The following is a 72089-nucleotide window of genomic DNA, read 5'->3' as shown; positions in this document are numbered from 1 at the left end:
CTTAGAAGAGCTTAGAATTGAGAACGGAGTTGAACTGGCTAAATAATGAGATCAGTGGAAGCAAGTGGTTGATGCGGCAATGGGACTAAATGGCCTGTAAAAACGCCATAGAAGATACTACACGAAAATGTTGCTTAATTTTTTTTATTTTACTTTAAATCTTGAAATTTTCAAAAACTATAAGAACTAATATGTGAAAAATAAATATTAATTAGTTATTACTAAGGCTGGAATTTTAATGCAAAAGTATTTTTTTTTCTGATGTACTCAACACATAGATCCGTGAGTGAAAATACGTTTCAATTAATACTGTTTAATTTAATTAGATTTTATTTTGCATTTTTTTGTTTTTTTTTTTAACAAATTTAACTTAAAAGGCATTCTTAGGGTATGCTTTGTTGTTTTTAAGGCATTTTTCAAATTTTCAAAGCATTTTATCTATAAATTAGGATATTCGATCACTCGTTTTGACGTTCACTCAAAACTTGCATGTTATGTTTGTAATCTACTAAATTGGTAAACTAACAAATACGAGCATATCAGCCCCCATATACCTGTTTTATCGAATGTATAACAAAATTTAAATAATCGAAAGATTTTTTTTAATTACAAGAGTCCAACGACGATCATAACAGCGAATTATGAAATAAATTAAAACCTATTTATTATTATTATGTTAAATAAATAAAATTAAATATGTTTGGTAACATGATTTTTATAATATCGCTTTTTAACTATAATAAATACCTTTTTTAACACATTTTGATAGTTCCTTTTTTTTACGATTTTTAAAGCATTTTTGCAATTTTTTTAGAGCTTTTTTTGCTACTTTTTAGAGCATTTAAATCTCAGCCCTATTTATTGCTATCAGTGTTTAATTCACGAGGGTGATTTGAGGAGGTGGGGTAAAACTACCCATAAAAATGTATTTAATTATTAATTGTTTATTCTTATGGCCTACCGTATATCATATACTCCTATTGCCAATAATTTAATATATTTCCCCGGTATAGAAGGCCTGGAATAAACACTAATTACAGTACTTTTAAAAATTGGCTTTAAATACACTTAAATTATTAATTAAAAAATAAGTGTTGTTTATGTTTGTATTTAAGTTCATAAAATATAAAAATGATAAAATATCATTCATATTTCCTTAATAATTATGTAATGGTAAACTCCCAATGACTGCCCAACATGAATAGATTTTGAAATTGGAAAAAATATCTAAGACTATTTAGAATTCTAAGTTCAGAGAATTATATAGAAATTGAAGTTCTTCAAGTAAAATATTCAATAAATGTTAAAGTTTATAAAGAGACAGTGAATGATTGACAATAAATCGGTATGCGAGTAACTAACAAATTGATAGAATTTTGCTTACGATATGTTATCCATTTATAAAGTTTTAAGTGAAAATGCTTAACATGGAACGTTCATATACTTTATTAAAAATATATACTGAAGGTACTCTGGTTAATACATAGTATTTATGGAAAAATAATTCTAAATAAATATTAGTAGTGTCACTTATATAAAATTTGAATAAATATCAGCTATATAACAATACAAATTAAAAATAAAATATTCGTAAGTATTCGAGAAAAAAAAATGTTGCCACATATCAAACTTTAAAATTTTTATGAAACAAATTGATTAAGCTATACTTTCCAGATAACATATTATATTAATATCAACATTTGATAATGACTAAAAGTAAATTATACTAAAACAAATGAAAATAATTAGAAAAATAATAAATATAAGCTACTACGTGACAAATTTTAACATTCATTTTCCTTACTTTTGTAGAAAACCAATTCAGAGAATCGAAAAACGGTCATGAGAACAATTTTGTCTTAATTCTTACCAAAAAATTGCAGTATGAAACTTTTGTACAAATATCCACTAGAATTCATATTTAAAATAAAAATAACTTGAAATACATAAACAATTCAAAGTTAAAGTTTTAAGTTTATATAGCACAACACATGACTCCAATTTATTAAAAATAAATCGATGGTAACTATAAAATATAAAAACTACTCGTATATATGAAAAAAATAGTATTTCGGAAATATTCTGAGCTTCAGTTCTAAAATAAAATTGGTTTGAAAATAAATATATTACTATGTATAAGATATATTTAATCAGAACAAAAAAAATAAAGGGAAAAAATGAAAGTCCAGAAATGTATTTAAACTCTCCTCATCTTTAGATAAAAATGCAGAATGTACAACTAACATACATAGAGAAAAACTAACACGGAGAAAATTAAAACTGAGTTTTTGATTTAAAATATATTAATTACAACTATTTAATAACTAAGTACTTTAAAAGTAAAATATAATTAAGCATTACAAAACCTAAAATACATTTTTAAATGGTTCAAATTGCAAGCAGAAGTAATTTAAAAGGAGACATAGTATTGAAACAGAAATTTTCCTTAAATAACTTCTTAAAATGTTAATATTATAAGTATATATCGTTTGAATTCCAAAGAATATGTATTGAAAACATCAATACTTTTTAACATTTCAGGTTTTAATGTCAATCCATCAAAAAAACATATGGCGTTGCAATATTTCTAATGAATTCTGTTTCCGGAATCTAAAAATACAACACTATCGTAATCCTTTCGGGAAAAGCCACGTTTCATAATACGGTACTGGTCATTGATGGGCCGGTAGTGGTGGCGTTCGCGTGTGCCCAGTGAGACGGGAGAGCGTAGGAGTATCGATCCTGCGCCGCCACCGCTGCCGAGGAGTCATCAAACCTTGTTTTGTGGTACACATTAACATCGTTGCTTTTAAGTTTAATACAGGGGCGTGGTCGGTCTCATCAAACCTAGTAGTAGTGATGTTATTTTTACTAGTATCGAACTATTTGTAATATTTCACTTAAAATTGTTGTATTTAATATGTATAGGATGACTTATACTGTATACTATAATGTATATAATGATATAATCTATAATGTATTTATAATGTACACTTAAATAAGTTGAGAAATCTATAATTGATACAATGCATTCTAAGCGGAATTCTAAGACTCAATTTAATTGACAACATTTTCTATTTGTCAGTAACCGAATAAATGTAAGGTCATTTTTATAAGTTTAAAAAGTTTAAAATATATATTAAATATTTGTATAAATATTTGGCCTGAACTAAAAAAAAAAAAAAAACAATGATCTCCAAATTAAATATCCAAAGCAAAACTAACCTAATCCGAAACCTATTCAATCCAAACCTATGCATACCTTAAGGTACTATAAATATATATTTAGAATATTTTATGATATATATATAATAAATATTTCCAAAACTACCTCTCCCAGATATTCTCCAAGCTTTTTATTTTAGAACTATCGACCATATCCCTTTCAACTGATTTTGATTTTAATGGTTCTCATTGTCTACGAGTTAACATATTCAAAACCATGAAACGATAAAAAATAAAAGAAAAAATTAGTAATTGGTTAGTATTTGTAAATTAATACATGTATAAATAAATAGTTTATAAATATAAATAAATAAACTATTTATTTATATATTATAAACGAAACATAGTAGGCCTGACATGATAATTCAAAATACATTAAACAACTAAAGTGTATTGATTAAGAACTTAATTTAAATAAAAATATAATTAACTACTGTTCCATAAGAAAAAAATCAATTAAAATAAATTATGATAGTTGTTTTTATTATTAGTTTTTAAAAATTTTAAAATATCATTAAAAGGTCGATTAATAGACGCATTTGTATTATTAAAAAAGCTAGTCACTACGTAACATAATTTAATTATATTTATTTAATATATAATAGATAAATAGAAAAACAGTTGGATGCCTTAACAACTTTATCAAACATTCTTTTTTTCAACATTTGTTGTAGGTTCATTTTAGAATAAATTAAAAATTCTAAATAATAAACTATCATAGTAATACTTCTTCCAAATTAAAAACTATTGTTATATAGTAAATTAATTGCAAAATATTGAGTTTTATACAAAAATTATTCAATTCATAATGGAATTCACAATTAACTTATACCTATTTAATTTGACTGCAACTTCATTAAAATAAGTAGTTCATAATTTTATGCAACAATAAAAAAAAAAATCCGTTCAATGTCATTAATAGCTCTGGTTGCAGATAATCACGTTTGAAAACAAAGAAAAATTTAAACTTTTAACCCCTCGAAAATCGCATGAAATCACCACTGAATATTATTTATGCCATACCTATCAAAATAAAACAAATTATAATTTTCACATGTGGGAGATAAATAATTTATAATGATCTAACTTTTATATTATTATTTCTGTAATATCTATTTTAGAATAAATCACACCTTTTACTTTAGTATAAAGTTATAGTCGTCTGATCTGCGGCTTACGCAAAACTCCCTTGTTAGAATAGAGGTTACAATGGTTACAATATACTTAATGATACACATTTCAGCAACGAAAAATAAGCTACTGTGGTGTGTTATTGAACGATATTTATTAGTTATAACTAAACATCGATATTTGTTGAAATAAGTTTAAGCTCCATTAATCCACCACCCACCTTGGGTCAATCATATTTTTTTCTAGTGAAAGAATATATAATCGCATTACATAGGTAGGTATATTATGTATCTATATAATTACATTTTTATTAGAATTTATACAAAGTTTCCTTTGTTTAGAATATTTTCTAAATTAGTATTTTTTAAGGAAATTATATAGGTACGTTTAAATGTATGCTTCTAGAACTATTAGTTAATCGAACTAAAATTTATATTTTATTGGATTGGTTTCGAACTGTATTGAAAACCATGAAAATATATTTAATAAATGCTTTAATAATATAGTGATTAATAGAAAACTATTTATACATTGAATTTTTTTTTTTTTTAAGTAGATCATCAATGATTCTATACATATCAAAATTATATAATATTTATAAAAAAAAAACAATTTAAAATAATTTTATGGTAATATAAGGTTAGATATTAATTACCGGAATACATTTTAATTCAAATGAATTTCAAACACTTATTATCTAATAATAGTTAACCCACAATATATTAAATACAAAAATGCATTAAAACTAGTTTATTCACTGAAAGAATCCTAAAAATTTATATTGATTTTTATCCTAAGAATATGAAGAAAATATAGATGTAACTCACTTCATCTGTTTGACTATTGTACTTTTCCCTGATTCTCCAGCACCTGAAATAATAATAAAAATCAATTATTTTATTGAATTCGAATTTCATATTTGCATATTAACGTATTATAAAACTTGTTACGAAAGAGGATACATTTTATCATTGATAATATGAGTGTGTAGTACTATAATGTTGTTGACCTGTGTGGAATGTTTAACCTTCAATGATAACATTTTAATCCAAAAATTCTAGAACATCACGTTATTGTTTTGAATGATGTTTAATTAAAAAATTATAATAATGCAATAACAATAATTATATTTAAAGAAAATCCGATTCAGAGAAATAATAATTTGTAACGAAATTCTACGCCATCATAATCATCGAGATTATCTTTGAACAGATTAATTGATAATTCTATTCAAATTTTTAAACTGAGTCGACCGATTACTAGATTCAGTATATCTTAAACCATTATACAGTAGCCATCAGTGAAGAAACATATTATTTTAAAAGATCGTATAATTTATATTGTTACTCGATAATCAATGTTTAACATTGTCTGGCAGTTTATTTTATGTATATGTGTGAAAGTGTGTATCGTAGAATATGTGTATATTTTCACACAAACACACGCAAACATCGTAAATTAAATAAAAAATATTTGATCAAGTTTTATAACCATTATGGTTTTATAGACTGCACCATAAAAACGAAACCAACAAATATAATATTGACCTAATTTTATTTTCATATAAATACCTAAATATCGAAAATCGTATAGCCCATCGAAAACTTTTATTATACTTCGTCTGATTACGTATAGGTAATGTGACCATATTTTCTTTGTTAAATATGATGAAATCGGTCGAATCAAGTGTAAGTTTATGATTATCTCCAAAAATAAAAATAAAAAAAACATGTCTCTGCGAGAACAATTATTGTATTATAAATACGTATACCGATGATTAAACTATTGTTATTATAGCGATATGAAATTTATTGTCCGTTAAAAAAAAAAAAAAAAAAAAAAAAATCGGGTGGTTTAAAAGGAACTCAAACTTTAATACCTAACATATATACATCCACAGTACGTGTGAGTATTTATTATTACTGTACATAAACACTCGTTACTCGTGTATATGTGTGTGTATATACATAAACTACATTACGTTACCATTACTGGCAGCACGCGCTAAAGGGTCGGCCACGGCGGCAGCGGCGGTAAATCGATTTCTGGCTTGTGTCGGGGGGAGGGAGAGAGGGAGAAAGACACGGGAGTGCCACTTCTGATAGAAACCGTTCACCTATATATATATTTATATCAAAACTTATGTATATAATATAAAATATATTATGTATTTATATATATGTTACATATATGTACACACACCTATGGATTTATCTTTATTATATATATATATATGTATAAAATATGTACACATCGGTATATTAATATAATACGTTCTAAATGGAAGAAGGCGATAGGTTATTAGTGGTCGTTGTGTACCGCACTCATAGACCACTACTCCGTGCGCTCCGATCCCTGACGAGAGGGGTAGCATACTCGCAACGAGTGTGACTAGACGGACGGATGGACGGGAGAAAGAAAAACGACATCAAGTGGGGGCACTTGTAGCCACGGCGTGCTTCATCTTTTTTTTCAGGTACATAACGACGACAACGACAACGTAGAAATTGTCTCATCGACCCCCGGAGAGGATGTTATTATCGCGAAAGAACCATGTATATAAAAAGTATGTATACGCTAGAAAATGTGAAACAGACGTTGGACCTTCAGACACTTGCCAGGGAAAAAAGGGGAAACAGAAAAAGTTATCGCACCAGACACGACGACCCATAGGAGAGACCTCGAAAGCAACATACATACACAGACACACATTTACGTCCGGCTTCTAACACCGAAATAATCTTACACACTTACACACCGGGTTAGATCCCTTGCCAAAAAATGCCTCTCGGCCAGCCGTCTAGTCTAGTGCACGCGAATTATTGCAAAGCACAATGTACAATGTGTGAGCGTGTACGTATTTATGTGTGTTCCTGCGAGATGAACATGCGATTGAAGTACATTATTATTAAAACATTATCGTCATTAAATCGTCTTTATTGATATTTTATGCTTGCGGCCAAAGAAAAGTGCATTCACAATGAACGTAACTTGAAGCACGAAAAAAAAAAAAGAACCAAAACACGAGAAAAATTCAGATATAATAAGACGTACGCGCGCCGCCGGCGACAAGACGTCCGCGTCAACTCCGTCGGTGAGGGGAATCATGCTGCGAAAGGAACGTGGCCGCTAGGGCAGAGTATGATGTTTGCTCACCTAACAACAGCAGTTTTATGTCTTTGGCCGCCTGCAGGCCGTCCTCCCTGAGGTTCCTCTCGATTTGCCTGCTCCGCGCCAGGGCGGCCCGTTCCTCCGCCGACATAGCGCAGCCCATCTTCCGGCCGACTTTCGCTAGGGCTGAAATCTTTATGCGCGCGGCTATTATATGCGCCGGGAAGTATTCGCACCACGACGATCACGCACCACCCGACCACCGTTAACCGCAACGGTGCCGCACCGGTGTTGTGCCTCCGGTCATCGAGACCATCTTCTGTTGTGCTCGTAATGACGCATGTCCCAGGCGATTACGGCGAGACGACCCTCTGACCGACCGGGTTTCCGACGGTGGTCCGCGGGTTCTCCGGACAAGACCACCACCGCCTCCTCCTCCGCCACCTCCTCCTCCTCCTCCTCCGTCACCAACTCCTTGGACTTATTTCGCAGCACTGCGGCGAAGCACACGCACCGGATAGACTCGTTCGCGTTCTCACACGCAGAGATGAACGGCGGAGACGACTGCGAGCACAGCGCGCGACGAAAGGATTACGTAAAACGGATATTGACGCGTATAAAAATAACGAAATGATTGTTAAAAAAAAAAAAACCGGCGGAACTAGTCGTATAACAATGGCACACGCGGCTAAGAATATAATACGGGACGCACACACGCACACACACACTCCGAACTAGCGCGAGTTTATAACGAATAAATAATATAATATCGAACCGGAGGCTAGTGGTTATTTGGGTAGGAGACCGCTGTGCGCTTGTGAGCGGCGGCGACTGCGGACGACACGGAGCAAGCGCAAAACGCGAACTGACGCCCGTCCGTGTGCGCGCGCGCGCGATATCGACTATCCAATCGGCGCGTGCGTGCGTGTGCGAGCACGACCGTACGTACGACGGACGAGTGTGTGTGTGTGCGAGTGTGCGGCGCGCGCTCGGGCACCGGCTGACCGTGGCCGCGGCCGCGCGTCCGGTGTGACCAACCCGACGGTCGAGCCACGGCCTCCGTGCACCTTCTGCCGACCAGTTGGCGCCACTGCCGGCATCAGGGATCCGCTCGATTCCGTTCAGTGCAACACCCACACGGGCGGGGACCGGCGAACGGGCGGTGGTTCTAGCGCCGCGGCGCCGCTGCCTCAGATGTTCCGGGCGGTCGTCGTCGATTTCGCTTTTTATTCGTTTCATCGTCCGTTGTCATCGGAAGTCGCACGCTCCTTGCACGCCGTCTGGGTTGAGCTCGTCCAAAACGAGCCCACGTTTTGATTTCCACTCTGTTTTGCTCCTAAGAGTACAAAAGACGAAATAGATAAATTATGCGATACATACGTAGAACCCCTCCTATTGCACTGCTAAGAATAAGTTTATTATTTTCATTCCAGTAACAGTTTTAAACGTATGATTATTAAAGTTCCCAAATACCCACTATTTTTTTTTCACCTCTAAAATATTATATATATATTTAGAATTCTATTTACTGCTATGAAATATTGTAATATTATTTTGAAGGATAACATATTAATATTCTATCTTAAAGAAACCTTTTGTATTGAAATTATTTTCTTTTTAGCAGATTGTTTTTTTTTTTCAAATAAAAATATTTAAATTTAGTCTATACTTCAAATCAATACCTATAATAATACGTCTTGACCTATAAATATAAAATTCCAATTAGATCTAATCTCGAGATAGATCTAAACTCGAGTTTCAAATATTTTAGTTGTAAGTTTTTTATTATTATTTCTCCCACGACACTCCTATAAGATATTAAGTTTTTTATCTAACTTATAACTTTATAATTATACTTTTTATTTCCCTGAATTATACCTCGAATTTTTATAGTATTAAAATGTCAACAATGTTAATATTGCAGATGGTTTGATGTTAATTTGTAATTAAATGTATTATATTTAATTTTTTCCATTTATAATTTCCATACTGATTGTTCAACTCCAAACAATATTATCTCATTAATCTCATTAAGTCGTCTATACTTCATAATCTAATATTTATTTTAAAAAAATAAGATATTTCCTTTTTAAAATTTAAAGAGTACTAGTAAGCTATTAACATGATTTTGTGCTACGTAATAATATTTTTTTATAATTTTATATCTTCCTATAAATGTATCATGAACATATTAAAAAATTTGACTATCCAAAATTGTGAAGTATGTAGGGCATGGACTCGTGTTAAAGTTGGTATTTCATAATTATATTGTACATCACACGTGGTTTGATTAGAATGATATATTTATTACATTGAAACGAACCATTAAAAAACCATTAATATTATTTTCAATATTCAAATCAAAAATCCTCATCAATAATATTAATATGTTAGGATTCATTGTTGTTAAATATTTTGTTATTGAACTTAATATATATAAATGAATAAATTGCATAAAATCTATGATAAAAATGTAGCTCACCATCCCTCCATTATCACGAAATAACTTAAATAATTAAAAAGACTAAATTAATATATTTAGAAATATATCATTATTCATTATTATAATTATATATATATATATCAGGGACCAGAACCGTAACCGAAAAGAACCGGTACTGGAACCGGTTATCCTTTAAATTTATGAACCGTAACTGAAACCGGAACCTTTATTTCCAAAAATGAAAAATCGTAATCGTAACCTTAATTATAAAAGGGTTAATTTAGGTCAGTTATTTAGATTAGTAAAACTATGGCAATGACTATTTTTTTGGTCCATTAGTCGGTTCAGAAAAATAAAAGTCAAATTTTTTTATGTTTTTATTGTTTTGTGTAGTAAACTGTAATAGTGTAATGCATATAATAAGTAAATTTGTAATATTATTATTATTATTATTTTTGTATGTTAATTAATATATTACAATTTACAATGAGTATATCATCTATCTTGTCTATTAAGTTATTTAAGTATTCAATATAATTGATGTTTATACAAATTTGTAGCTACTATAGCCAGTATTAACTTTCCTAGTTAAAATTAAATTTTAAATCAAAGATATTTATTTCATCAAATCATAATATTTCTCAATATTACAAAATATTTTACAAATTTTTACTATGAGTTGGAATAAAATAACTTAACCTAACTCAAAGAAATATAATAGGCTGATATAATATATTTATTTAATATATTTAAAATTATTTTTTTTTAACTATTCATAATACCTTATATTTTAATAAAATAAAACAATTACAATTTAAACAAAAATAAATAAATAATTTCATATTATTTTTTAATAAATCTCTAATAATCAGAATTAATCGAAATTAATCGGTTCTAGAACCCTTACTCTTTTAAAAAACAGAAACCGAAACCGGAAGCCTTAAAAACTTAATTGAACAACCAAAATCGAAACCGAAAAAACTTATAGGTTCCAGTCCCTGATACATACACGTTTAAAAAAATCTAATATAGTATATCTACGATTTAAAATAATACACTTATTGCATATTTATCATATGTTTGAAGAGTTAGTGATTTGCGCGTAAGTTGGACGGTAGTATTTGGGAAGTCATTTTAATACTACTATTGGTAATATGATAAATAGCTACTCGCATAACTGATGATATACATTTGTTACCAATTTTATCTATAAAAAATTGTATGAGAATATAACCATCGTTATATAACATGATACTGTCCGTGTACACTCAGAACAGCTATACCTGTAAGTCGTTCTTGACCTGAGGAATTTTTTAAAAAGTTTTTTTAACCTTTTCAAGGTAGAAAATGAGCGCTCTGGCATAGCAGTCAATACTGGTAATGTAGCTAATATTTTCAATAGAAAAGATATAATTGCATCATAATTACATTTAATGTATGCTTTAATAGCCGAATTTGAAAGGTCTTTATCTACATTTTCAATTTATTTTATTTTCTATAGTTTAATTTCCTGTAACAGTACTTCTAAATTAAGAAATGCTTAAAATATTTCAAAATAATTTAAATTGATCTCAAATTTGTTGCACATTTTTCATAATAACTTATGCACTGAAGAAATGATATTTTTATGATTATTGAACCTTGTTTAAAGTTGTTTAATGAAGTCGTCAAAAAAAGGAATAGCTATTGTAATTCGGTAATATTCTTGAGGTGAATCCATAACAATGTTACTTCTATTTTTTGATGTCCAACGATTCTAGGTATTTTTATAACTTCTTCGTCATCAATTGATTTTACGGGAGTATCTGCTTTTTTAAATATTTTGGAAAATGTATTGCTTATTCATATTACTCCACATATCTTTTATTTCTTATAACACAGTATCAACATGCTCCATTGCTTCAGTCAAATCATAATTTATAGACTGTAAGTTCTTATACAAGGGTAATGTTAAGGAAAAAAGTATAGATGGCTGAGATCATACTATAACAAAGCCGCTTGTTATAGCAGTTTTTCCTAATTGTAACGATTTTGATGACGTTTCAATATCAAAAGTTAACTGTAATTCTTCAAATGTATTTACAATAGCGTTATACATTTCTGTAAATCGTATTAGTCCGTAATGATTTTCCACCCAACGTGTTTCACACATTGAAGTGATTTTGGTTCATTTCAGAAAATTGTTTCTTAATGTATTTTCTTAAAACTTCTCTTCACATTGCTGAGTTTTTTATGAAATTGCCCTTCGACTTCATGGTACCAATACTATTACGAATATTTGAATACTACATGAATGAGAGAGAGTCAAATTTAAAAAATGATCACTGCGGTGCTTATAAAGTGTGACCGGATTTTTTTTTCGAAAAATTGCTTGCAATCCTTTAAAATTTCCGCTCATTTCAGCCGTCACGTCATATCCTTGTCCTACCATATACTTGGGATTTATACCAAGAAAAGTAACACTATCTAAAATTACATTGTATATATTTTTACCAGTTGTATTTTTTACTTTTAGCCAAGCCAATTTTTTCAAAAAGTCTTCACGTAAAATTAATTTCTGATCAGGACTTTGATTGATGTATCAAATACAAAATTACATTTGTTCAATTCCTGAAATATCAGTCGTCTCATCCAGCAGCATAGTCAGAATTTTTAAATTAAAGGGGCTAAATCCTTTTTTTTGGCAGGTTAGGTAAGAAGAGTTCATCTATATCCCGCCCCACCGCCAAATTTAAAAATGTATTCAGGCATTTTATAATAGTTTTAATAATATTTATTGAAATATAATTAATAATAATAATCAATTAACGGTGGTCAGCTAAGGCAGCATCGTCACGACATAACATGGTATAAAAACTATTGTGGTTATAAAATATTAGTGTTAAACCGGATTCACACTTCACCGTGCCGTGTCGTGTCTTCTAAAATAATTATCTATGATTGGCTGAACGTTGTTGTTATATAAAGGTACACCGTATAATAAATAGTTTCCTCACTAACCATATGCTACCGTGAAGTTGATTTCAGTCAACTTTTGAACGTGTAGTTACCGATTTTAATAATAATAATTTAATATTCTATGATAAAATTATACTTAATAATTAGGGTGAGAAGATGTTGCATATGGATGATTTTTTTGAGCTATTCAATTTAATGCTATGTAACCTTGAAATTATTTTCATGACACTACGAAAAACCTAATGGATACATTTTGAATGAAAATTTCAAATTTCAAGCTATTTATTTTATTTTATTTTATCTTATATATTTATACCTAGAAATTATGTTTAACTTAGTATAATATACTAACAACATTTGTAATGTTGTTATGTACGAGTATATTTAATAAAATATCTTTATTTATGAACACTTTTGTGTTAAAAAAAATTAAGTGCATATTTTTAAAGCATATTTATACATTTTTAAGCGCATAAGTGCATGTATATTCAGTACTTTTTAAGTGCATTTAGTTCCAAGCCCTAATAATAATATAATACATACTGTCTATAACATAATTTAATATTCATAAGTTATTATTTATTGAAACATATGATAATATTTCATATCTAATACATAACCGCGAAAATTATTAACCAAAATTTTATAGTATCACCGTAAGATATATATTGTTATCACACATTTTCAAATCACACGGTCTGACGAAATACACATCGCGGTGTAGTGTGAACCCTACGGTTGCCATATGTCTCGGAAAACCGGGATTGTTACCGGTTTTGGACTTCGCGTTCCGGTGTACCGAAAAATGTTATCAGGACTTCCATATGTCCCGGTTTAGACGTTTAAAGAAAATGTAATATTATTTAATTTTTAATTTCGACCATTTTATCTCAAAATACATTTTTAATCATAATCGATTAACAATATATAATACATATATACCTAATTTATTTTATTTTACAACATTTTTTTTAAATATTATATTGTCGGCCATTAATGGTCCTCTTCAGTGGCGTATACATACATTTTGTATGAGGAGGATCATTTACAAACAAATCGTTATTTTTATTTTATCATTTTTTTTTTTTTTTTTACGTTTCTGATGCCCTCATTGTAAGAACATTATTTTATAATATTTAAAAAAAGGCTTAAGGAGGGATCTGACCTCCACATCCCCCCTTGTATACGTCACTGGTCCTCTCAATATATTAAAAGTTATATAAAAAGTATATTACTCAATAATATGTTTGTGTTGTCTCGGTTTCGCCTTATACATTTTGTGGCAACCCTAGTGAACTCGGCTTTAAACGAGAGTCACCAGAACGTTCACGATAACCACCAAAAATATAGTAATCACGGTAGAAGTAATATACTTATGTATTAACTAATGACAAACACCTATTATTTGTCAACATTTTGATTTAATTTTTACCAAAGTTTTAAAATATTTAAATACCAAACAGTAGTATACTAGTTTACTACATAAACATAAACACGACTCATAAGGGAGGGGTTATAGCCTTCTTAGCTCCACATCCCCTTGACTATGCCACTGGTTGCGTTTACTAAAATTGAAAATTATTTTGCCCTATTAATTCTATTAACTAAATAATCTTGAATTTTTTTTCCAATGGCATCGATTTAAATTATTTTGTATAGTATAACTTAACTATATAGCTTTAAATGAGTCAATTTCTATACGATCAGTCATCATTTTATTACTACAGTTTATTCACATTCGTAGAAGAGCTCTAAAATTATCATCATTGTGTGCTGGCTCATTTATTGTGAGGGATCCAGCATCTGATGTACTGCAAAGAGCCAATTCTTGACGACCATACAAAATTATTGTTGGAATAACTGATATTCATTTTTTTAATAAACGTATATACATTTATAAAATATATATATATTTTTGTATCTATATATTTAATATATTTTATATAACCAAATTTTCAATAAGTTTGAATTTATGTTATTTACGAATCATTTGAGATAAACGTGACCATGAAGATGAATGAATAACGAATAATTGAATAGTGAATAACTAAATGATGAATAAAAAAATCTATAATAGCTCAATGCATGGTAAATAACGAATAATTGTAAACATTGATATGATGAACAAAAATTATTTTTTATTCAAATAATCAATGGAATAGTTTTTTATTCGACTAATATCTAACTCTGATACCGAAAACCTATATCCTATTTAATAATAAATAGCAGGGATGGGCAACTTAAAGTTACTAAAGGGCTAATGTTTAAAAAATTAAAATCCAGTGGGCCAAAAGCATAGGAAAAAAAAAAATCATTCAAAATATGAATTTTAATTAGCATTTATTTACACCGAAATAATAATTCTACGCAAACGACAGCACTACACGAAGAATACGAAAAAAACTGATATAGTTAAATAGTTCGGTACAAACAACTATGTTTGAAAGCTTTACGTATACATATATAGTATGTATGACATTTAGACATTTAACAATATTTAATACCAGATAATAATTATTATATTGATAAGACAGAGTATAGACGATAAACTTTAAAATTGTATGATGTAATTTGAAAATATAGCACGGGCTAGATAAAAAAGGCTCGCGGGCCGCCAGTTGCCCAACCCTGATTATAATTGTTAGTTTAATTATTATTGTTATTATTTTTTTTTTTTTTTTACTATACAAAATGTAATTATAAATCTATGTGGTTTGTAGCAAGAAAAAAAAACTTAATGTGACTATAAAATAAATTATCTCATTATGTTAGAAGTTGCTTTTAAAAATAAGTAACTTGTTATGTAACTTAACTTTTTAACTAAATTTTAACTTAAAAAGTTAAGTTTATGTTTTATTGTATATATTTTTGCAAGGCTTGACATTAACGAATTAAAAAGTTAAAATTTAGTTTTTAATTCGTTAATGTCCAACCTTGCAAAAATATATACATTAAAACATAGTCGATATCTTATACAACTTGTTACTATAAAAATAAACACATATTATCACGTTATCACGTGGTTTATGAGTTACATTCGACAGTTTTCGCTATCCGAATCACGTACCTAAATATTTCTCAAGCATGTCTGCAGTAAAAGCATTGTATATTTTAGAAAACTATTTATTATCATTCAGCAACATGAAATATTAAAATGTATTGATTAATAAAATGTTTATTCTTAAAGTAACTACCAATAATACATCATATTTTTTAAAAGTAAATAGATTATTTTTATATTTGACTTCTGCATAGTTTTAGTAAAATGTTTAACTAAACAGTCTATAATATATTAAACATTGGAAATGAAAAACTTGTGATCAGTTGTAAATACCTTCCGTTTAATTTATGCCTATTAATAATATGAATGTTCGTTGATTTTGGCAATTCTGAATAATATTTAGAGGCCTTTATTTTAACACTGACTGCCACTGTTTGAGTTCATGTCTACGAGTATATACAGGTGTTTAATTATGTATGTATTTAGGTTCAAACAAAGCAAGGCCATAACTAAATACAAAGTTACATAAATCAGTAAATTTGTAGCAACCTATAGATGGTCGGTTTTTTTTTTTGGTAATTTATAACTTTGGCTTGGTTCCCAATTTAAATTATTTATTGGACTCAATTATCGGCCATAATCATCGGCCAATCTCAATCATAATTTGCATGTGTGTAAATCATATAAAGTGAAATGAAAAATAATAAAATTAATCAATATATTGTTTTATATGCCTATTATAACTTGGTGTAATTTATTATGCATTATGAATATAATAAAATATAAGAATAAAATATAAGAGGTAACTAAATATTACATATGTATGATAACTAGATAAATACACTAATTTTTTAAAGTAACTTCTATGTATATGTTTTATATATAACTATGAAATAACGATGAGTAATGATAACACCTCTTCATTATCTATTCTTTAATTTACTGCCAATCTAAGCATTTTGTTCGTAAACGTATACTCATTTTTCATGTGAATTTCTCCTTTGAAAATCCATTAAAACCACAGAAGTTTGAAGCGAATGAGTGTACTTAAAATGAATATAACAATCATATGTATAATGATACATTTTAATCATAATATGTACATATAATTTCAAGTCAATTTTTCCGTTGTCGAGGCCATAGGTGCAACTAACCCGAGGTTGTTAAGGGTACTTAGCATACCTTAAGTTAAAATTAAAACACAGACTTGCCAGAATTATTCGTGTAGTTATTTATATTATTCTATAATTCAGGGATGGTTTACTGGGGTCCGCGTACTTTTTTTTATCTGATCCATGTTACATTATCAAATCATTTCATAACATTTTAGCGTTTGTCAGTATTTAATTTTATCATGTTAATAGTATATATTATGTTTTTCTCTAATATTAAATTCCAGCATAATAATGAAATGTCTAAATATAATATATATTCATATCTGTATATGCATAGCTATAGGTGTTAGGCATTTATTTCATTGTATTGGTTCAGTCGTAAAATTCAATTATTTAAAATAAATTCCAATTATAAATTTTAATCCTCTTTTTTTTATTTTTGCTTTCTTAACTATGGTTCATTAGATTTTAAAGTTTTAAAATTGGCCATCTAGTTATTTTGAGTTGCCCATATCTGCTATAATAATTATATCAAATGGTTGATTATAGAATCAATTATTGATTCTATAATCTACCATTTAAAAAAAAAAAAATGGTTTTCTGAAGAAAATCAAGTACTTGCGTTAGCAACAGAGGGATTTTCAAATCTAAATTATAAAAATCATTACCTTTTATTAAAATTAATGAGGTAACAGTAAGGGACTCTAGCATCTCCAGAGTACTAAGTGGATTTTGGCCTATGGTCGGGACGGATAGATTATACTCGTAGATACAATTGTAATAAAACTATTGTCTGAGATTGGCCGTGAATAATATGGTAACATACGTGTTAGTCTCTTAGATGAAAATTAAATTTAGTTTCATTAAGATTTACGAGAAGTACATAGTATACTATTTACATAGTAAGCCGAAAACTTGTCTCCAACCAAATATTATCAACACATCTCGGGTCCCACGTGATTCCCTCTGGACGGGTTACGCTGTATCTCTGAGTTCATAAAACTAAGTCTGGTTTTTGTTATACTTCTCTTTTTAAGCAATATTTAGATTGTCTCGTTCAGAAATAATGATTTATATTTTGTTATACTTCCTTGGCATATGATGTGGATCCGGCATAATGTTATATAGGATAATAACGTTTCATATATTTTTCACTGGAGGACCGCAGTATACCTATAATATAATACATATACATATATATATATACATAAATATATTAATGTTAAAGTCATCGTATCTCAATTACAAGAACTCTATTTTAATTCAGAGTATATAGTATATAATAAATTTTCGATTATTTCACTATTACACAGCCCTAGTTCACCGCACTTCATGACAGTGACAATTTAAATATAACATTGCTTTTGGCGAACACGAACTTTTTATGCGAAAGAAACGCGGTTCTCGGTTCGTCGAATAAATTGCATATCGTGTTATTTAGCAGCTATAGCTAGAAGATTGTTTACTTACTCATTGGCCGTCATCAGGTCGTCACGTATTGCGTTATTTTAATGTATTGCATTCGGTCGATCTATTATATTATTTAATAAAAAACTTATGTCCAAAACAAATGGAGACGTATACACCATATTGTATAAAAAAAAACGTATAAAATACCTACTTAGGTATAACATACCTATACTGCACATAGATGTACCAACAATATTTATAGGTCCTATATTATGAAAAACGTGTAGGTATATTTAATCCAAAATATTATTTTTATATATTTTTCACATCTTAATAATTTATAAAAATACCCTCTTATCCTCGTGTTTTATACACCAACAATTTTGAAAGTCCCTGGATTATTTTTCTCTAACCTTAGCCTATTTCTTTCTATTTCTTTTTTTTCTTGGTTTTCTTAAGACAATAAATATTAAATTTCCTCCTCTTCAATACTTTCGCTAATTCTCTACTTCTGCCCATTAAAGTTCAAATATTTCACGTGCCTATTCTCACTTAATACCTATATCTTATACCTAGATACAGATTTAACCCGGGGTGCAATGATGTCCCTACACCGTTGAAAATACCCATATAAGGTAGACCTTAAAACATGACTGGTGAACCTGCTACTACACTGCCTATCCAGCTGGTATCACACATTTCATAATCTAGGCTTCCTCCTCCTCCTCTAACTATGATACTTCCTCTCACTTGTCGTCCCCATGCAAATCCGAAATGGGACAAACCGCCTAGTTTCGTTTCAGACTCCTCATACTTTTTGACAAATGTTTGCACCGGCTGTCAACCTGATGCAACCACATTTAGTAACCTTCTATGACTAGCTGAAAAACTACGTAAGTATTCTGATTCCCTTCCATAATGATTCGAATTTCTCAACACCATACATGCCAATATGATAATCCTAAAAGTTAGAATATTTTAAAATTTTTCTCTATAAAATAACTTAAAGTGAAGGTATTGATGCCAAAGTACTCGTATGTTCAATGAGATCACTGCCATTAAAAATGACCATCCGTGTTGGTGTGCTTATATTTTATCTCTAATTAAATGAAAATAAATTATTAAAAATTTATTTCTATGTATCTATACATAATCAGGAGGTATTTCCCATGGCTGATTAAAATTAATTACAAACTAACATTAAAAATTTGATAACAAAAGCACCTAATAAACTATAATTTGATCACATTGAATTTATGATCATATAATTACATTATTGTATATTATTCATTTTTGATTAGATGCATAAAATAAATTTATTATTATTAAAATTAGCTGAAATTGACAAATTATTTTTATCATTTATACTCTTTAAGAATATCATATATATATTATATATATATATATGTTACCGTCAATGATGTAAATTAAGGAATTAATGTCAATGACTAGTCAATAACCATATTTCCGATCAAATTAGGCAGTAAACGATATTGACTAGGAAATATGTCTCTTATTATCAGTCAATGATGCATTAGAAATATTTCCTAGGTAATGACGATAACTCCGGGCTTTTTCAGGCATAAATGATAAAAATATATAATCATTTATTTGTTGGTTGGATTAAAAATGTTCTTGCGTCAGTATGTACTTATCAGCTATAATATGTCGATGGTCGTACGTTACGACTGCTGGAGTAAAAGAAATTACTGTTCGTGAGGCTGCTGGATATGGAATTGCGGGATCACAAGGCTATACTAGATGTATTTGTAAAGCAGGATGCAAAACTAATAGATGTGCTTGTAAAAAAAGTAATGTTTTATGTAATTCAAAGTGTTACAGTACAACAAATTGCGAAAATAAATAATTATGTATAATTTATCTTATATTTATAAATTACTGACTTAATTTAAATATTTCGTTAAACATTATTATCAACATTGCCTATCAGTATTAGACATTAATGTTCCTAGTCATAGTTCTAAATGTGTTTACAAAATATTTAAATTTTACAACCTTGCCTATATTGTCTGTTAATGCCTAAACATTGACAATATCAACTACTAAGGAATTTATAATATTGGCTAGGCATTTACGTTATTAACTAATTTACATCATTGACGGTAACATATATATATATACTGTGCAATATTATTAGGAAAGTATAGATTTATGTTTAATATTGATACTATAATTGAGTTCTTTAAAATATTTATTTATAAATAATTTTATTAACATGTCTGCTTTACATTTAAAACACATTACTTTTAAAGTATTAAGTATGCTTAAAATATAATACAATGGTTTAAATATGTATGTGTTGAAACTGTATTTTTTATACCACTTCAAAAGAGGTGTGAATCCTTGAATGTAAATTTTAGAGTGTATACCTACTTTTTCATTGTTATCATACATATGGATAATCCGAAAAAATAATTATTATTATATAAATCCATGAAAGTTTTCACAATACCATAATTTAAAAAATTACAATATATTAATAAGTATTTAATATAAAATAAAGAACTATATATGATATGCTAATTTACTTTAATATTTCATAGACTACAGTCTACTATATTATTTTTTTCTACAAATTATTATGTATGATAATCTTATTTAATTACCTAATAATATTATTTGTATAGTGATGATAAACCAAATCAAATATTAAGTTAACGGTATAAATGAAAAAAAAAACATATTCGTATTTAATACACATAGTATTTTCCATTATATAGTGACTTTATCATTTAACTAACGAAATAATTTTGAAAATTTTTTAATTTATTTGAAGAATAGGCAAAATATTTTTTCATGAGATAGAATATGTTATTGTCCTGGCTAATAGTATTCAACTATTTTGAGAAAATAAGAAAACTAAGAAAATATTGTGTCAATTTCAGAATATCAATTTCATGAATAGTGTTATTGTTAAGTATTCCGAACTTCATTTTTAACAAGTAAATGCCATATAATATAGATGCCTCTACACTTGGAGGTAATTAATGAAGTCTAGCAGATATTTTCAACAGACATTTATAAATTTGAAAATAATGAAAAGTTGAAGAAATCATTTGAAATCATAAATCATAAAAATGTTTTAAGTTTTTTGAAATAGGTATTTTCAATGATAAAATATAAGTTAATGAATTTTGTGAATTCATATTTTATCATGATCTTGATCATGATTTTATCATTTTACCTGATAATTATCTACTTCATCTTATATATTTATAATAAATTATGGAAAGAAAAAAATAAGATAAAATTTAAAATTTTTAAAATTCTACTTTTAAATTAAAGTTCTGAAGTTCATTAATTATTGCTTACAAAATAATAAAATAAATTGATATATATATATATATATATATATATATGTATATGTAATGTCATGCTTATAAAAATGTTTTTACTTTTTCAAGTTTCTGTAGAATGAATACTTTTTAATAAAATAAAAATTAAAGTTGTTTTTTTCCAAATGTATGGACGTCACAGAAAAATTGAAAAAAATGACCACTTTTAAAATATTAGTACCAATTATCTATTAGATTCAGGTTAATATGTTTAGAGTACATTGAAATAAAACTATTTTTTCACATTGAAACTATTCGTTCCGTTAAACTACAGTGATTATATCAATAAACAATTTAATGAAATATACTTATACGAGTAGGTCGTTGTAAAATCTATTCACTGTATCATAGTATAAAATTGGAAACGACTGATTCTGATAATATATATATAAAAAAAAAAAGCCTTTAACATATATTTATTTGGTCTGACTTCTTTGGACTAACCACCCACTTCCTCTCTACCAATTATAAGAATTATATAATATTGTTTCTTTTAAATCTAAGAGAAACGTGTACGTTGAGATAATTGTAGGTAGGAAAATATGGTGAGTATTAATTACGGGAAAAGAAATTTCACACCGAGATTGGCAACGAGAATGTAGATGGCAGCACTTAACAGGGTGTTGCGAAGTGTTTTATTGAATAAAATAGAAATCAATAGTTTTTTCCGGGATCCGGACGCTGCCACCACTACAGGAGTATGCAGGGTCTCCCTGCCGTAAACTCCCGACAGCGGTGGTGGTGGCAACAGACCTGTTATAAAAAAAAAATCTTTTTTTTTATTTTTTTCACTATCCACCTAACCTGCTTGCATCAACTGTTGCATTGCTTTTGCCGCCGCCAGCACCATTAGCAAATGGATGACTTGCTATTATCCTATTTTTGAAAAAGTAATCTACAAATCTTGAGTTTAATTATTTTCCTCATGCCCTTATTCATCCCTTCGGAGTTGAAATAGTTAAACGTTCAATCTCGGTGATTTTAACTTATAAAAGTACCGCATTTATTTATAATTTATTGTTACATGATTTTGAATGCATTTTCTGTTTTATGCAATCGTATGGGGAAGAATACGAATTCTGTTTTTTGCCTATAATACTTAAAATCTTCATTTCTTCTAGAGTGAAAATTCTGGATACATCTGTTTAACCTGAAAGTACAATATCTATCCAATTACTTCACTTCATAAGATTGTATTTGAACGATGATTGCAGAAACATCAAAATTTACATATTTTATGAAATTGAAATATTAGTAAAAACGTATACCAGTTATGTGTTTCTACGAGTTGAGTGTAAAAACACTGATTATTATTATTTATTTATCTGATAAAAAAAGTACAACTAAAGATTTTTTTACATTCAACGCATAGAAACACATAACTATTATACATTTTTACTAATATCTCAATTTCATAAAATATATGATTTGTGATGTTTCTGCAATCATTGATTCATTTAATGAATATGAGTTGTATGCAGTGGTGTATTTATGCAGGCGCCATAGGCACTATAGTCCCTATAGCAGAATATAATTTTAAGAATGTATTTTGTTATTAATTATTAATATAAATGGTTTAAATCTTAATAAATTATGTTTTAGTATTTAATTGTTTAGTATTTTTAGCATACCTACCTAATCAATACATATTTTATAATAGGTAGTTTAATTAATTGATTCAGTTAGCGCGGTATATTATTGTAGTTATCTACGGTGGCAGTTTTCCACAGGCCCACACGCGGAAAATATTTAAATACGCTTCTGGCTGTATAAATATACATAACATATTTTTTGTATAGCATTACCCTGGATAGTATCGTTAAAATCTATATAACCGACTATAGAGATAAACCAAAGAAAACCAACATATCTTAATATTTTATGTTAACTTAGAATGCAACATTTTTATAGTCGGCGTTTGGAAAGAATGTCGTTTGTTAACACGCGTTCACGCGTTCACGTTCATATTTTGTGAACAACGCTCGCTTTTTTCAAATAGAACGTAAAAGACGTTTATATTTTTAATGAATTTGAACGATTTTTGGATAAATTACATTTGTATTTACCATTTTAAAAATATATGTATAAGTAATTAATATATTTAAATATAGGTTTTAAACATAAATGAAAAATGTAGCTAATACATTTTGTAAGGGTCCCATTTATACAGGTGGCAGTTTTGTGATTCACAAAATATGATTTTGTGATAAAATAAAATGTTTAAATGAACGTCCGTTTTTTCATAGAACATAACCATGAATGTGTTCACTTAAAAAAAAATGAACATGAGCGTGAATGAGTTCCTTTTTATTCAATGAACGTGAAGGAGTTCAATTATTGAGTGAATGTTTCGAATACTGGTTGTAGTATTATCAGGTAATAACTCAAACCATTTCATAAAAATAATATTTTAGGTTTCTTATGTATATATATAACCTACGGCAGCATCGGCCATTGGGATCTACAAACTTTTTTTTAATATATCGTAAGGTTACAGATAACAAGATATAATTCTTAATACATTGTTTTGTTTAAGTGTTATTTAATGATTTTGAGGATATAATAAATTCAATTATTTATTTTGTGGATTCTTGACAGTTGTTGAGTGATGTGGAAATATATTGAGGAAGATTGGCTTTTTTTCTATAGAATTCGTGATTGAAGGTTGCTTTTTGTTCATTAGGTAGCTTTGGGTGGTTTTTTTTATTACCAATTCGTAGTTTATTAATTGCTACCTCTATTTTTCTACGCATTTTCTCTGGGTGTGGCCAAGACGTGACATTTTGCTTGATCTTATGCAGTTTAGTATGTTGAAGAAATCAACTTGATTGTCAATTGTTGTACGATTTGACTTTAATTAATAATTGAGTATCGTTTTTTGATAATATTGTTTGAGTGAGGACGTTACTTTTTTGGCTTCTAGATCTGTCTTTCAATTTTCTTCAATATTGCCATGTTCCAGAAATTTAACGTTTATTAATAAATATTAGCAATATTTTCTATTCACTTGAATGAAAATTGTATTACTGTTATTCCCTAAAATAAGAAACTGAACAAATGAATACTAACAATTCATGATTAATAGAACTCGGTTTAATGTAAACCGAATATCAATATACAAAACATAAAATGATTGGTATACTAATGTTATGTCATAAATAATTAGGAACCAAAATACTGAAAGGTAAATGTTTATTATTTACTATCATTAATAATGTTTATTGTGTTTAATATTTATAATTATTACGAACAATTGAATAATGTGCTATAAACTATTAACATTATTAAATTGTTTCTTCTCTAGTATATTCAACTGTTACCTTATGAAAAATATTTAGATCAATTAGTAATCATCTATATTTACATACACTGCATATATAATTTTCTAATTAAAAAAAGGAAAATGGTATTTAGTATAATTTTATAAAACTTAGCTCACGCTATTATTATTTAATTGATAATAATAGTAATACGGAATTTTCAATTGTTTTCGTTAAATTAAATCACCTTCATAAATATAAAATTAGAAAGTCATACGTTCAAATATATATTATTAAAAATTCTATAATTAATTATTTACTGCGAAAAACTTTAATTTCGTTGAGTGAGCAATTTTCATATATTTTTGTTTTACTATTTTTACATCAATGTTTAGAGTAAACCTTTAATTTATAAAAAATAATTATACTTTATTTTAATATATTGACACAATAATATAATAAATAAAATTACAGGTACTTAATTCTAAAATAATAACAATTATTACGATTCCATTGTGTTTTGTTATCGATTAACAAATAGATGATTAAAAAAAATCTCAGTTATAAACACTCTGGAAAAAAATATCTACTCTATTTTACTTACTATACTACAATGTAATATTATTATAATTTAAGACGTGCACCATGAACTGATTCTTATAAAGATTATGAACATAATTCTCGAGAAGTTATTATTTCAACTGCCTAGTGATTTTAAAAAGCGATTATAGAAATTCATTACATGAGAGTTAAAAATAAGTGTGTGTGTGTGCGGTCGTGTTTGAACTGAATATTATCTTTACGATTTGTTTGCGTCAATCACAATAATATTCATGAACTATATACCTATCTACCAACGCAGAACACCATTTTGTGTGGGCGTGTAGTGTGTATTCAGTTGTTATTAATATCAAAACATATTTTTTCAAACACGACTACTTTATACATGTATTTGGTATTTCGTAGCTATCAGGACTTTTATCAAATAGTTTTATTATTCAGATTGAATACTGTTAAAATACGTATGATATACCTAATTTAAGATTTAATACTTTGATTAGAAAAAAATGTGTCAACACAGTCTCAACACGAAAAAATGTATGAGTATAGTGTAGGTAATATGTATTAGGTATGTATACAGTTATCTGGCTAATTTTTACCATATATAAATTAAGAATTACTATTTTAAATTGATTTTCGGAAGTCGGAAAAAAGAAATAAATATATTATTATTATCAACACGTTTTATTTTATAAAACTGCCATCCGATCAATTAAAATATTATACGAGTAGTATTATAGTAATGTTTGCTTCAAACCTAAAATATACATTTTTTACTTTTTCCGAATTGATGTATTCTTAATATTTAAAAATATATTTAAATTCAAAAATAACATTGTAGACACATCTCATATATTATAGTCGTCGTATGGTTAATTCTTTTTTACATAATATATGAAACAAATTAGGTGTCGGATAGTATGTGTATCTTATTTACTACACATTGTTGATAATACAAATAGTACCTAATTTTTACTTTTGTTTAATAATGATTGTTAGGAAAAACGTCAAGTGCGTATCTGCTATCTTTATTACAGGCTTTGTCTTTGCTGCGATAAAATATAAGTAGATGTACAAAATATATTTGTTAGAAAATGAAAAACGACCATACATTATAATATTAAGCATCTAAAATCATAAAATGTAAAGGATTTTCACATTCAAGAAGTACCTATGTATAAATGAAACTATACATGCAACTGCACTTTTGACGGTTACAAATTATCATACGCACCTACCCATGTAACGGAATACAATTAATCTAGTTACTCTGCTATATTAGATCTGTTAAAATAATACTCATGAATGTATTTAAACCCGTTCTCTAAATCATAATAATAATAATATAATAGTAATATGGTAATTATATTAATTACGCGGTTTTTAAATGATCACTGATCATAGACAATATATTATCATGTTAGGTAACCCTTCAGATCAAGGCCGTATCTGGGGGTGGGTCCAGGATGTCTGGACCCCCCGAATTTTCTTCAATATTTTACAAATGTTTAAAATAATAATTTATTTTTAATACCAACACAAATGTTTTCAGTCAAAAATAACTTAAACTCCAATTAATCATTGACTATTTTTAGATATTTTTATAGCGTCTAATAAAAATAATCAGAGACTTCTAACCAGCGCGCGTAGTATATAGAAATCTGACGTGATAAGATGTCAAAGTAATTTTGTTTATTTGATTATATTATATTTTAATAAAAGAAAACTAAAAAGTCTTATTTTTAACCAAATATTAAAAGTCAAAATCTAAATTCAATAAAATTACATTATACATGTTTTGGACCCCCCCCTCCCGAAAAAATTTCTAGTTACGGCCTTGCTTCAGATCCAATTGTAGTAGAATAACAATCGTACGACCTTATAACTCACGTATTTACAAGGGAGATGCAATCTTAAACTGTCCTTTTGAAATTTTTTCGGTTTCTTGGGTTTCTATTTGTTTGGAAAATGACATGATGTCTTGTTAATATTTGCTTGAAATTTAAACTGTTTAACAATCGATTAATTTATCTTATAAAAAAATAAATGCTCCCCGGGAAAAATTCTCGAACACCTTACCGTACACTAGGTACTAGGTGGCGGATTAAGACTAATATAACGGTGGGAGGAGAAGGTGGGGATACGGGATGAGATCGGCACCCCTGACGGTAGGTCTTTATGACCGCGTTCATAGTGTATACCACGCGCCGACACTATACCTTACATAGGTATAATAGGTCGGAGCGCGTTGAACGTAGACAATTACCAATTAACGATATTAATAATGCAGCGACGCAACGCACGACGTGTATCATTATAAATTATAATAATACCGGTGTGTACACTTGTTACGTTGCTAATTGATGAACGGGCGACGTTGCAGGGTGTATGCGGATAAGTTACGGCTAGCCCGGACGCGCGAGAACAGGTACGCGTCGGCAGGTATTGCGCGTACGAGCTTCCTCGCGTCGGCAGAGCAGCTCACGCGGGCGGCCCGCGCCGGGAAGCTTACAGCCCCGACCGCGGGTTGCGCTCCGGTCGCGCGGCTAAGCGGCCTGCGGGTGATGTAAGTTGCTCGGCAACGTCGCGGACGGCGGCAGAGCGAGGCGCTTGTAATCGCTTGATAATAGAGCAGCGCGAGGTACGTCTCTTTGAACGCACCTTGGCTTACGGGAGAAACATCGTTTTCAAGAAAAAAAAAAAAATAATAAAACGGAAAACGAGAAATAGAAAGAAAAAAACTAAATGAAAAGCGAATTCTGTTCGCTTTTCATCTTCTGTGCTTGCAGGGTCGCCGTCCGAGTGCCATCGTCACACACACACACACACACACATACACCGTGACAACGGAACACTGAGTTCTGCCACTACCATGATCCACGGTCGGCACTGTTTGTTGTTTTCGTACGGCCGCACGGATCTCGGTCACTGATAGCTCGCGCCGCCCGATCTCCTCCGCGCCCCACCGCCGACGACGCCGCCGAGAGTGTGTGCGTATACTCGCCGCCGTAGAGTGAGCGCCGCGTGTGTGTGCGTGCGTGCGTGTTATCTTCCGTTTCTGGATCTCTCTAACCCAGTGATCGCTATCCGCCGCCGACAACGGATTCTGCCAAACCGTGAACCGTTCCGGAACGCGCTCGCCGAGCCGGTGGACCAAACGAATCGGGACGCATCCAGGTGAGTTATCGCCATCAGCGTTACGTATGGTGCGGTAGCTGATATCGTTGTCGTTGTCGCCGCCGCCGCCGCTGCCGCCACCGCCGCTGTCGTACAAGTGCCTCGAAGGCCGAGGCGGCGACGTTCGTTTTCTGACACAGTTTTGCTATTATTATTGCTCTACAGTCAAGGACACGGCCGACCGACGTATGTACCGTGTGTGGGCTCACCTATAGTTCACATACGTCGTGCTTGTCTTTATGCCGTTTTATTATTATTATTATTATTATTTTCCTACGGGTTCCTGTTCAGTTATTGCCGGTTCTTCTCACACTCTAAAAAGTGTCCTTTAAATTTTGCGCTCTCATTATTGTCCACTGGTTGTGTCGTTACAGGACAGCAGCACGATGAGTGCCACCAGCGAAACAGCCGCAAAACTCAACGTGCCCGACGAGCTCAGGGAGATGCTGCTCGACTTCACGATTGGCTACTTGCTAGATCAGCCCAGCGACATTGTCGACTATGCGATTGAGTTCTTTGACAAGTTGAAGAAATCCAAGTTGTCCGCAGTACAGCAACAGAGCCAAGGTGATTTCAGCGATGAAGACGATGCTTCAGATATCGGTACGTTTAATGAGTTACAGTTTTTTCACTTATCTTTATATGGTTACACTCAGTGTTCAATCATTGCCCTACAACAATAATACTGTTAATGCACTGTCGTCTTTAATTTAGGCTTTTTCTGTTCATTAATTCCGTACAAAATTGTAATTAAATATTATCAACTATTTATATTACCTGTTTCAATCTGTTATCAACAAATTGAAATTTTATTCAGTTTAGAGCAGTGTTTTTTGGCAAACTTTTCATTGAAAATAAGAATTATTCAAAAAATTAAATGGTAATACTATCTACTCATAAAATGCATTATAACATTATAATATAAATATTTAAAAATATGATTACATCATTAGGTATAGTCATTGCTTATACATACAAATCTATGTTTTTATAGGCAATACTCTTGTTTATTTTCTTTATTACTTGGTAAGTATACATTTGTTTCAAATATTTTTTTTTTTTTGAAATGGTCTTAACAACTTGTAATAAATTTGTAGCACAAGTTATACAGGATTATCAGTTCCTTGATCAATTATTTTTTTTACTAAATTTAATATATTAGTATAATGTCCTGTTTGGATTAGTACACATTTTTTATTTATGAGCTCTGTGATTAATGTATTTTATTTATTATTACTTATTTTCATTTAATGAGTCAATAAATTATACGCAAATCAAACTAATTCTTACAATTGTGTTCATTTATGTATTATTAAAATAATATTTATGTTTATATTTTTTTATATAACTTCTGTAATGTTCTATATGCAATAATGGTATTAAATATTTCACAATCAAAGATATTAAATCTTAAAAATTATTTAAATACCTAATTAAAAAAAACATGGTTTTATTTGTTTATACATGCTATTAACATGCCATAATAAAGTGCACTGAAATTATTTTTTCTTTGCTGTCATTCAGTTTCACATTTTCATCATGAGTTGTTTGAAGATATTTAGATTGAACCAGAAAGGTTGTTATAATTTAATTAATGCTCAAAATGATTCGTATTTATTCAAAGAGAGTCTTAATGTTTTTGAAAATACCAATTGTTTGAAATTATCATTTCTTAAATTTCAATCAAATTCACTGGATTCTTTTTTAGTACCATGGTGGTTAAAAATAGGTAATAATTGCAATAGGATATGTATGAATCTAATATTTATAATTAAATTAATTACATATAAATTTAACGGAGCTAACAGAATTGTAAATAATTTTTAAACTTTTTAGAAGCGCCGCCAACACGTTATAGTTCTAGACGCAAATCAGTTTTTGCAGAAACTTACAATCCAGAAGAAGATGAAGAAGAAGAAGGACCAAGTGTAATTAATAAAACTTATGTTATTATATTCATATAATTTCATGTACTTAAACTATTTTTTTTTTAGGTTGTATTTCCTAAATCTGATGATCAACGTCAAGCCTTAGCAGCTAGTGTTAAAAATATTTTCATATTCAGGGCGTTGGATCCTGTAAGTTAATTTATTTAATTTGAAAGAAAAAATTTTTACTTGTATTTAATATTAAGTAAACAATTGTTATTAAAATCTATTGGTCAGCTATTGAGTATTTTATTTCTACATACTAAATGTTTAATATAATTTTTAAATATTTAAGTATACAATAAAACTCAAAAGAACTTAAATAATATTTTTATTGAAGTATTGGTTTAAAAAAAAAAAAAAAAAATATTGAAGACTCCTTCCCACAATCTCTACAATATTTTTTTAATTTTTAAATTAATAGTTATAAAGATAGCTTATGACAAATTAAAAAATACACTTTTTTTGAGTAATAAGATTAAGATATAGTAAAATATATATATAGAAATATTAGCTTTCATCATGTGTGTATGCCCAATTTTATTATAAAAATAGATATGTTAACATTATTTTTTTATTTATTATATGAATACTTGAATTTTATTGATATTGCTTTATGATTTTTTTTTTTTTTATTAAATATAATATTAAAGTGTTTTGTTTTTTATTCTTATAAATAATTTAAATTATATTATTAATTTAAAGATTGCTAGTATTTGGAAAAAAAAACATGATCTTGTCTATAATTTGTGAAAAAACTTATTGTTACATATTTTATTCAAATACCTAAAACTTATTGATTTTAGTTAGTTATAAATTTGAATTTACTGATAATTTTCAGATTATACAAATTAAATATAAGTTTTAAATCTATCTTACAAATTAAAATTTATTTATTTATTTATTATTTTATTTTTTAAATAAATAAAAATATATCTTATATCTAGTGTATCAATAAAATCCAAAAAAATAAATACCTTCGCAATGATAACTAAGAAATAATAATTAATGTATTGATTTATTTAATTATTTCAGAATAATTTTTTCAAACTATTTGTTTATGTTTGCATTTCATATGCATTATATGTAGTTTATTAATATATAAGTGCTATAAGCTATTATAAGCAAAAAAAAAAAAAAAAAATTGAAACTAAATTTTCAAGTTTAAAAATAATAATTAAAATTTGACATGAATATTTTTGTGGTTTGATTTAAATTGAATATCATAATTATGCATGTTAATTTGATTTATATTTTTTATTCTTATGGATAATAATAATGTATATAACTATATATAACTATGTAACAGGAAATTCTGACACCAACCATTACATTTTATAAAATTAGTCTTATATTTATAATTTCAAGTTATTTATTAATATTCAGTTTATTAAACATAAATATTATACATTATTTTATTTGATGTTATTTAAATTCTGAAAATGATTTAAAAAAAAAAAGTTATATTATATGTTATTCTAACATTAATTGAGATTAAGTCAGAGAATCGGTGTATTTATTTATCTTACTAAATTATTATACCTAACTGAACATCTGTTAGCAATTGTATTTGAATCAGATAAAGTGAAATATTATATTGATATGAATCTTAACTAATATGATGATTTGATTGTCGATAATTGTAATTGTTATGCATAACAAAATTTATCGCAGTTAATTGTTCAAAATGCACATTAAATTACTTAATTTTCATATCATCTTGAAATTAATCATAAAATTAATAATATAAATAAGGGTTATGATTATATTTTTCTAAAATTTCTCGAGTTTGTTTAGTTGGACCCATTATATTTTATATTATATCATATTTACATGTAATAGTTTATTAAATAAATGATTAATAATAATAATATTAAAAAAAAAAAAAAAACATTTTAGGAACAAATGAATAATGTGATTGATGCTATGTTCGATCGAGAAGTGCATGCTGGAGATGATATAATAAAACAGGGTGATGATGGTGATAACTTTTATGTCATTGATAGGTAAAGAAAATATAATAACTATAACATCTAGTTTTTTGAATAATAAATAAAAATATTAATATTGTTGTAAATTCAGAGGCACATTTGAAGCTTATGTCACTGATCCAGAAGGTAACAATCATTTGGTGCATACATATGAACACAAGGGTAGTTTTGGAGAGCTCGCATTATTGTATAATATGCCTCGAGCAGCAACTATTAAAGCCAAATCAAATGGTCTTTTGTGGGCCATGGATCGTCAAATATTTAGACGTATTGTATTGAAGAGTGCATTTAAAAAACGCAAGATGTACGAAGAGCTCATTGAAGTTGTTCCTATGTTAAAAACATTACAGGTAAGCCAGTCAGTAGTTCAAATTTATTAAAATTACTATTGTTATAACATTATTTCAGTCATATGAACGTATGAATTTGGCTGACGCTCTAGTCCCTAAATACTATCAAGACAAAGATTGCATTATAAATCAAGGTGATCCAGGAGATGGCATGTATTTTGTTGAAGAAGGAATTGTTAATGTATTAGTAACCAGTGAAACTGGTGAACAAATCAAGGTTTGTCTAAAGTTTTATTATATATCAAATATTTTAACTTCTGTATTTTTTTTTTTTTTTTATAGGTTAATCAAATAGAAAAAGGTGGTTATTTTGGTGAACTAGCACTTGTCACCCATAAAGGTCGTGCTGCATCAGTGTTTGCTGAAGGCAAAGTCAAATTAGCATGTAAGTACTTGTATATTATAATATATCAATATCATTAAAAACTATAAAATTAATATTAGATTTATTATCTAAATTTTATAGATCCTATTCTTAAAAATTTAATTTTAAATAACGTTATGGTGCTTAGCAAAACTGAACTATTAACACACTATACAATCTTTGTCTTAATTTCAATAGGGTTATTTAAAATATTTTGTTAAATTATTATATAATTCTTTACTATTTAATTGGCATATCACAATTTATAATTATCAATTATATATTATTTTATATATTAATAATATTGTATTATCTTGTTATTGTAATATTCTTAAATTCTGATCATATTTTGTCTTCTGTCATATTGAATTCACAGATAATTCTATTAATTTTTGTAAATTTGTATTAGTATTTTAAATATATAATAAACAATTTATATTCATACTATTTAAACTTATGTAATTACCCGGTTCGGCAGTGAAATTGGATGATTTGAGGAGGGGGATATAAGCTCCTAAAGTGGTAGGGGAAGACTGTATTCTGACCACCATTATCATTCCAGTCTACCATATTGTAACAATGCAAAACATCCCTTTATTCTTAAAAAGTTACAGTACGGTGCTCAATTTCAGCCAATGGAGTAATTGGCCCATTTTTTTTTTGAGAATGAAGCTGAAAATGTAATAACTGTTAATTCTGGGTGATATGTTACAATGATTCTTAACTTTCTTATACCACAACTTGCATATTTCCCAGTAAATGAAAACATACTTTTTCAGCAAGATGGTGCAATAAGTCACACTGCAAAAATTTCAAAGAATGCTGTGAATGCTTTGTTTTATAGCTGTGTCATTTCACTCAACCAGTATATTTCATGGTCTCCTACTGAATTAATGGCTTGTGGTTTATTTTTTTTATGGGGATATCTTAAATCTAAAGTGTTTGAGGTCAATCCACTAAAAACTAGCCTAGCACTCAAACAACACATTTGAGATGAGATTAAAGCAATTTCCAATTATATGCTGCGAGAAGTCATGCAATAGTTCTGACTAAGAATGCCTAGATAAAAATTGAGGTTAGGTAATAGTATTTTTTGTATTGAGCATCAAATGGTAATTCTTATACTTATATTTATATTTATTAAAATAAAAATAAATTCATTCTTAAATAATGATTAAATATTAAAATCATACCGTTTCACTGCCTGACCCTGTATTATCAACTTCAGTGTAATTAAGTAATCAAGGTTATTCTCCAAATTCATTCAAATAAAATTTTTACCCATATGTTTTTGAGTGATAAATTAAAATTTATTTTAACCAAAATAAATTAAAGTTAAACTAGATTTTAAAACATTCTAGGCATTAAAAAAAGAGAAATAATGATAAAAAATGTTGATTCTATTATTAAGAAAAACTATTGATATTTATTCTATTAAGGTAATATAATTTATAATTTATTGGTTACAATAAAACTAGATTATTCCATAACTTAGTTATTTCATTGGCAAAACTAAACATTTATTTTTATATTGTAGACATAATGAGTTTCAACGTTAATGTATTTATTTTAACTATAATTTTTTTTGAGAATTTTTTATAAACTTGCGGATATTTGGTAAGTTTCAACAGGCATGTATAATAGTACTTCCTTTGATTTGATAACAATTTTTCTTTTATTAAATATTTTCAAATTTTTTAATACATTTATACTCTTGTATTTCTAAATCATGACTAAATTCTCAATTATTGAAATACTTAATTTTATAATTTACCTATTAAATATAGCATTATATTAGTATATTAGATAATAAATATTTGCTTATTTACAATATTTAAATTTCAATCAATTATTTTTTTATGTTAATTAATACTAATATTTTCTTTTATATGGACTATTTTTCTGAAATAAACAATAATAATCTTTTAAATCGTAAGAATATTAAAAAATATTTTTCTTAATATTAAAAATAAAAATGATAAATTATTATTGTAATATAATTTCTTTTGTAATTTTGCCAATCAATTTCAATCACAATAATAGGTATAAATAGTTAAAATTATTTGGTCACATACGATATTAAAACATTATTGAAGTGAATATTTTTGTTATATACACTTATTTCATACAATTCAGAGCAAAAACTGTTCTGTTAATGGTCAATAGATCGACGACGACAGGGATTACAGTAGGAGCACACACATATGAGTGAATCATGTGTGATTGTGATCATATCCTTATTTCTATAAATAAAATAATTACATATTCACGGTTTTTTTTATTGAAAAGTCATATTGTTTGGGACAAGATATGATGTGAAAATTTAAAATTGAGGTTCTTATTTCTTTTCTGTTTCGATAAAAGATAACATTTTCTATGTTTATGTAGCTAAACAAATAAACCTACATTTTTACAAATGTTAACATAGAAGTAAATTTGAATTCATTTTTATAAGCAAAAAAAAAAAAAAGCATACAACTTAGATAATGAATTTATCTTTAAAATAAATTGAACCTTTATTATAAATTTATGGAATGGTTTGTTCTGCAAAAAATTTAATGTTTTTCCATTTAAATTATTGATGTCTTAATTTTAGATTTAAACTTGGTGTTATTTTAGGTTAGCCTTTAACCAACATAATAAAATAATTGTTAATATTATTATTGTATTAATCAATTCAGTAATTAAAACATAAATTGTTGAACATTTAAAATTTTACAATCAAACAATGTTAATAACATTGAACATGCTTCGTCTAAGATTTTAGTTATTATAAAAAGTGTTGTATATGAAACTCAATTTAAATTATAAAATTTTAAACAGGAGAAAGATATAAATTATATATTACAATATCCATAATGATAATATTTTGTGAAAACTCATTACTATTAAATTGAAGTATATTTTCTTGTACTAATATTTACTAAAGAATGGCTGGCAGCTGTATATAACTAACATACAATTTTTAGGTAGTTAACTACTAAATGGTTTACTGAAACGTTTATAAATACTACACCAATATTTAAATTTTATTTATCATAGTTATATTTTAATGGCTAATATTTTAATTGTGAGAGTTATCTATGATATTTCTAGTTTATTAATTATGTTTGCTTAAAACCATGTTCCTAATTATGTTATGCCTCTTCTTTATGCCCTCTCAAATGCTGTTTTTGTGAATTTGCTCTGTAAAATTTTTATTTTATCCGTCTGGAGCCTTATTTATCCGCTGTACAAAATGTTGTAAGAACGTTCTAATTTCGTCAACGGGGCTCTTGATCCGAGAACCTCTTCAATGAAGAGTCTCCATACATTAAACAGTGGCTCAAGCTGTTTTTCCAGTGGGGACTATAAAATTATATTTCTACTGTTTTCGTTGCAGAGGAGAATGCCAGAAAACGGCGTCATTATTAAACGAAAAGGTCGTTTTCTGCAATAAACCGATTGTGTAAATAAACTCTTTTGCGCGAATACAAAATTGAAATACATTTTATTTTATCTAGGCAAACGAGCAGTACTCGTTAATATGTAATAAACAAGAGGCGAACCTCTGAAGTTATTCTCCAACGTTGTCTCGTTTACATTAACTGTTGTGGCGGTGGTTTGACTTGACTTAACAGTGGTCGCCGAATTTTAATAACGCGTTTTAATAGATTTCCATTCATTACATATTTACGTTTTCCGAACTCTAAAAATCTTGTAAATGATGTATGTGAGCTATTCTTGTCATTTACAATTTGCTAATGGAAATTCTCGACGTCACTTTTTTATTATGAAACGAATAGGGTTATGTATTGCATCAAATTTCATTTTATTATGTATACTTTCAATCATCATTGAATAGTTATTTATTTCCAGTTTTAATTTAAATAAACTATTTATTTTGATTTATTGTTTTTTTTTTTTTTTATTACATTTTGCTTAAAAATAAATTAAAATGTAACAAAAAATTTTGAGTTTGAAATTAAATGCTTTTTCTCCTTGGTAACTTATACAGTTTTTCAGTTTCAAACTTAACATTATTTAGTATTGCTATAATATTAATTAATTATTAAAATTTAAATAATATTAGGTGATATAATTTGAATTTTTTGTGCCTATGTATTTCGAGACTTATATACATTTATAAAAGGAATTGGCACCTCAATTCCTCTTATAGTCGTTATCAAATTAAAAATATATTTTATCAACATTCATTTGCGTTTACTGTAACACTGTAAGTTACTATTTATAAAATATTTTTTTGTTAAACAGAGTTCTATTGTTTCATTAAAATTTAATGCATATTATAGTAGCACTCATTACCCATTGATCAATCAATACACTAATAATTAGTAATTATTGATTAGTAGTAATTCGTTATATTGTAGCATTTCAAATAGTTAAGAAGAGTATATTATTTTATACAGTACAATCTAACTATTTAGCAATATAATGAAACACTTTCTGATTTTGAATATTATTTGTATTCAATTATTATTAGTGCTTATTAACTACTGTAAATTTTCAGAGTACAGTTTAGAAAAATAGAATTCTTATTATTTCAATCTTTTATTTCGTGTGAAAATATGATAAAATAACAAATTTGTGGTATAGTACCTATTTTCTACATAATGTTGTTTCTTAGTAAAATAATTCTGTGTTTATGTATAATAAGGTCTGCAAAATAATCGGTGTACATTATCATCATCAGTTATCATATTTTGGGTGAAACAATTGTGCCAACAATGCCCACAAAAGAATCGATAAAAGAATGTGAATATTTTGGATCATTGCCATATGTTATTACATTTTAAAGATTTTACTCTTATCTTTTTATTTTATTATTTAGTTAGTATTTATATAAAAATCATAAAAACAAATAATGCTAAAAAAAACTTTGAAAAATCATAATATGCTATGTAAAATCAACTATGCCCTACTATATATCTAGTTTAATGCTACATACAAATCTTAAAATTAATTTTGTGCATGAAGAATTAATACATTTTTATAAAATATTCCATGTAAAGCTAGATATATTTCCCATTAAAAATCCTGAAAATTATGTCATTTAGCTATAATGAAAATTGCTATGGATCTCTAAAGATCCTTCAAAAGAAACTGGCGTCGACATTTACACAATGATTTAAACTTGAATAAATGAAAAAAAAAATCTATATAAAAACAAAATGTAATGCTGGGAAGAATGACTTCTTTTGTCATGTTATCCATGTATTTTTTATTTACTACATATTAAATTGTGCTAGTGATCAGAGGCACAAATTTTATGTTATATAAAAAATTAAAAAACATTTTATATTTATTTAAATTTTTTTTCGCAGTTTTGGATGTTGATGCATTTGAACGTTTGCTTGGCCCATGTATGAACATAATGAAACGGAACATTGAGGACTATGAGAACCAACTGGTTAAAATATTTGGTTCCAAACAAAACATGACAGATGTTCGATGAATGATTACCAGCTGACTGGTCTCTATGATTGTGTTATATATCCGTTTTTAGTTTTATTGTTTTTCTTATCCTACTGATATTTGGTAAATCATTATTTTTCTTAATTTACCATTAGTTATTTATGATATATGACATATTAATATATATATATATATATATATATATATATAAATATATATTTATATATAATTTAATTTCTGTAAGTAGTCTTACAAACAAAAACAATCACAATCAAAAACAATTTACATCATCCCTTTTTTGTATACATAATGTGTATATATACAATATATTATAATAATATTGGTATGATAATCTATTTGAACAACCACATAATAACCTAAGATACAAATGACTGTATTACTTCAATTTTATTGTGCGCTTTGATATGAATGTTAGTTGCGTGATGATGTATAATAATAATTTTAATATGCAAAAGCTGTATTTTTAGTTTAACTTTTTAGGATTCAAAGTAATATAATATAAAATATGATAAAAACTAGTATTATGTTATGGCGCGTTATTAATCACAAGGTATGATCAATACAATTTGGATTTTTAATTATTTTTATTTAAAAATGTAATGTCTATCTGGGGTAAAGTTTTCTATTCTTTATATTATAATATATAAAAATAACAATATACGAGAGTACTTGATTACTAGGGTTTAAGCAAATTCTATGTTATCTTGACCAATAAACTTACAGGTAAATTTAATTTAATTACGAGTATTAGGTCGTTCAATTATAATAAAAACAACAGACGACATTGCCGAATGGTTTTCTTATTTATAATAATTTATGTCGTATCCAATTGATGATGCTCTTAGTAGTATGTGACTGAAGAGTAGGTGCCTACCATTTCTTTTTTTATTCTTATTAATCGGCAATTCACACGCCATCTGAAAACGCCAATAAGCAATATTTCAGGTGGCGGAGGGTAGTTACCCACCATAATCCCACCGAAAAACCACATGTTCTAATGAGGATACGATTCTATGTGAAACTTTTTTTCATTTCGAATTACTTATTGTTATTTTTTCGGAGAGGCGCAGATCAATTTTCAAGCCTTGGTGGGCCAACTCTTGTGATTTTGATTGTTTTTAAAAAATGTTCCCTATTGATATGAATCAATTTATAGTATTCAGTGTAATAATATGTGCGTGTAGGACATGCCGTATAACTATAGTCCTTTGTGATTTAAAGAGACGGCAGATAAACTATAATAATGTAAGCCTCGCTTTCTTTTTTTTCTAAAGCATTCAGTATCAAAAAAATAAATGACAACTATCCTTTATAAAACTTAGCTTGAAAATATGATTTGAAAAAATATCATATTTCCCACAAACAATAGCCATACTGTTGCCCCACTAACCCTCTTAACGTAGCATGGTTTTTTTTTAGGCAATAGGCAATTAAAAATAAAAATAGTTGTTAACGAAAATAGCCATATTTATATATGAAGACTTAATTTAGACGTTTAATTCATATTGTTAGAGTCACAATTAATATAATTAATTTTAAATATAATAATAAAAATAATAATTATAATGTTTTATATAAATAAATTATTTCCGGGTGCAATAAATTTATAGGTATAAAATGATATATTATATAGATGATCCAAACTTATGTTTTTGTTTTGTTTGTTTTTTTTTTTGTTTGTTTTTATTTTGTATTACCTTAGATATTAATTAATACACCGTTGTGTAGTATAGGCACGTGAAACATTGTATTCGTTATAACCGTTTTTTGTCGGTTTTAGTCAAATAATAAAGTAATCAATAATTTCTTTGCCTTGATATTTTGTTTATATTTTTGTTTATATATATTTATTTATTTTTCTGTTTTGGTGGTTGCTATTAATATTACTGTGTTATTTGCGAGTGTTTTTATCTTCCTAGAGTATTATGTGTTTATTTTGATTATTTTGCTATTATTTTTATTTTATTTTTTTTTTTGTTTAAGTGAATATTATATTAATTGCAAAGTTTATTATAGGCTATTCCAGTACGATACATATTTAATTATAAAAATTGTATTTACCATTTTTTAAGTCATACTTAAATATAATATTGAAAATTGCAAAAATCGTCTTGTGTGTTTTATATATAAATTGATAACAACAATCCTAGTGGTATGGTATATATATAGTGATATGATATGATACTCAATGGTATATAAATAAGCATATTGTACATAATTTAGGTATGCCTCCGAGGAAAATTTTTTCCGTTCTAAAACACATTCCATTATCCATTGCTAATCCATATCGACCATGTGTCCTTCGCGTCCCATTCGTAACCCCGTTTCCACTCGCGGATCGTCGTCATTTACTCGTTTAATTCTTCTCCGCTCGCATACACTCGACTGGCTTGTCGTTTCTCGGCTCTCTTGTTCAGCCGCAACCGTTGCTCGTCTAATCTCGGTTTTATATTTTTTTCGTAAGGCGATCGGAATCATTAGTGTATCATTCGTGTGCCCTCACCCGTTCCTTCATAGCGCCGAGTGGTGCATAACGTGTATTGCCTATCGGTATAATATGCGCGTACTTTGCCTTTTGGCTTTTGTTATATTATTAAATTTTAATCCATTACAGCTATTCGCTAATGACGCCGCGCTTATTCGATCCTCGTACTTAATGCATTACGTTACGTCGAAGAACATTCCGTCCCACGTCCTTGTTTTTCTCCCAACTTCAGATAATCCGGTAAAAGTCCACTCGCCCAGCATCGACACATCGTGTCGTTTGAACGTGTAAAAACATGCTCTTGCCGTAGTTGCGCTGCTGTACATCACTACCCCCCCCCCCCTATCCTCGAGAGAAACATCGGAAATGCAGTGATGCGTCGTTTATATGTAGGTACCGTGTTATACCGCGCAATAGGATTCTTTGTAAATACGCTGATGATGCATCCAGGCGACAAATGTAAATATAGAGGAAAAAAAGGAAATTAGAGGGAACATTGCATAAAACTTAATTGTCTTAACGTAACGTCTTCCGTTTTTTGCGATGCCTGTATACGTGTATAAAATGACCGCCTCTGTAGTACACAACACCAGCTATTATTATGTATAACCTGTCCCCTTTCATTGTTCACTATTGATTGTTGTTTAATTTGCGTAATTTTACTTTTTTTCCTAGTGTGCGAACTTTTAGGTAATCCGATTTTAACGTTTTGGTATTTATTTATTATTTATTTTATGAAAATACGAAGGAATAAGGCAGGTTTTCTATATAACATATTTATTAGTTTTGATTTTTTTTTTCCAATTGTTTTTCTATATAACATATTTGTTAGTTTTGGTTTTTTTTCCAATTGTTTAATGTATAAAGACATTTTTTTATACAACGACTGATGATTGTGAATCAGTAAAACATGAAATTTCGATAAATAAGTATGGATAAAAGTAGTTAATTATTTATATATTGCATGAAGCTGCAGACCAGTGCCGTATATAGGAAATTTGATGCCAATGGCTAATAAAATTGCAGCGCCCTTACATAGGTGGAAGTACTGAGTATGCTCAGGACTTATTTTTCATAAAATTAAAAGCTCCTTTATACAGTGGCGTATTTAGGAATTTTGCTAGGGGGATGAAATATATAATAATTAATAATACACCCATAAGGTCATAAATTGGTAGTTGACGACCGTATCATGATATAATAAACTAGTAACAAATTTTCTAAAAACAAACCCGCCTTAGGTAATTCCATGGTCATCATAGCCATTTTGTTTTATTTAGCGACTGCTTATCGGGCTTATTATAAACACTTGCATGAAAAATAATTCGCAGAAACAAAATACAGTACACCATATATTATATAGGTATATATTTTTGTTGCCCGATAGTTGCGTATGCCGCCAACGATTAGTAGCGATTAGTATATCAGAGCGGTACAATAACCACGACTAGAACATTTAGAAAGCAGACATAATTAAAAGTAATATCATACTTGAGAAATACAGAAAATGAGACAACTTAACTTCTATATAAAAAAAAAGGTCAAGGGGGGATCTATCCCCCATATCACCCCCCCATAAATACGCCACTATCTTTATACCAACAGCCTCTGGATCAAGCGGTATTCTTGTATATTTGCGGGTATCGCTTGCCTCCCTCTTAGATCTAGTACTGCAATGAACTTGGCAGAAAAAACCAGCCTATGATGGAATTTCATATGTGGTGAACAAGGTTATTGAATACATGTTGTAACAAAATAAAACTATTAAAACATAGATCAATATTGGGAAGATTGACTAAAAAAAATTAAAAGCACGAATCAACAAAATTAATAATATAGGACTAGGAGGAATATAAGAATATATAAGTAAAATTTCAACTTTTAGATTAAAAACCAGGCTGTTCAGAATAATATTACAGGTCGCATGAATAATATCTGTTATATTATTACACCGAGCTAATACCCTATTTACGGAAGAAAAATCACCGTTGTATCTAATGGTTTGAGCCGTGAAATTTCGTTCATTAAAAGTCACAAGAATCTCATTTGAAATAAAACCATTAATTTTAACTCTTCACGTGACTTATAAGAAATATTTATAGGGTTCTAAAATTACTGCTGACGATCATTAGCTTTTATTTTATATTAAAACTGCAATTCGCCGAACAGAAGGCTTTGCTGATGTCGGCATGTAAGTGGAATCCAACTAATCACTTTTTTCAACAGCGTTAACGAAAAAATAATTAGAAACTAAATTAGACTTAGTTTATTATTGTGTGTATAGAAACCGAACTGTTACAAGAAAAATTATAACTAAGCTTGGCTAGAATAATTGATTCGAATAATAATTCAGAAAATTGCTAACATTAAGAAAGTAATGTAAAGCTTATATATTTAATACACATTGGAGTGATCTGGTGATCATATTTCTAGATTGTTCATGATAATGACGAAGAGGTTAACAAACTGAAAAAATAGCCGACAGAAAGTGAAAAAATGTTAATAATGGGTTAAAGTTGGATTTAAATCTCGTATTAGAATTAATGTAGATAGAGGATCAGGACCAGTGTTGAGCCCAGATAACTAAAATTTTATCTAGATAAAGATAAAGATGAACTAAAAATATTTTATCTAGATGAAGATAAAAATAATTTAATTATACTTTTATATTGATAAAAATAATAAAGTTCACTTTTTATCTAGAAAAATTCAAGAAAAATGTTATATTTATTACCATAATCAATCAGCAATATATGGTTGATAAATGAGAATAGGTACTCAAATAAACAATATTTTTGATAATATTATATTCTATACCACGAATTATACCGATTAGCGCATAGGTTCCCAAAATGTGCACCGCGGCTCCCTAGTGCGCCGCGATGTATGTATAAGGGCGCCGCGCCGTCATGAAATACTATCAGGTCTAAAATTTTCTTTATGATTAGTCATGCTATGACTTAGAAAAGGGCGCCTTGAAAAACCTTGGATCAAAAAGGGCGTCTTGAGTTGAAAAAGTTTGGGAAGCACTGGATTAGCGAATAGTGATTACTAAATAAAACAAATGTAATAATAACGAACAAATATGTCTACCGTCTAGCACTAGTATGGACAATTTTTGAAAACTGAAAAATATCTTTACGATCACAAATAATTTATCCAACCATCTAAAAGAGTGATTTTTTTATCTCAGATAATTTTTTCAATAATTTCCAACGGTTCATTTTTTATTATCTAGATAAGATAAAGATAACAAACACTTTTATCTAGATAAATTTATTTAGACAATCCCAACACTAATTAGGACCTCATCTAGCGAAGTATTGTAGCTAATTTTATTAGTTCATTAAAGGCTGCTATTAATTAATACTAAAAAAAAAATGATCATAAAAATATAAATTACAATGATTGTTATAATTTATAAATCTTGTAGCCCATGCGGGCTATGACTATTTTGTCTACTGACAATATTGATTGTTTATAAATATAAACATTTGAAATATAAATATATACGAGCATAACATAGATTTTGATTTAAAAATAACTTATTTATGGCGAAAATATTTTAAATGTTCTTGAGATTTGTATATTCGTGATTTGTATCAATATTCATATAATAATATAATTATCGTATAATTTATTAGTTATTAGAATTTATTATTTATTATTATTGTTATTATTAAAATGTGTCCATATGCCGCAGTATGGTATGGTAATCTTAATCTTTATAAGTACAATACACCTATATATTATAATATAATACGATATTACGGTATATACCTATTGGCTATAATATATTTTTTTTATTCGTAAATATCAGGGGTGGACAACTGGCAGCCCGCGAGCCTCTTTTATCTGGCCCGTGCTATATTTTCAAATTACATTATATAATTTTAAAATTTATCGTCTATATTCTATCATATCGATGTTATAATTGTTATTTGGTATTAAACATGGTTAAATGTCTAAATTTCATATGTATATATTACGTATAACTTTCAAACACACCTGTTTTTACCGAACTATTTAACAACTACCTATATCAGTTTCTTCGCATCATTCGTGTCGTGTTATCGTGTGTGTTGAATTTATTGTTTCTGTGTATATAAATGCTAATTAAAATTCATATTTTGAATGACCTTTCTTTTTTTCCTATACTTTGGCCCGCTGGATTTTAATTTTCTAAAAATTGGCCCTCTAGTAACTTTGAGTTGTCTATTCCTGGTATATAATATAAACGGCATGCGTGTTCTGCTTAGTATCTACGTCCCTTGAAAATAGATTCAATCTAATCGGTGGCCCTACCCTAGTTGTTAAATTAGGCGTTGTCATCGTCCAACTACAGTGGTGTAATGTACAATGATATGATGCACTCGTATGAAATATAAAATAAAATACTAAACGGTATAACATAAATGATCCGAGTTGATGGATGACGTCTTGCATGCGATGTCATTGTTTTTAGTAACTGGCAGCTGCTATCTTGTTTTCGATCGTTTCCTGACTGGAGCACTTATCGAGCACTTTCATAACAACCAAAATAACAGAAACAGATACCAATGATAATATCAGTGAATTAATATTCAATTTCGGGATTGTGTTAAAACGTTCAATTGTAATTTATAACACTTCCTCGTTCACAGTGGTTGGTATGTATTATTGACATTCCGTATATTAACTGTAATAACAATGAACTTTATTATTAGAGTCCAGGTGACACATTTATGTAAACGGTCTAAATCAGGCCCGTGCGCAAAGGAGGATTTAGGGGTCCGAACCCCTCTATCCCCAGTTACCGACAAAATACGTATTGTTCATTATCGATCTATTATATTAAATATTTGATAATCATACTTATATATAATGCAAATCATATCGGTACACCATTATTATAATGTTATCGTCAAGTTTTTTGTTTATCGATTTTCGTCGTTTTCGTTATCATGATATAAATGTAGATATCAACCAAGCGTTGAATGAATTATTTTCTATCCTTCGTCGGGTAAATTTATTACAATGATTTGTATTTTATGGTATTGATAAAAAAACATTTAATATACTTAGAAAATCAATAATGAATCTATAGTACTATTTACTAATTATCGATGTATCTGTTTTATAACTTTTTTTTTTCAAAACCTTCCCATTATGAAATCCTTCGCACGGGCATGGTATGACTTGTTAAATTTGTTCACCGTGTGTGTGTGTGTGTGCAGGCGCATACTGGATCCATTTTCCTGAAACTGTATATAATTAAGGCCCACTTAATATAAATACCAATAGAAATGAGTTTCATGTATACCTATCTATAAAAATAGCCAGGTTGTCTACCCATTTCTTACACACAACTTTAAAATAACCATACCCTAAATAATTAACCAAATCTACATTTTCATTTAAGTTCTATAAAAATAAATATATACATAATAATACTAAAATAATTATTTTAATTTAAGTGATCTTGAATAAATTATAAATTAAATGTTAAAAAAAAAAAATTTAAAACATTGTATTTATTATATAATTATATGAGTATAATATTAGCTATTAGATATACGTATATTAAATTTCGGGCGTAAGCATTGGGCAGCGGGTATCGCCTAGTTATCGATTATACAGAAAAAAAAAGTTAATCGGTTTAAAATCGAATGGTATTAATTGAAATACGTTCATTTTTATATGTTTTCTGTGAAAATAATTATACAATACCTTTTCTTCGTTTATAGAATATGTATATTTAAAATTAAAAACGTACATATGGTAATACTTAGTGTTGATTATTCCTCGTTTCACTTCTCACAAAAAAAAAGTTATTTTTTTACAAAATTACCTAGATAATTTATCTTAGATAACCATTTTATTTAAAAAGATGGATAAAAAGATACTTCTAATTATTATTATCTAGATAAGATAAAAAGATTAATATTTTTATTTGGATAAATCATCTGGAAAAAATGATCTAGAAAATGCACAACACTGATTATTTATTTTTTCTTATCAAATAAACCATGTTAGTTCTCTTTTAACCATTTTATATAGTATACTCGTATTATATTATGTTTCAAATAAAAATCAATTAAAATTTTTTGTGTTAAATGTTGACGACCATTGGAATGTAAATTTTTGCATATGAAAAAGCACTAATAATAAATTTAAAAGTCTTACTTTTAATAAAAATTATAATACTCATAATAACTTAGGTAGGTATATCAATAACGATGACCCAAGATCAATTTGTTTTTCGTGAAGGTGTGTTATTATGGTGATTTGGTTTTATTTGGTTTTGCAGAGCATTCAATCTTCCACGAAATTCTTGAACAATTCCAAAACCTGCTCTCTTGCTTATAGGATCGTCCGCTGTTGAATTTCTTTCATCCCAAAAAATAATTTCATCAGCCATTCAAAGTTCTCGGTACAGTCGTAAGTGCTATACAATAAAGAAATCGAAATGATAAACACAAAGAAAAACGGTATTCAAAATTAAAACATGACCCTCAAGGTATAACATTTTTGTAATACCTGTACCGAAAGTTTGGTTCTCAACCATGGTTGAAGCGTTGGAATGTCATATTTATCCGTACAGCGGACGGTAAGATGGGGATCCCAAAAAGTGCAGGAGAGGGAAAGTAGAAATCCCTATAACACCGTGTAGTAAAGGGGAAATTTCCAAGAGCGCTGACCGCGTATTCCTAGCACAACCAGAAACTTAAAATGTATACCACGGTCCGTACAAAGTAGAAACTTTCGGTGAAATTTTATACACATATCACAACCTCCTTGCACGACGCATAAACATATTTCATTTTCACTGTTCCCACACAAGTGCGTTGGACGTTACGGATAAATTTGTTTTGCACGATTTATATAATAATTCGAATTAGAAAATAAGATCGTTCGCGCAAATATCACGTCATCGTTCAAATTATCCCATTTCGTGTTAACCGGAGCATCCGATAATGGTGTCGGCGTGTGTTCGAGAATTTTCGATCGGTACGTTATCGTGGTACGATTATCACCGGTCCGTGGACGCCATTACTGCCGGGACTTTTCCGCCGACACTTTCTTTGTGATCGTCCGATTCGTCGTTTTTCCCGTTCCACCAGCCGTGTGTTGTTGTGGTTGCGGCATAGTCCGGTGGAGTCGCCATCTCCGGAGACAATTTCGTGTGTGTGACGACTGTTCAAACCGTAGCTGACCCGTGTCCGCAACATTTTCTTTCGGTTATCGTTGTGCGCGGAGAAGCCAGTTATTGTAAATCGAGACCGACGCCACTGATCAACTGATTCTTCTACCGGTTGTGGCGTTCGTCGCACGTGTGAACACGGTCGCATGGGCATAACAACTCGAACGCCAGACCGTCCAAGGTTAGTTCTATCTTCGTTATATTTGTTAAAAATATTATATTTATTTATATACGATTTGTCTTGTTATATTATTACAACGCGTTTGGAGCATATATGATTTTATTGTTATTTTTAGATTTATCATATTTATTATTACTTTTTTTGTTAATATTACTGTGGCTCTTTTGGCACGTTTATCCCAATATTTGTTATAATTTCATTAATTATCCTTGTTAAGTGTTATTTTTTATTGCAAACGACGCGAGTACGTCACACAATCGAATCAGAGAAGCGCGCAAACAAGAATAAATACGAAAGATGACAATCAGTACAGTAGTTGTAGTGAATCATTAACTTCACCATACATGGTTAAAACGCCAAATGCTGTGTTTTACTAAATCTATTGCTTGAAAAATCAAAAGAAAGATATATAAGGCTTACGAAAAACATTTAAAATTTAGAAAAAAAAAATAAAACCAAATCGTTGTCGGAAAATGTGTTTCTTACAAATTTTAACAAATTATCTACAGAAATTAAACCGTCAATACTATGGTCTATTTATTTAATGCTTAAAAACATGTAAAATATGAAACATAATATTAGCGTTGGTACTTATTTAAAATTACAAGTTATTTTAAAGAGAAAATCGAGTGGATTCAAAGTAAAAATTCCAAAGTTTTGACTTCAACCAATATAAAAAAATCATTGACGAAGCTCCTGATATTCATTATTTAGTAAAAAGGTACGTGAGATAAAATTGTTTTGTATGTATTGGCTATTTATTCTCCGTTCATTTATTACGATATAATATATTATATATTATGTAATATTCATTAGTGAAATATATATTACACATTGAACTTCTTTATTCAAAAACAAATTGTTCTCGATCATTTACTATTAAAGGGGAGTTATATGATATTTTTAAGAAATACATGGATTTATGACCCACAAATATAACGTCAGATTTTTTTTTAGTTATAGAAACGGTTAATACATCAAACAGGTTATTGGAAAAAACAAAATTGGAAATATGCTTAAAGAAATTGCAATATATTTAAATTTACTGTATTCCCGAGCTGATACAGGTCATTATTTTTGCCGAACTTCAGCAACATTACTTATCGATTTTGCTGGTGATATTACAACTAGTGATGGGAAAAATCAAATGGAATAATCGAATGATTCGGTTATTTGAAATAATCGAATCATTCAATTATTATTTTTTAATTATCAAAATAATCGAATGATTTTAATAATCAAAATAATGGTAACAGACTTATTTACCAAAAGCAAATCAATTAAATTATTCGATAAATTGCGTGTTTTACTCATTTCCCTTGGGTACTAAATTAAGAAGTCGACTGTCCATCAGTATTGTATTGTAATTATTAAAAATAACAAAATTACTGAATTTAACTGAAATTACAGGTAGGTACCTATTTGGTAAGGGGCCCAGGTCTTATAATTTTTGAGAGGACCTACCAGGATTTTCCCGATATCCTGGTAGACCAGTACGTGCCTGTGTGTGTGTGTGTGTATTCATTCGTGTCAGTCTTTGACTAACATGTTTCGTGTGTTTATTATCAATAATAATATGTGCATATGATCAAGTGCTGAATCGAAACCATTTTCGACTTAATCGTACATATAACATTTCATAAAAATCAGTCCAGTCGTTCAGGAAGAGTTCAGTGACTCAAGACTCAGGATAGAAGACACATTTATGTTATTTAGCAATACTATTCAGTTTCACGCTACGCGGTACCTCGGGTCTTGCACTTGAAAAAAAAAGAAACAGTATTGTAACAATTGTTTCGTTCGACGGACCGAACCGGAGAGAATCGCAAATATTCATTTGCCATCCCCGAAAATAATGGTCTTTGTCGAGGGGGTGTCCGTAAAAAAAAAAAAAAACCCTCCCTGAAAGAGACGATTGCTGGCGGCAACGGTACCGAGACGTTAGAAAACGTTCCGGTTCCAACACCGGTATTTTTAAATCTCACGGTCGTAATAGACGTTTCTAGTGCTTCTCCGGTGCTCCACGGCCGGGGAAAAGTTTCCGTTTGCGATATCTCGCACGAGAAAAGTAAGCACGCAAACCTTTTACCGCCGCCGCCCATCGACGTACGCGTTTTAAACATTCACAAGTTAGCGGACGACACGTGCTGCTGGAATGGTAAAATATCGTGACCGCGTAAACATACGGCGGTAAACAATGCGTGCGAAATTGTTACGTTTTCCAAGTATTCGCCACCGAATTTTTATGCTCGTCTTATGATTTCTAATTTCGAAATCTGAAACGCGTTCACGTACCGGAAAAACATCGCCACGCGTATCGTTGCAGCAATATTCTTCGGCGGGTTTGGGACGTACGCGCATTTAAGGGGACGAATGCCCCGGGCGCCAAGATTTTAGAGGCACGTAAATTTGTTTTTACCTTCACGTCTAATTGCTAGTTGCATTGAAAAAACCGTACTTAAAGTTAAATTGTTAAGTCCATTCGGAGTTTTGATACATTTAAGTTAGCACAGAGAAAAATAAAATCGCTCGACCATAAAGTTATTTATTTGATAATATTGATTAATTCTGCGTAGCATATAACGGCCTAATCTGGTTGTTGAAATATGGACACGATTTAAAATTTTAACTTGTAATCTGTCTGATTGCGACTGCGACTTAGTAATTAAATATATGTTATATCTTAATTCAGAAAAATATCAGTAAAATATTTTTTATCTAAATTTAGTTATCTTGGAAAGTGAACTGTTTTTGCCGTCGCTTCAATGTCGCTGCGCTATTGTACGCGCGATACACGTATATTTACACACATATATGTATAAAACGCCTCTTTCTCTCTGATCCAAATAAATTACTGCAGAAACGTAATATATGTATTAGGTTGTTTTCCACACGCGAAGAGGAGAGTAAAAGCGGACGTGGGTTATATGAGAGAAGAGAATGCTCTTACCTCATTCTTAAACTCCTTACTGTATACTGTATTCAAAATAGAAACAGATTTTTCATGAAATCAAGAAATTTTCATTCGCAGGACAATTCAAACCATTTAATGATTATTAGTATCGATAATGACCCCAACACTAAAGATTTCATCGAACTATAGTATTTTAAAAAAAGAAAAAGAAAAATGAGACTCGTAAGTAGAGCGGTCTACAGGGAGATTGGTATTGCTGTATTATTGATCTTTTAAACTTGAAACCAACATTACTCACGAAAAAACGATTCTGCGTGAAAGAGGTCAGGTGGATCAGACTGATATACTATTTGAGATGGTTGATGTAGTAGAAGAATGTATAAAATATCCTAATAAGGTAGATTGAACTTTTAATTTTCTAACTTTTGCAATAAAAAAAAAGGCATATAACATTTTGGAAAATTGAAAATTTTAAGTGCTTATTAACAGCACAGACTTCATTAAAACACTTCGAAACTATTAAATGTCTTAAACTAAATAACTAATATCGTTTGATGGAAATTCGTTGTAATATTCGGTTTAATTAAAATTTAATTTTACAACGCTTATAAATAATTTTTGCGAATTTAATGTAATTTTTGTTTTATTGATTAAAAATAAAATCATATATGAAAGTACAATGTAATCCAATATAAAATGTATCTAATTATGACACTATAACTATAAAAATCGAAAATGGATTTTCAATTAGAACGATGTAACGGATTTCATGATTTTTATCGTTTTGTTAAAATTGTGTATTAAATGCTCTTCAAATTTTTGTTTTTTATTATTAAGGTCAATTTTGGTTTCTTTTATCAGTAATGAATATATTTTAGAAGCATTATATTAAAATATTAAGACAAAATGACATACATGTCCCCACCCCTACACATTTTCATTTTCAACTTTTTCCAACGCCAATATTTAGTGCTCCATTCCTACCGATTCCTGCCAATATTTACGGAATTTTTGCTCAACTTCCGTCACCGCAAATATAAAAAAAAAATGAGTAGGGCTGGAAGACACGTGTTTCCGGCCTCACCTATGCTCGAAAATTGACCTTTTCAACTTTTTCTAATCAAATGTAACGTAAAATTCGAGACTCCAGACTTAATTCAAATCCTGTGAAAACGGTTATAAGATCGGCGATGATCGTCGTGACCTCATGCATCCTACCAGCAAGGTTGGACTAGGCCACCGGGGCATGCCCCGGTGGGCTGCTGTAATTTTGGTTAAATAAAATTACTTAGATTTTTGTTTTTAATTTAATGCGTCTATCTTCTATTCGTAAAATAAAATAAAAAATATCGTCTTGTAACATGACATTACTAATGGATGCGGTGACACAGAATTAGGTAACTCGGAGTTTGAAAATTTAACATTTTTAATGTCGCGATAGGGCAATTGATAACAATGATGTCATTAGAATATTTATAAATAGAAAAATTGTAGGAAATTTGAATACAAAAGATGTGTACAATATGTTAATCATACGAAGTACCGTTCGCGTTTGTTCAAACAATTATTAAAATAAAATGTTGGCATGGGTTATGGTCTTAGAAGATTAATTTTCTAAGACCATGGTATGGGTAGACATTGTCAAGCAAGATATGCGTTAACGAAATTGTTTTTCGATAGTAATAATTTTTATAAGATTTATTAGACTTTTATTCAAAAACATTTTAATAGTTTTGACGTTCAGTCAATAACAAGTCTGTTACTAGTTTCTAATCTTAATGGACCTTTGGGCCACATTCACAAATTAAAAATGGTTCTAGAGCCAGACAATAAAAAAAATGTATATGATATTTAATGACATTTGCTAGTTTTGAAATTTACTGTGGGCCGCATAAAAAAAACATTAGTTGCCGACCCCACTGTTCTTACTCAATTAAAATTAAATGTATGAACATATTTAAATCAAATCATTTTTGATGGTGTAAAATTTATCTTAATAGGTAGGTCATTATATCAATATTATAGATAAGATACATTATCTGTAAACTAGATTTATTTAAGGTATAACATTAAATCTGAAAATATTCAAATGTACCTGTGTGAATATTGTTTTTTGTGTTACGAAGATACATTTTCAGCTAAATAATAATTTGATCAGGTACCTACCTACTTATAAAGTTCCATTGAGGCCGTTCGAAATTATTTTGCCCGGGCCGAGCTATAAAGCTAGTCCAACCCTGCCTACCAGGTACCCCTCAAAATGATTTTTTCGATTTAAAATTATCACAAAATTATGTGACCATTTTGTAACCAAATGTAAACCAAAATTCGAGTTTCCTAAATTAGTTTGAATCTAAGAAGTTTCATTTCATGTGTCATCAACATCGTTGTATTCATTATTAAAATTAGCTGAATAGTTTCGTGCGATTTTCACTGAAATTAAATCCTAATGGTTTTTTATTAGAATGTCAGACAATTTAGCATATATTTAAATGAGATGAAAAAAAGTGAGTACTCATAATTTTCATATAATTTAATATATTGTTATAAAGGGTCAGATTTATGTAATTTTACTATACATTTTGCATACATTATTTTGATGTTAATATAATAATAATATAAAATATATTTATAAATGTTTAACGTATAGGCATTTTAATAATTAATAAATAAAATTATAGATTTTTTTGTAATTATGATTATACCATAGTTTTTTTTATTTTTGCGGGGGTGGAAGTTGAGCAGGGATTTCGGAAGGGCTGGCAGGTATCGGCAGAAATGGAGCACTAAATATTTGCGTTGGAAAAAGTTGAAAAATGAAAATATGTGGGGTTGGGGACAGGTACGTCGAATAATTGTATGCACACCACCAAGGTCGCCTGCAATTTTAGTGAATAGCTACTAGTTTGGCGCTATTAACATATTACGTATGTATCGTATGTATGACGCAATCAAGTATTTTGTTTTATCTGTAGGTTTTATGGCTTGGTAATATTTGAATAGTAAAAAAAAAAAAACTTTATGCCTTTCTTACATATTATGCCCTATGCATTTTTATTCTAGTTCACTCTGAGTAAAAATACGGCTGGTTTTTTAATGAAAAGAACTCAACCTAATTATCGTTGATGTAAACGGGATTTTGCTCTGTATGAAAATAGTTATACGTCTTATTGTGTACGTGATTTTTGCCATGTTGTTGCTTGTTCAGTGGTGCGTATATCAAGGTGGTCGGGGCGCAGCAAATTTTCCGACCTTTTAATTCAAAAAATTACGCCGAACGCGATAAACGTCGAACAAAACAGCAATGTTTAATAATAAAAAGTTGACCTCAATCAGTAACGTCATTTCAGTTTTTTTTTTTTGATTGAGGCACACGACATGCTCTTACTTGATTACCGACTCGGTGGCTGATTTTACCAAAGTACCGATTAATGTGAGGGGGAGGAAGAGGAGAAGATCGTCACACCAATCCGAAAATATAATGTTTAATATAATACAATAGTTTTATAAAATATGTGTTTATATTTTGATGATATGTCGACTTTGGAACAGCTAAACTCTAAAATGTGAAAAATGCACGAGAGACCCTCTCATCTTAAATTTCGCCACTGATCTAAAGGGGATTGGATCGAAATATTTAGTTATCTTGGTCTTTCACATGTGTAACGCATAAACATAGACAACACATTTTTATGCATTAAGATTATGGAAAAACAATAGGCATAAAGTGCACTAGAGATCGTCCAGGCCAATTTTAAATAATGTTTTATTTTCGTTTTTAACAAAAAAGTACAACACTCGAAACTTTTTTAGAGCACTCATCGTTTCAGTATATCAATCGTACCGACGGATAAAAAATTGTTAATTTTTATTACGTGCATGTATGAAAAACCAAGACAAAAACATGTTTCGTCCTCAGCCTTCTTCTAATACGAGTTTATTCGGTTTATTGTTTAATAATGCGTCAATTTTTAGACACAATATACTCAAGAATCACGGTTAAATAATACACATTTCGGTTGCTGATAAAAATTGTGATTGAAAAAAATTGGTAAAAAATGTCCTATATTGCAAAAACTTATATGTACTTTGTTTTTCTCTTAAAATAAGTAAATAAGTACGATATTAGAGGAAATACGATCGAGTGATATCCGTGCAGTAGTACTAGTAGTAGTATTAAGTAATAATAAATAATTACCAAAAGCGGCATGATTGTTTCGATTATTTTGTTGCGCCCATATTGCACCGATGTTTTTAATGTGTATGCGTACTTATAAGTACCAAGTTATAATCTTTGCTGCAGATAACTTATTAGTGGCCCAGTGACGCAGTTAAATGTTAATGGGCTCTATTTTCTACCTAGAATATTGTGATTGACCAATTTCGGTAAGGATAAGAGGGGTTTTAGATGAGGGCTAAGCCATCAAATCCTCCCGCCCACCATTATTCGTTCTCTTACGCAGTAGTACCCATTGTACACCGAAAACCATTTGACTTAATTAGTACATATTGCACTGAACGCAGTGTTGTGTGCGCTATATAATAGTATAAATAACGTTAATCATAATAGTATTTGAGTAGGTATATATTTATATGAACTTAAACGTAAACCGACCCATGGAGTTATAAATAATAATTGTCATAATTATAGCTGCGATTTCAAAATACCTCGAGAACGCAATACGATTATAATGATGAAAATAATATTACCAAGCAGTTATTAATCGATATAAATAATTAGGTTTTACAATAATATTATATTTAAATTTCTGTTGTTCGTGAAAACTACATAGTATCATCTTATTACAAAACGTAGATGAAATTTTAGTTCGTAAATACTTGAATAATAAATTAGGCAACATTAGAAGCACGCGTCAATATGAGTTTCGGTGCGCTGACGATGTAGTATAGTTATCACTGAGTTTTCGATTCGAGTAATATCACATTCTAAAGCTAATACAGGCAATGTTGGGTCGACGGATGACCGTGGACCGAAATAAGGTCGGTTAATAATTTGTCGAATGGTTCTTGCGTGAATATCGAATTTATTCGTGTAAAATTCTTAAGGAATAATTCTGGGTTTTTACTGACCTCTATAATTCAAATCCGAGACACTACCCATATCTTTTTGGTGTGATTTATCGGTCAAGTGCGTATAAATCGATTCTGTAGATTAAAAATCTTAAAACGTAACAGAATAAAAATAATCGTTGAGACGTCAATATTTTAAGAAAAATCTACTTAAAAATGGCTATCTTCAAACTAAAGTAAACCAGGAAAATAAAAAGATTTATTTTTAAAATTTTTCATCTAAAAACTTATGTTTATATTTATGATGATTAATCAGATCAAAAAAAAAAAAAAAAATAAATAAAAAATAAAATATAATTCGATATCTTAATCAACACGAGAGATTGGTACACAATATCCTTGAGAGATGATCTGCAACGTGTTGATAAGATAGAACATAGATTTTCTGTTTACATAAATCAAAAACGTAATAATCATGAGCGCGCACTCGCATTTTCTATTCTTTCTGGGCCATCAACTTCGTAATAATGTGTATTTGTTCGGTTTTTGCGCAGACGCTGCGTAAACATAGGTAAACGTTGGTTTCGGAGTTCAATCGTTGTTTGATTTGAAACAATTATTTTTCATTCCTAATCACGGAATAGGGAAATTAAAAGACATTTCCATTCGCCGGTCTTTGGGGTGATTGCCAACCGTCCCGATAAAACAACTCTCTTCTCAAGTACAAGTATATTGAGACAGATCAATACATCGATACATTTACAGTGTACGTTTCCATTGACGATTTGCTCTACGTTTATAAAAAACATCATATGGATTCGAAGCAGACTGCGGTTGTTCAGTTAGGTTTGGTAGAATATTCAAGTCATAAATGTCGACTCACGTGAGAGCTTTAGAAATATTTAAAATCGGCATAACTCATATTGGCTGCAATGATTTTCCTGGATATCACCAACTGATTCGCTGCCGTTTCAGTTGCACGAGTTAAATATTGTTTTGTATTTTTTTTTTTTTAATTAAAACTACTAGTGGTGAGTTTTTTGCTTTTAGCGTTAAACGCGTGTACTGCACCACTATGATAACTGTATTATTTATGAAAACATTTTTGTGTTAAAGATTATAAAAATAAAATCAACCAATTAGTAATCGATTAGGTATAAATAACGGAATAAAAATTTAATATAAATAGAAATAAATTGTAAACATTTTTTCGGTTTCCATACTCGACCGACCACGATAATCATAGTTAATATTGATTTCATTATATCAACTTGGACGCACTGGCGATTATGGTTGTACATCTAGTTACGGTTTGCTTTCCGTGATATTTTTGAATTTGTCTGCTTGGTTTCGCAACTATCATTAATTTTTAGACGAAGAACAATGTATTATTATATCAATTAGGTTTCTATAATTCTTATAATTTTTCAAGACTGAGATTTTACTATTTTTGCAACTCGATAAGCCGTGTATTGCAAGAATATTATTTGTTTCGAATATAATTTATAGACATAATATGTATGCGTATACGATCTGTTCATGTTTCCACGAAGTTGCTTTACCGGCATTAAATGTTATTACTTTCAAATCGTATGCGAACATTTCATCGGTAATATGCTGGAACTGGTGAGCCTATTTTCAAAATTTTACTCTCCGTCCTCCACTTTTTCACGAGTAAGCCAATTTCAGATTGTCTACCCACCTCACTCAAACCTATTGAAAATGGTATAAAAACATCGATATTGATTTGCTAGAATCTGCGAGTCTATTTCCAGAATTCATGGACACGATCTGTACACCGAGTTAGTACAGTTTTTATCTACTCGTTTATAATGTTAGTATTCAGCACATGTGGTTTTTCTCACTGTTCAAATAGCAATAAATGAAATGTCGAGTGTTTCTTGGTGGTAGGCGAGGTGATGGTGTCGTTGTGTGTTTGTAGAGTTTAATGACATGTCCACCGATTCCGGTATAAAAATATGTTTGTTGACACTTTAGCTATTAGATATAACGCGGAAGTAACTGCAAGAGAACGCAGGAACCATATATATATATTTTTTTTTTTAGGGGGAGGGGGTTAGAGGGGTTGTAACAATAGCATACTGATGCAAATCATCCAATGTAAGTATCGAAGAAATTTTTCACCTCATAAAGGAAAAAAGAAAAAAAGACCTTTTTCACTGTATTTCACTTTGTAAATATTGTAATAAAACTTGATTCGGGTAGTTCATCTTCATCAAATGTCTCTACTTCACAGAGGTTTAGTAAAACTTGGATATCGTCTGTAAACACGAGGAATAATATTAAAGTAACTGTTTGGAAATACTGTTAAATTTTGTTTGATTCGATTCGCATAAATAATATTACTATTCAACGCGTTATTCTGAAACTCGATCGCGTTGATTAATTACCTATATAATCTAAGGGTAATGCCTCAAAAACATTAAGTGGACCAACACTAATGGGACGAGTATACGATATTTATTTTTAATAACATTTTAAATTTTAATAAAATAAATAAACATAAACATTCTGAAAAATATTTTAAACTCATGGCAGCCTTTGGAGAACAATAATTTAGTTTCAAGGAAAACAATTACAAATCTTATTGATCATTGATTATTATAAGTACTTCAGAAGTATTTTTCGTTATATCGACAAGAAAAAATGTGTTAAATGGCAGACTTAAGCTGGTACGCCTTCCAGACGCTATCGTACGAGTTTTAAAAATGGAGCGTTTAAACGCCGAAAAACAAAATAGTAATGTTTGCACACAATCGCACACACTATTGCGCAATCGTACGCGTTCGGATGCGTTTTTGAAACGCGTACACTAGCGTCTGAATGATGAGGTTTGTTACCAGCTTCACAGCAACTATGTTGATTTACGAGAAACGTGCACGGAACAACAGGTATTCAAAACATTTCACGCCGTAACTCCGTTATTTTTAGTACATTACCTCGGTTTAATAAAAATATTTGTACAAATTCTATCGTTTCCTTTCTCGCTATTTCCGGTAACGCTAATTCTCATGAGATAAATTCGCGTGCTTGTATAGATTGGTCGTGATAATAGTTTTACAATCATAATGATTTCGCTAGAAGAGCATGAGATAAGAAGATCTGATTAAAAAATACGTAACTGCCTTAGGTGGAGGGTCATACTGGAAGGAACTAGCATCCAACAAAGATGATTGAAGAAAAGGATGTTTGACGGGACGATCCTAGTGGCTGTTTGCCCGAAAAATTAAAAAAATAATTTCGCTGGAGTGTGAACGACGAACTACAATATTACAATTTTGTGAAATCCGCATGAAAATCGGTTGCGGGCACGAATGTATCTGAATTGCCTACACGGAACGCCGTGTATTGTGCACAGTACGCAGATTTTTCTAAATTCTTTTTCTCAGCGGCGTTTAATGTCATTCGTTTTCTGTAACCATTCGCGACCATATACTTCAATGACTACAGTGATCGCGCATACTAATTTTCATCGTGTTTGTGAGTGGAGAACGGCACTCGATAATAGTTCAGTAACCCCAGTACTCGTTACGGCCCACAAATAATACAGTGCTACGGAACAGGTGAAGTTGAAGTGGGCTCAGTGGATACACTATTAATGTGCACGTATCCACTAGATCAAATGTCTATCATATGGTTTAATGTACGTATACAACGTACGCTACTGGGGACGAGGGTTAGATAAGGAGTCGCATTGGTAGTGGTATTATTTTGAGGATTTCATTTTTTTATTATTTCGATACGGAACTACAGTAAACGATTTTATCGGATAATTTTTTATCTTCCTCCATGTCATTTAGTTAAAATTTTATTTTATGAATACTCCTGAATTTAACTAAGATATCTTAATCAAGCTTGGTTTGTAAACCAAGGCGTGTTAATATTGAGCTTAAATTCTCGTGAACAAAAATTCAACGGCTTCGTTTCAACGTATTAATTTTTTCGCATCATCAATCTAGATCATTATTTTTTTTTTTAAATCTATAATTATCGACGCAACTATGATAAGATTATTTTTGATCCTGTCCGAAGAAAAAATAAATAAATACAGCTATGCTATAATATATGGTCAATATCCTTTTTGATTCGACGTCAATGTGCCTTTATTATATACCTTATTAATTTACATATCGTATAAAGTCAACATGTCATTCTTGCAGTATTAAAACGTTAAACATATATTTTTTTTTATTTAATCAAACGATTGGAAAGCCATACTTAGCAAGTTGATTAATTGAGTACAAATGTCAAGTGATTAAGGAATAACCCTTGTGATTGCCTGACTTCGTGTTACTGTTGAAAATAATTCAACACATATGTTATTTCATGTAAATATACTGAAGTATAAAATATGAAAATTATAATTTATTTTATTTTTCTTTGTTTGAGGTTCTCAGTCCATTTTTTCAACTTCCTATTTGTAGGTTCTGCGTTCATTTTTTTAAGAAGTTACTTGTTCTGCAGGTTTGCCTGGTTTAAGAAGCATAACCATTGTTTGGGAAAGTATTCTATATGTAAGATGGCGTTATAAATATGTGTTAAATGGATCATAGGTTTCTTAGATAACTCTTTCAGGATTTTTGGGTTAATCTGGTCGTACCCAGGTGCCTTTTTTGGGTTGATATTTGTATCGATTTCTCTTGCGATTTCAATTAAGGTGAAGTGTTTTATATTTTCGCGTGTTTCATTTTATGGTGGATATTGTATTACGTCAAGCTCGAAGACGATGAAATTTGGCTGGAATACACGTTTTTAGTGGCGTGCTTACTTACCAGCTTCGTCTTGGTCACTGCGTTCCCATTATCTGTTTTCCTTGCAAATTGGTGGTACATAAGCTCTTAGCATCTTCATGCATCTTGTAGTTTTCCATAATGAATAATCAGAGTTATTCTCCGCAGAAAGTTCACTTAAGTAAATTTTGAACGTTTTATTTTTAACTTCTTTAATTTTATTGTGTAAAAGTTTGCTAATGCGGTTCCAAGAGGTTTTATTCGATAGATTTTTCATTCGGTACCATATTTTCCATGCCTTACATTTTCGTTTAACTAGTTCCCTAATTTTCATTGGGTAAGTAATTTCCCATTTACTTTCTGTACGTAATTCATGAGTTGCCTCTGTTGCCGCTTTTACGATGTTATTAGTCAATTGTTCAACTGCGCTATCAATTTCACAAGGTTTTTTTAATTTTACTGAGAGACTTATGGTCTCGTAAAAATTCACTCTAAAAAGGTCCCAGTTTGTTTTCTTGTTTGTTAGCAGCGTCGTACGATTCTTGTGTATAATGTTTGATCTTAACGTGAGAAGCACTGGTATGTGATTTGACGTTAAGTCTATTAGTTCTAGTACTTCTGTATAATTAACAGATATACCTTTCATTATAAAAAAGTCAAGTAGATCAGGAACCTTGTTCTGATCAGTTGGCCAATACTTTTGATTTCTTGTAGAAATAATTTCTGCATTTATGTTATTTGCAACTTTTAGTAAGGCACGACGCTTTGGGGTAATCAGTCTTGATCCCCAGTGTGTATGCTTGGCATTGTAGTCACTTCCAACGATTAGTCTAGAATTAAATGTATGAAAAAATTCAGTAAGCTTTATTTCATCAGTTCCTCCTTGTGGAGGCAGTATATTGCGGCAATGATGATTATTAATGCTAACGCTTGTTGCTTGTATGTAATTTTCAGAGTAACTTTTGAATTCATATTGCTTTATGGACTTTTTTGTTATTACAGCAGTACCACTACGGGCTCTACCGCTGGGATGAATTGTTGTATATGTTCTATAATTTCTTATTTTTAGAGAAGTCCACGTTGTGAAGTGAATTTCAGAGATAAGAACAATGTCAATTTTATCACTATAGAATAGGTCTTCGAGTTCTTGTTTATCCTGTACCAACCCATTGGCGTTCCATGCTATGATACGCAGAGTACGGTTCATTTCTTTTTTTTTCAGTGAGGTATTTTTGGACTTGGTCTGTTTTGTTTCCAGCTCATCCAATCTTGCAGTGATATTTGCTAGTGTTTGTGTTACGTTGTTTAACGCAGCTAGAATTTCATTAAGAGTCAGTTCAACGTTTTATTTTGGTAGTTGAGGTGCTATTGGGTGGACTTTTGATGTACTATCTATTTTCGCGTATGAAACATTTGAGGTGACAGGTTTAGCAGATTTTTGTTGTATTCTTTGCATGGCAGAGACTTATTTTGGATGTATTCTTTCTATTGCTTACTTGTAAGCAGAGCAAACTTTCCAGTTGGCGGTGTGGTTTCCATTACAGTTGGTACATTTTGCTTTTGTCTTTTTAGGTTTGGGACAATCTTCAGTTCAGTGTCCTTCGCTACATTTGATGCATATGGCTGTTACAATAATTTTTTGTGTGTCTGAGAGCTTGTCAGTTTTTACACTGCGGGACTTCTTAATTTTTGCGTGGGGTTTTATTTTTATTATATGATGGAATAGTAGTCTTATGCTGTATATCTGTATATATAAAAATTTCGTGTCACGATGTATGTTCGCGATAATCTCCGAAACTACTGGACCGATTTTGATGAAATTTTTTACACCGTGTGTAATTTGGTCCAACTTAAAATATAGGATAGTTTTTTTTCAAATTTTTTAATATTTTAAATATTTTAATTAACTTTTTAATAAATGTGTATAATTGCATGGTGTATTTCGGGTTTTCCCGTGACCGACCGCGACAGTATCTATATAGCTACCTGTAATCTGACCTTTTTTCTATTGCGTGTGTTTTATCGTCGGCGGCGTGTAGATATGAATTGTTCCGAGAATTATATAACTAACCTAACCTATGGTTTTTATCTCAATATTATTTTTTGCATTGCAATTATTGTAATAAATATATAGGATAGTTTTTATCTCAATATTATTTTTTGCATTTCAATTGTTGTAATGAAGAAAGTTATAAAATGCGAAGTTCGGTACGACGTATTCATCAGTTAATATAAAGCGCAACAATCTGACCGAGTCAGTCATTATCGAGTTAATCGCGCCGTCTCGAGTTTTGTTTATTATTTTTATTTATACTGTTTAATTTGTATCGGTTTAGTGTTTTCGTATTTTACTTTACCTACACACTAACCATAAATACTTGGTATTGTGTTATTATTGTGCAGTGTTCAGTATTGAATATTCTTTAATTTCTTTTAAATTTAGTATAATGCCGCGGAAATCTAACCTACACAATCAGTATAGTAAAAATGCACGACGTATGCGTGCTAATAGAGCTCATGAATCGGAAGAACAAATTGCAGCAAGAAACGCAGCTCAACAAATCAAAACAGCAGAAATTCGCAGACAAGAGTCTCGAGAACAGCGTGATGAACGTCTACGACAAAATATATTGAGAACAAGATCGGCGCGAGAACGGCACATAGCCACATTTAGAGAACTTGACAGAGAGCGACAACAAACCAACCGTGCATTAACACGTGCATCATTCGTTCGCCTTGCGTTCGAATATGCACCAGATATCAATTACTCTGCACATACTAAAATTATAATTGGTGCAATGGATAAAATATGCCAATATTGTCAAGCGTTAAAATTCCGCAATGAAACGATTGGTATGTGTTGTGCATCTGGAAAAGTTGTACTGGCACCTCTTCCTATTCCACCGGAACCTTTAAAATCATTTCTTGCTGGCGAATCAGACGATTCGAAATTATTTTTACGTAAGACACGCAAATTCAATTCTTGCTTCCAAATGACGTCCTTTGGCGCAACTAAAATTTGCGACCTCACATCTGATGGAAATAATTTTGTAACTACGTTCAAAATCCAAGGCCAAGTGTACCACAAGATTGGGTCATTAATGCCAATGCCTAATGATGATCCAAAGTTTCTCCAAATTTATTTTATGGGCAGTTGTGAGGAACGCGTAACAACTCGGTGCCTGCATAATTTAATCGAACAAGCAGAAGAGAGAGCAATTGTGGAATCTTTGGAAAACTTTTTTGAAAATTATAATCAACTTATCCAATTATTTAAAAGAGTATCGCCTCAATTAAGAAATGATAATTATCAAATTGTCATCAAAGCCGACAAAGTACCTGCAGGAGAATACGCTGGAAGGTTCAACGCGCCAACCGTAGATGAAGTTGCTGTTATTATGGTTGGTGATCCAGTTAACAATTGAGACCTCAAAATCATACGTCGAGACAGCACTGTTCATATAATTTCAGATCTTCATCGTTCGTATGACGCACTTCAGTATCCCCTAATATTCTGGCAAGGGCAGGATGAATATCACATCAACATCAAACAGCGTGATCCAATCACTGGTACGTTTAGTAATCTATACTATTTAATAAATTATTTTGGTGATTTTAATTTCTTACTCTTAATTTTTATAACCATTTAATAACTCATTTTTTTTTAGGTAATGAAATCAATAAAAAAGTTAGTTCAATGAACCACTACGCGCATCGATTGATGATTAGAATTAATCAAGATAATTATATCCTTCGATATCGTCAACTATTCCATCAATACGTTGTGAATATGTTTGCTAAGATCGAAAGTGAACGTTTACGGTATATTAGATATAACCAGGCTAAATTAAGATCAGAAGAATACATCCATTTACGAGATGCTATCACCGGAAACATCGATAAAAATTTAAACGCCAATGACATCGGAACTGCATGTATTTTACCTTCAAGCTACATCGGCAGTCCACGGAGCATGCAGGAAAACCATCAAATCTCTTCGTGTTAGCGAAAGACAGGTTAACCAGGAATGTTGTACACAAAGTAGTACTTAGATAATTTTTAGTTTTAATAATTTAATTAATTTTTGTATGTTTTTAATGTATATAGTATATTTTGTAAGTAGGTCACTGATTACAAACAATAATTTAATATAAGATGAATAAAATGTAAATTCAGAAAATATATATGTTGGTTTGTACTTAATTTCAACATTTAGATACTTTATCTATTACTTTTAAATTTTCTCATACATAATAACACTGATACATGGCCTACGAAAATGCCAAAAAACCAACTAATACGCGGGCAACGCCGTGTCGGGACAGCTATCTTTATAATTCTCACGTGGTTTTAATTCTACAAAAAAAATAATGGTAATCTTAAGTGTGTCCTGTTTCACTATTTTTGTTGTTAGGGTCAGATTTTTTCTTGATCTGAATGTTGGTTATATTTATTACTTCGTAACCTTGTTCGTACAAATCACTTGTTATTATTCTCAAATATGTCGTGATTTATACCTCGTAAAAACTACCCGACATGGTTTTTCGCTTTTTAATTGGTATCGATAGTATTCAACTTTATTTTTTATTGTGTTTCTAAATTGGTTTTCATTTGTTGCTAAGATTTTTGTCTCGCCGTTAGATAAGACTTTGAATTTTTGTTCGTCTCCTGTCGGTTCTTCACGCGTTGATAATTGTTTCAACGTACCAAAATGTTAGATAAAAAAACCTTGATAGTTATTAGTGGAGGTTTGTATTTTTTTGAGTATTTCCATTTTTAATAGTTGGGTTTTTATTAATTTTTTGAGCCACTTTTGCAGCTAAATTAACATTATTTGAAATCGGTATGTTAGAAGTAGAAGTTTGTTCTAGGTTTTTATTTATTTTCGTATTTAAATCCAACGCTTTGGTTGCCAGGATCAGTTCATTATTCTTTATTTGTAGTAATTTTTGAACTTGCCTGTAATTCTGCTACTTCACGGTGAAGCGTTCGTTGGTGTGTTTAAATTCAGTTAAAATATTTTGCAATTCTGCATATGTCGGCAAATCTGGGAATTTCATAGCTATGCACTGTTGCCTAGTCTACTTAATATATTGTTAGTCACTTACCAATGTCTAGTGTGCATAGTAAGCATTTTGAATGATTCATTCGGTATTGGGATAATATATCCAAGGAAAAAAATATCCTGTAATAAAATATCCTAGTCAAATTATCCCTGGATAAAATATCCAGGGATAAATAACCAATATATAAAAAAAAAAAAAAAAAAAAAAAAAAATTATAAAAATCTGTATTATTAATACCTGTATAATTTTTTTTATTTAAATACATTATTGTTCATTTTTAGATCACACTAATTGACCCGAAAAACGTTGTTTTATTATATAAATTACTTCTAGAGAATATTTTGTTAGAAAAAAATAACTAATTTAATATAAGTGTGTAAGGATGTTATTTATAAGTGGAAGAAGTATGGAGTGCTGTGAACGGTGAAGAAGTACAAAAAGGAAAAAATATCAAATATTTATTTTTCTAATAATTTATTAAAATTGATCCTTTAAAATTATATGTATCGCTAATTATGACAATATTAGAAAAAGTAATATCAATCCCTTAATGCAACATAGTGTACAATATTTTTTGCTATCCCATCTTTCGCTAACACAAACAAACTGGATGGTTCAAGAGCACGCCACGTATAATTGTCCACGTGAAACACATGATGTGTTCAAATCTAAGCCACAGACAGAGATCGTTTGGCCTTGAGACTTATTGATAGTCATTGAAAATATCAATCTGATTGGAAATTATAGGCGCTTAAATTGTATTAGCACATCTGTAGGTATAATAGGGATTCGCGGTAATAATATATTTTCACCTCGGAATTTGCCATTTAAAATGATGGCTTCGATAAAATTTTTCATTAATTTTTTAATGACTAATCGCGTGCCATTGCACAACCGTGGTAAGTTCAAATTACGAAGCAAAATAACTGGAGATGCGATAGCCGGATAATTCACCGCGGGACAATTCACCGCGTGACTATTCACCGCAATACAATTCACCGGGTGTACAAGATCCAACCTTCAATTGTAAATTATGTAGTGGCTTGCCTGTTAAATCCAATGATTTTAAAAACTCTGTTGGATTACAGCTTCAGTAGCAAACTGTATCAATAGATTTGTATGACACCAAGTCTCCTGATAACAAATGTTGTATCTTGAGATTCAATTCCTTGACGTCCACATTTTTTTTCTGCTAAAATTGCTCTTTCTGCCAGCCACTCATGATTTGTGTATTGTCTGTGTACATTGGGAAATATCTGGTCAATGAGAGCATCTTGCGAATCAATGATTGTGCAGAAATCGGTCGGTAATTTTATGCATCCCGTTTCATCTGTAGTAACTTTCCCATCACCGATATCTAACAATTCTTTTGAGAATCTTTTGCATACAGCTTTTTTTTTGATTTAATCGCTAGTATCGAAATCATTCGCTCTTTATCTTAACAGACATGTTGACCATGAATTGTTGACAAAGCTCACGACATCCTAGAATAACGTTGTCCTGATCGCGTCTAATCATCAACCGATAATGCATAATAATCCTTCGAACTAATATTCTTGTTTGTTTTGGCACTTGTTGCAGGATCTTATTATTTAATATTTATGCAATATCTGTCATTTAAGACCAAAAATAAAATTAATAGTTTTTAAATAATTTTTAATAGTTTTTTAATAGTTTCATTTAATAATTCATTTTCAATTGCGCAGTCATCGACCGGATCAAAAATTATTAAATTAAACTACGATTTATTAAACAATAACAGTTTTCCAAAAAAAAAAAATTTCATAAAAATCTTCTCCTGGAAATTATGAATAATTAAAAAAAAATTTGAGCCAAATCGGCCCAGCCGTTCTCAATTGATGAAATGTTATACATTTTTTGCTCCATTTTATATATATATATATATACATAGATTTTAATAAAATTTAAGATTAATAATACTTTATAATATAGTTATAAAATAATAATAATAAAAATAATATGTAGTATTATATAATAATTATATATTTAGTTTTATGTAGTGCGTTACAACGTAACATAGTTTTATGTTTACTAATATTATTTTATCACTATATTATAAAATATTTAATAATGTTAATTTTGATTTAAAAATGAACAATGTATCTAAATAAAATATAAATAAAAAAATAAAAATATGATGTACATATATACAGATTTTTATAATTTTTTTATTTGGATATTTTGTCCTAGATTTGATTCATTCAACTCACTCATCATCATTTTCAAGATTTCCTTCGTCTAGTTGGTAATAAAACTGTTATTTTTTCGTAGTTCCAAAGATATTATATAATTCCATAGATTGCATATAATCCATAGATTATATATAATTCCATAGATTGTTTAAAATTCCACCGATATCATATACAAATATATATATTATATATTATACAAATAAATAAATAAATAAATAAATAAATAAATAAATAAATAAATATCATATAATTCCAAATATATTATATAATTCCATAGATTGTATATAATTCTAAAAATATTATAGAATTCCATACATTGTATTTAATTCCATAGATATTATATAATCCACAGATTATTTATAATTTCATAGGTATTACGATCATTTATATATTTTAATAATTTGTTACTAATTGAGTACTTTAATACGTGTTATTATTTGTTATATCCGTTTATATATAATATGGTCGATGATAGTAGGGGTACCGTAATGGCAACAAGAAAAATAAATAGGAAATTAATAAGAAAAATTAATCAATAAGGAAGGAAATATTTTAATTTACGACCGGCCGTCCAACACAAAGTGTGATCTTCAATATCTGTTTATTTGCTATCGCGAATTGCTTAATCGGAAATACCTGTGCGTATAATGTTTTATTCTGTGTCGCGTTAACCATACGTATATGGGAACAGTTGTCGAGTTTTTTTTAAGTCTGTACATTATATTTTATATTATTGTCTTTGTATGTAATAATAATCACAAGTAATATTATTATTATTATAATCAACACCAGCATTGGAAAGCTTATATTATTATTTTATGTGACCGAATCGCCGTGTTGCATTGTAAACATTTTGATCAGGTGCTAATCGCCACTGTTTTAGATATTTCAACGGGTGTGAAAAATGTACTCATATTTGTTGTTGTATTTTTATTATATTTTTGTTAGTGTGAGTGATTATTATTCATTCAGATTGTATGCAGCCGAAGTACGCGCTTCTCTGACTCGTAAGTTTTTATCATTGTCGCTCGAACTTATCACTATACAGGCCTAGGATCAATGATGATTCATCCAGAAATCCGTAATATATTTAATTATCATCGAATCATCGTTTCACCATTTATTTCACTTACCACTTTTCAACTGAATCTGTAAAAACAAAATATGTTCACTCGCATGCGCGCACACATACATGCATTTTTGCACCACATTGCCAGCTGGTGTATGTACGATGAACCCGACCAACTTTAAGTTGAACCATAACACCGATCGGCTATACAAAGGTCGGTCGGTGGTGAGTGGTAAGCACATTGCGCGAAGTACAGTTAATATCCAGCTGGGCGTAACATTATCTTATGGACCCCTTATAATTAAAGTTTACAATATTTTTCCAACCTTTTTAAATGAAAGTATGCAGTAGTTATAGAAAGTTTACCTTTTGAATAACCAACAACATTAATTATTGTGTCGGTCACTTTTCATTAAAAATCAAATAAAGACGCTAAATGACATTTTTTTTGAATATATAGCGTTGGAACTACAATTAACTATACGTGTTCTCGTACGGACTATGACTTGGTATTTCTGTTATACTGTTTCGTTTAATCAACAAAAATCGTGAGAGCCGTGTCATTTATAATACACCATCCCGTCTAATATCACAAAGACGAAAGAAATACTCGATTTTAGTAAATACCGTTTTTCGATAGAACACCTACGATGTATTATTTTAATTCACTGGATCATCTTTGGACCTCTGAAGATTAGTTTGTGCATAACATTTAGATATTTTAATCGCCCAATAACTATAACACAATTGTACGGTCCGTTGTTTGGGTTGTCGTTTTTACTCTCTTGCCTAGTGAACTTTGTGTTGTTTACTATCTCAATTTCCAAGATCAGGAAAGTTATTTATTATTTTTTTCCAATGAAGTCGAAATAAAGTTAGTTATAAAAGCAATAACAGTTGTTACAGAAAATATAAGGTTAATTTTTAATTTTGATAAAACAAGCAACTTTTTTTTTTTTTTTTATTGGAAGAAAAAAAAGGCTTCAACATCTGAGGTTATTAACCTTGTGTACATGTTACGTTGTGTGAGTTACATTAATAATTACATTTCAAAGGTTACAATAGTCTTAGGCTATGAATACAGAATACATATTGGTTAAAGATTGTTTACAGTGTTAATTTGTGTAAGGAAATTTAAGATTTTTATGGTGTTGTCTTCATGGAGAGCTTCTACTAAATTGTTGGGTATCGATAAGGTATTTCGAATGTTTTGGAGGTCTGGGCAGTCTAGGATGATGTGTTGGATGGTTAGGTCTTCTTGGCATTGATTACATATGGGTGGTGGATCTTTTCTGATTAAGAAAGAATGGCTCAGAAAAGAATGTCCAATTCTAACTCTGGCTAGAGTGACTTCTTGTCGTCTGTTTAAATTATGGAGATGGTGCCACTTTTGAATGGATTTTTTGATTTTTTTTAATTTGTTGGGAGTCGGAACAGAATCCCAGTAACTTTGCCATGTCATATTTATTTTGTTTCTAATGGAAATATTTATGTCGTTAGTCGGTATGTCAGTGATTGTTGGATGTAAGATGGTTTTAGCTGCTTTGGTGACTTATCGGCCATTTCGTTACCGGCAATGCCGGTGTGTGAGGGAACCCTCATAAATTCTATATTTTTTTTTGTTGAATATAGTTCAGTTTGGATATTCTGGGTTATTTCATTTGTCGAGAAGGGGTTTAGGAGAGCTAGGAGAGCACTAAAAGAGTCACTTATAATTAACACATTGTTATTAGAGGGTGTTAGGTTTGTTGATTTGATAGCTTCTAAGATGGCATAGTTTTCTGCTGTAAAAATGCTGCTTTCCGGATGAAGCCTATGTAGAATCTCGATTTCTTCTTTGATGATTGCAAAACCAGTTCCGTGATGAGATTTAGATGCGTCGGTGTAAATTTGCGAAAAATTGAAGTGGGATGTGATAATTATCGAATTTGTTTCATGCTTATTATACTTGGTTAATTCGGTATTTATGTGGGTTTTCCAAAGCCAAGGTGGAAATTTTGGGAATATTATTTTATTTTTAATAGATGAGTGGATTTTAAACTTTGTGCACGAGTGGGTGAAGGTTTCGTGTATGGGTGGTATTTGTTTCCTGGTTATGCTGGTTGGGATTATATATTGGTTTCGGAAAATGTTGTTGTATCCATTGTGGTTAGGAGTGCTTTTCATTTTTATGCCGTATAAGAGTATGTCTTTTTCTCTTTGGAGTTTAAGAGGTAGTTCTCCAGCGTAGCATAAAATACTGTCGATAGGGCTGGTTCTGAATGCTCCAATTGAAATGCTAATACCTTCATTATGTAACGGATCTAATATTTTGAGTAGATTTTCTTTGGCTGAATTATAAATAATTGACCCATAATTTATTCGTGACAGTATTAATGA

The 72089-nt window shown here is 29.7% G+C and overlaps 3 protein-coding genes across 6 annotated transcripts in view; 2 read left to right on the top strand and 1 right to left on the bottom strand.

Annotated features, from left to right (window-relative positions):
- Positions 1–8418, bottom strand: part of LOC112682991 (guanine nucleotide-binding protein G(o) subunit alpha) — a 26590-nt gene extending 18172 nt beyond the window's left edge. The window contains exons 1-2 of one of the 3 annotated variants that reach the window (XM_025553796.1): positions 7513–8418; positions 5184–5226 (exon numbers count right to left, since the gene is read on the bottom strand). In XM_025553796.1, the coding sequence (XP_025409581.1) occupies positions 5184–5226; positions 7513–7630 (161 nt within the window). In that variant the 5' untranslated portion in view covers positions 7631–8418. The remainder of the gene's footprint in view (positions 1–5183; positions 5227–7512) is intronic. The other 2 variants (XM_025553795.1, XM_025553798.1) reach the window with 2 other exon arrangements.
- Positions 8419–28206: 19788 nt separating this feature from the next.
- Positions 28207–38957, top strand: LOC112683000 (cAMP-dependent protein kinase type II regulatory subunit-like). 2 transcript variants are annotated; one of them, XM_025553814.1, is made up of 9 exons: positions 28207–28748; positions 29123–29351; positions 30585–30676; positions 30743–30826; positions 32576–32682; positions 32759–33017; positions 33076–33234; positions 33300–33402; positions 38706–38957. In XM_025553814.1, exons 2-9 carry the CDS (start codon positions 29135–29137, stop codon positions 38834–38836), a joined length of 1152 nt encoding a protein of 383 aa, XP_025409599.1. In that variant the 5' UTR covers positions 28207–28748; positions 29123–29134; the 3' UTR covers positions 38837–38957. The 2 variants fall into 2 exon arrangements, with proteins under 2 accessions (XP_025409599.1, XP_025409600.1); XM_025553815.1 differs by lacking the exon at positions 28207–28748 and adding an exon at positions 28783–28934.
- Positions 38958–63809: 24852 nt separating this feature from the next.
- On the top strand, positions 63810–65368 carry LOC112682967. Its single transcript, XM_025553767.1, has 3 exons — positions 63810–64763; positions 64863–64932; positions 65031–65368. Exons 1-3 carry the CDS (start codon positions 63810–63812, stop codon positions 65366–65368), a joined length of 1362 nt encoding a protein of 453 aa, XP_025409552.1.
- Positions 65369–72089: the final 6721 nt, after the last annotated feature.

The sequence above is a fragment of the Sipha flava genome, unplaced genomic scaffold (assembly GCF_003268045.1).
Source record: "Sipha flava isolate LNK unplaced genomic scaffold, YSA_version1 217_pilon_pilon, whole genome shotgun sequence".
Classification (NCBI taxonomy): domain Eukaryota; kingdom Metazoa; phylum Arthropoda; class Insecta; order Hemiptera; family Aphididae; genus Sipha; species Sipha flava.
Note: the sequence above shows the minus strand (reverse complement) of the source record. Positions and strands in the feature narration are given on the sequence as shown.

Coding starts and splice junctions, on each gene's coding strand:
- LOC112683000 (XM_025553814.1), top strand. CDS start 29,135: ATGAGTGCCACCAGCGAAACAGCCGCAAAACTCAACGTGCCCGACGAG. Junction 29,352..30,584: donor AGACGATGCTTCAGATATCG/GTACGTTTAATG, acceptor TAAACTTTTTAG/AAGCGCCGCCAACACGTTAT. Junction 30,827..32,575: donor TATTCAGGGCGTTGGATCCT/GTAAGTTAATTT, acceptor AAAACATTTTAG/GAACAAATGAATAATGTGAT.
- LOC112682967 (XM_025553767.1), top strand. CDS start 63,810: ATGCCGCGGAAATCTAACCTACACAATCAGTATAGTAAAAATGCACGA. Junction 64,764..64,862: donor ATGAAGTTGCTGTTATTATG/GTTGGTGATCCA, acceptor GACGCACTTCAG/TATCCCCTAATATTCTGGCA. Junction 64,933..65,030: donor ACAGCGTGATCCAATCACTG/GTACGTTTAGTA, acceptor ATTTTTTTTTAG/GTAATGAAATCAATAAAAAA.